This window comes from Nicotiana tabacum, chromosome 4 (assembly GCF_000715075.1).
Source record: "Nicotiana tabacum cultivar K326 chromosome 4, ASM71507v2, whole genome shotgun sequence".
NCBI classification, from domain to species: Eukaryota; Viridiplantae; Streptophyta; class Magnoliopsida; order Solanales; family Solanaceae; genus Nicotiana; species Nicotiana tabacum.
The window spans coordinates 65,869,613-65,941,701 of record NC_134083.1 but is presented as its reverse complement, the minus strand read 5'-3'; the positions used below and the strand labels follow the sequence as shown (position 1 = coordinate 65,941,701).

Below are 72,089 nucleotides of genomic sequence, written 5' to 3'. Positions count from 1 at the left end.
CATGTATTGTTTCAGTGTGCCACATGGAGGCTTCTATATTATTTTACCCTGGTTCCACTTATTCATATGTATCATCGCATTTTGTTCGTGTATCTACGTCGGTGGGCGATATTATTACTGTGGACCATGTGTATCGGTCGTGTGTGGTAACTATTGGGAAACTGGAGACTAGAGTTGATCTTTTATTACTCAGTACAGTTGATTTAGATGTAATTTTGGGTATGGATTGGTTGTCTCAATGTCATGCTATTCTAGACTGTCACGCAAAAGCTGTGACGTTAATGATGCCGAGGTTTCCAAAGGTTGAATGGAGAGGTTCTCTAGATTTTGTTCCTAACAGGATAATTTCTTATTTGAAGGCCCAACGTATGGTTCGGAATGGGTGTTTGTCATATTTGGCCTTTGTGAGATATGTTGATGCAGATACTCTTACTATGGATTCAGTACCGGTCGTGCGAGACTTTTCGGATGTATTTCATGCATACATACCGGGTATGCCACCCGACAGGGATATTGATTTTGGTATTGACTTGGTGCAGGGCACTCATCCCATTTCTATTTCTCCATATTGTATGGCACCAGCTGAGTTAAAAGAATTGAAAGAGCAACTTCAAAAACTTCTTGATAAGGGGTTTATTAGGCCTAGTGTGTCGCCTTGGGGTGCACCGGTTCTGTTTGTGAAAAAGAAAGATGGTATCGATTACAGGCAGTTGAACAAAGTTACAATCAAGAAATAGTATCCTTTGCCGCGTATTGATGATTTATTTGACCAACTTCAGGGAGCGAGGGTATTTTCCAAAATTGATTTGAGATCTAGGAATCCCCAGTTGAAAATTCAGGATTCGGATATTCTAAAGACGACAACATTCATGACTCGTTATGGTCACTATGAATTTCTTGTGATGTCATTTGGGCTAACCAATGCCCCAACAATATTTATGAACTTGATGAATAGCATATTCCAGGCGTATCTTGACTCATTTATCGTGGTATTTATTGATAATATCCTGGTGTACTCACGTAGCCAGGAGGAGCATGCACATCACTTGGGTATTGTATTACAGAGGCTGAGAGAGGAGAAACTATATGCCAAATTCTCTAAGTGTGAGTTCTGGCTTAGTTCAGTGGCATTCTTGGGACACATAGTATCCAGTGAAGGGATTAAGGTGGATCCAAAGAAAATAGAGGCAGTTCAGAGTTGGCACATACCATCTTCAGTTACTGCGATTCGGAGTTTTCTCAGCTTGGCCGGTTATTATCGTCGCTTCATGGAGGGATTCTCGACTATTGCATCGCTTATGACTAAATTAACCCAGAAAGGTGCTCCGTTCAAGTAGTCGTATGAATGTGAAGAGAGCTTTCAGAAGCTCAAGACAACTTTGACTATAGCTCCAGTATTGATGTTACCTACAGGTTCAGGATCTTATACTGTGTATTGTGACGCGTCGTGTATTAGTCTTAGCGCAGTGTTTATGCAAGACGGTAGAGTGATTGCCTTTGCATCCAAACAGTTAAATGTTCATGAGAAGAATTATCCGGTCCATGACCTTAAGTTAGCAGCTATTGTTCATGCCTTGAAAATTTGGCGGCATTACTTGCACGGTGTCCATTGTGAGGTTTATACCGATCACCGGATTCTACAACATCTGTTTAAGCAGAAGGATCTTAATTTGCGACAGCGAAGGTGGTTAGAGTTGCTTAAGGATTATGATATCATCATTCTCTATAATCTCGGAAAGGCCAATGTGGTAGCAGATGCCTTGAGTCGTAAGGCGGAGAGTTTGGGCAGCTTAGCATACTTACCGGTAACAGAGAGGCCTTTAGCCTTGGATGTTCAAGCCTTGGCCAACCAGTTTGTTAGATTGGATGTTTTCGAGCAGAATCGAGTTTTGGCTTGTGTGCTTTCTCTGTCTTCTTTATATTATCGCATCAGAGAGCGCCAGTATGATGATCCACATCTGCTTGTCCTTAAGGACATGGTTCAGCACGGTGATGCCAAGGAGGTCACTATTGGGGATGTCAGTGTATTACTGATGCAGGGCAGGCTATGTGTGCCTAATGTAGATGGTTTGCATGAGTTGATTCTCCAGAAAGCTCACAGTTCGCGATACTCCATTCATCCAGGTGTCGCGAAGATGTATCAGGTTTTAAGGCAGCACTAATGGTGGAGGCGAATGAAGAAAGATATAGTTAGGTTTGTAGCTCAGTATTTAAATTGTCAACAGGTGAAGTACGAACATCAGAGACCGGGCGGATTACTTCAGAGACTTGAAATTCCGGAGTGAAAGTGTGAGCGTATTACCATGGACTTCGTAGTTGGGCTCCCATGGACTTTGATGAAGTTTGATGTTGTTTGGGTGTTCGTAGATCGGTTGAACAAGTCTGCGCATTTTATTCCAGTTGGCTGAGATTTATATCCGCGAGATTGTTCGCATACATGGTGTGCCAGTGTCCATCATTTTAGATCGGGACACGCAGTTTACATCACAATTTTGGAGAGTAGTGCAGTGAGAATTAGGCACACAGGTTCAGTTGAGTATAACATTTTACCCTCAGACGGACGGACAGTCCGAGCGCACTAGTCATATATTGGAGGATATGCTACGCACTTGTGTCGTTGATTTTGGGGGTTCTTGGGATCAATTTCTACCATTGGCAGAGTTTGCTTACAATAACAGCTACCAATCGAGCATTCAGATGGCTCCGTATGAGGCTTTATATAGGAGACGGTGTCGGTCTTCGGTGGGTTGGTTTGAGCCGGGTGAGGCTAGGCTATTGGCTTTATATAGAATGCATGGAGAAGGTTTAATTAATTCAGGAGCGGCTTCGCATGACGCAGTCTAGACAGAAGAGTTATGCCGACCGGAAGGTCCGTGATGCTGCTTACATGGTTGGGGAGAAGGTTCTGCTCAAGATTTCGCCCATGAAGGGTGTGTTGAGGTTCGGGAAGAAGGGTAAGTTGAGCCCTCGACATATTGGGCCTTTTGAGATACTTAAGAAAATTAGAGAGATGGCTTATGAACTTGCCTTGCCACCTAATCTATCAGGTGTTCATCCAGTATTCCATATATCCATGCTCCAAAAATATGTCGGGGATTCGTCTCATATTCTGGATTTCAGTACAGTGTAGCTAGACGGTAATTTGACTTATGATGTGGAGCCGATGGCTATTTTAGACCGGCAGGTTCGAAAGCTGAGGTCAAAGAACATAACATCAGTGAAGGTACAGTGGAGAGGCCAGCCAGTTAGAGAAGCTACTTGGGAGATTGAGAAGGATCTGCGGAGCAAATATCCACACCTATTTGAGATTCCAGTTATGATTCTAAACCCGTTCGAGGATAAATATTTATTTAAGAGGGGGAGAATGTAACCATTCGGCTGGTCGTTTTGAGTATTATAATCCCGTTCCCCCATTTACTGCTCAATTTATGCTTTACAGTTATTTTATGACTTACCTAGTTAGTTGGTTCGGGTCGAAAAAATTTCAGAGTGAAATGAGACACTTAGTCTCTTAATTGAAAACTTAAGTTGAAAAAGTTGACCGGATATTGACTTATATATAAACGACCTCGGAATTTAATTCTGATGATTCCAATAGCTCCGTATGGTGAATTTGAACTTAGGAGCGTGTCCGAAAAATTATTTGGAGGTCCGTAGTGGAATTAGGCTTGAAATGGCGAAAGTCAAATTTTTGGAAAGTTTGACCGGGGGATTGACTTTTTGATATCGGGGTCGAAATCTGACTCTGAAAATTTTAATATGTCCGTTATATCATTTATGACTTGTGTGCAAAATTTGAGGTTAATCGAACTTGATTTGGTAGGTTCCGACGTCATTTGTGGAAACTTGAAATTTCAAAGTTTATTAGGCTTGGATTGGGGTATGATTCTTGGTTTTAGCATTGTATGAGGTGATTTGATGGTTTGACTACGTTTGTATGATGTTTTAGGACATGTTGGTGTATTTGGTTGAGGTCCCGAGGGCCTCGGGTGAGTTTCGGATGTTTAACGGGTCAATTTTGGACTTGGCATTCCAACTGAAGAATGCTAGTGTTCTGTCACTGGTTTCCTTCTACGCGATCGCAAGAGAATATTCGCGATCGCGTAGGCTTGTTTGAGGCAGTGACGATTTTATTCTTCGCGATCACGTGGACGAGTCCGCGATCCCGTAGGCCTGTGAGAGTGAGCTTCGCGATAGCGTGGGAAAGTCCGCGATTGCGTAGGGTTAAATCTGGGCAGTGGAAATATGTGCTTCGCGATCGCATGTGGTTGTCCGCGATCGCGTAGAGCAAATGACTGGGCAGGGAGTTTAAGTTTTGAAAATGGGACGAATTCCATTTTTACTGATTTGGAGCTCGGACAGAGAGAGTTTTCGGGAGATTTTCAAGGAAAACAACGGGGTAAGTGTTCCTAACTCAATATTGGTTAAATTACCCAAATTCATGATTATTTTTGCCATTTAATTAGTGAATTAAGTTGGAAGATTTAGAAAACCCTCATGGTTTAAATTGAAGATTTGAGGGTAGAGTTGAGGTCGAATTTTGGTAAAATTGGTATGGTTAGACTCGTGGTTGAATGGGCTTTCGGATTTTGTAACTTTTGTAGGGTTCCAAGACATGGGCCCCATGGACGATTTTTGAGCTAAATTTCAGATTTTGTTGGAAAATTAGTATTTTCTTATGGAATTAATTCTAATAAATTTTATTGACTGAATCAAATTATTTGTGGCTAGATTCGAAGCGTTTGGAGGCCAATTCACGAGAAAAAGACATTGCAGAATAAAGAATTACACGGCTTGAGGTAAGTAACAGTTCTAAATTTAGTCCTGAGGGTATGAACCCCCGGAGTATGTATTATGTGATTGGTTTTGAGGTGACGCACATGCTAGCTGACGGGCGTATGGCGTGCACCATAGGAATTATGACTTGGTCAATTCCATGAAACTGTGTAGTTGAAAAATCTGTTGATATCCGTATATTTTTCCCGTATTAGAGAAATTGATCTATGAATCATGTTTAAATCATATGTTTTCGTTGTTGGACGCGCCCCGTGGTGTCCTGGCCAGCCTCCCAACGCCCGTCGCCACGGTCGGCCCCGTGGTCTTGGCAGCTCCAAGTGACAGGCGCGCATGTGCCTCTGTCGCCCCACCAATAGCCATTGCCAGTGCCCAGCCACAGGCAGATGCCAACAGCGCCGCGCGCGTAGACAATGCCGCGCACGCAGACCCTGATGCTTAAGACAAAGTTGCTGCCAATGGACTTGTTGCTGCTTTGTAGAAGACTAAGTCCTTTTCATTGTAAATATAGAGTAGTTTTGCTGTATTTTCTTTAAGTGTGATTTCTCAGCTTTCATAGATCTAGTTATGTAACTTTGGTTTATTTTTTTTAAGCATTATTAAGGGGGACCAAGCAAGCAAACAATTCTCTGTACTGGTGTCTCTCCCCCCCGACACCGTCTTGTTTTCTGTAATAGCTTTCATTCAATGCAATCAAGCTTTCTTTCATTCTTAATTCTCTTTTCTGCTCTCTTTCAATTGCTCATGACATTAGTTTTCCCGTACGGCACTAACAATCTAGTCTAGCGTACGGAGGGGACCTCAGTTGGCGGACATCAACCGTACTGACATCGGTTGCTTAGCCTTACGTCGCCCTTCCAAGGAACTTCAGGAAGGCGCCGCGTAACAGTTGGTATCATAGCCTAGGCTCGACATCGGACGAGGGATTACATTGCAATTACCACCATTTCTGACCATGGTGAATTATGGGGATCGCATCGCGACCCTTGAGGGAATGGTTGACTCATTACGGACCATCGTGGAAATGGTGCCCGATCTAAAGACCAGCCTAGTGCAAAGGTTGGACGACCTGGATCGCAGACTTATCCAGGCCGAAGTTGACATAGAAAATATCAGTCGCGACTCTGAAGGAGACCGACAAACAGCAGCCACAGAGGCAGCTGAAATATTTGGTAAATTTGAGGTCCTCCAGCAGGAGCGTGCCGAGGATTTATCCAACAGGGAACAAGAGGCAGACAGGGTGACTGCCATGCAACAAACTATAGACAACTTGACAGGCCAGCTCAATGTTGTCAATGCTGCTTTACAAGGCCTACTTCGAGGAGGCGGAAACTAATTTGGGGGTGGTGTGAACCTCGCCCCTATGGCACAAAAGCTGAAAATTCCTGAGCCAAAGCCATACAGTGGAGCTCGGAATGCCAAAGAAGTGGAAAATTTCATTTTCGACATCGAGCATTACTTCGATGCCGTGGGAGGCCTAGAAGAAGCTAAGAAGGTAGCAACTGCTGCCATGTATCTTCAGGGTGATGCCAAACTCTGGTGGCGGGTGAAGTATGAAGCCATTAAGGCTGGTGAAGATGCCCTCGAGACATGGGCGGAACTGAAGGCAGCCATACGCCTACAGTTCTTCCCCGAAAATATTGAGTACAATGCCAGGAGAAAGTTGCGGGAGCTCCGCCAGACCAAATCAGTGCGAGATAACGTGCGGGAATTCTCCGCGCTCATGCTGAACATCCGTGACATGGGGGACAAAGACAAACTCTTCACCTTCCTGGAAGGGTTGAAACCTTATGCCCGGATAGAGTTGCAGAGACAAAGGATAGACACGTTGCCTAAGGCAATCCAAGCAGCAGAGTGCCTTGGGGATTACCAAGTCGAAGCCCAGAAGGATTGGCCTCAACAGCCTGTCCGAGGAGGATACAAAGGGGGCCAACCAAACACTGGTAGCCCTAGCAAAAGTGGAGGAGACCGGAGTGCACCCAAATCTAAGGCTTCCTCTTCCGGCAGTACTAGTGCTACATTTAACAACAATGATCGGGGGAGGAAGCCCCCCTCAGGATGTCGTCATTGCGGCGGACCACATTGGAATAATGAATGCCCACATGCACAAATGAACGCCCATCAAGCTTTTGAGGATGGGACGGATGACGACGCCGATGATGCGGACCAGACCGAGCCAGTAGGTGCATTCAATGCAATTGTTGGCTCCATCTCTGAGCCCTTAGCGGGAACCAGTGCCGGTATCCGCAAGAAGAAGGACCCCTGTCCAATTGCCAGGAAAGGAAATAAGAAGGCGAATTTGAGGACTCCTCCTCATCAAGAGAGGACCTTAATGTTAGTTGACATGAAGGTAAATGGCAAGCCCATTCGGGTAATGATAGACACGGGTGCCACCCACAACTACTTAGCCTCGACTCAAGTAGAGCGTCTTGGACTAGTTGTAGGAAAGGGCAAAGGTCGTGTGAAGGCTATCAACTCACCACCTCAACTAGTGGGTGGAATAGCCAAAGAAGTACCAGTGAAGCTTGGCCCTTTTGAAGGAAAGTTCAACCTGCGCGTAGTGATCATAGATGACTTTGAGTTAATAGTGGGGTTGGAATTCCTGAGACAGACCAATACCATGCCCGCACCGTATGCAGACATGCTACTGGTGATGGGAGCAAATGGGGCCAAGCCCTGCATTATTCCGTGCATTCCCATGAAGATGGCAGCCGAGAACATCTCGGCCTTGCAGTTGAAGAAGGGGTAAAAAGACATGAACCCACGTTCCTGGCTACCCTCAGCATGGAAGATATAGAACGCTCCTCGGGTCCTATTCCTGCACCCGTGAAGGAGTTGCTTTTGGAATTTGAAGGCATCATGCCACAAGACATGCCAAAGCGCCTTCCGCCTAGGCGAACTGTGGACCATGAGATTGAGTTGGTGCCGGGTGCGAAGCCACCTGCCAGGGCGCCGTACAGAATGTCACAACCCGAACTCTCCGAGCTTCGGAGACAATTGACGGAAATGCTAGACACAGGGATCATCGTGTCCTCCAAGTCCCCATACGGGTCCCCTGTGCTATTCCAAAAGAAACATGATGGTAGTTTACGACTCTGTGTGGATTACCGGGCTCTAAACAAAATCACCGTGAAAAACAAGTATCCTATTCCGCTAATGGCAGACTTGTTTGATGACTGAGTGGTGCGACAGTATTCACCAAAATAGACCTGAGGACAGGTTATTGGCAAGTTCGGATTGTAGATGATGATGAGCACAAGACGACCTGTGTGACAAGATATGGGTCGTACGACTTCCTGATTATGCCCTTTGGCTTGACTAACGCGCCAGCCACATTTTGCACCTTGATGAACCAAGTCTTCCGAGAATACATTGATGAATTCGTCGTGGTTTATTTGGATGACATTGTGGTATATAGCCAGACACTGGAAGAACACCTGGAGCATTTGCGGAAGGTCCTAGCCCGATTGCGGGAGCACGAATTATATGAAAAGCTATCCAAGTGCTCCATTGTTCAGAAACAAATTGACTTCCTCGGACATGTCATCGAGGAAGGGAGGATCAAGATGGACCAGCAGAAGATTCAGGCCATTACAGAATGGCCGCCTCCTAAGGATATACATGCCTTGAGGTCGTTCCTTGGTCTATGCAACTTCTATCGGCATTTTGTGAAAAGTTACTCCCTCATTGCAGTGCCGCTGACAGAACTTCTCAAGAAGGCCACCCCGTGGGATTGGGGCCCCAAGCGGGCAGAGGCCTTCGACGCATTGAAGATGGCTATGTCTAGTAGCCCAGTCTTGGCCCTCCCTGACTTGGCCAAGCCATTCGAAGTGCAAACGGATGCCTCCGACTATGCACTTGGTGGAGTATTGCTACAAGAAGGGCATCCCGTAGCGTACGAGAGCCGGAAACTGAAGGATGCAGAGCGGCGCTATGCCGCCCATGAGAAAGAATTATTGGCTGTCGTTCATTGCTTACGCCTTTGGAGGCATTATCTACTGGGAGCCCCATTCGTGGTCAAGACAGACAACACAGCCGTTAGCCATTTCATGACCCAGCCAAAGCTGAACGGTCGACAGGCTAGGTGGCAGGAACTCCTAGCGGAATTTCACTTCAACCTGGAGTACCGAAGTGGAAAGACCAATCATGTTGCTGATGCACTCAGTCGGAGAGCTGATCTAGCATCGATGTGTGTACTCGCCGCCCTAAAGGGAAGCGAAGTAACCACCACCATAAAAGACCAGATACAGGATCTACTCATCAAGGATCCTGCTGCACAGTATTTGGTTGATTTGGTAGGACAGGGCAAGACTCGCCAGTTCTACACCGAAGATGGTTTCCTGAAGGTGAAAGGGAACCGACTTTATGTTCCTAAAGGAGGAGATCTGCGACGGGCTCTTCTTGCAGAATGCCACGATACTTTGTGAGTCGGTCATCCCGGCGAGGAACGCACCATGGCATTACTTCGCCGTGCATATTATTGGCCTCTAATGGTCGATGATGTCGCTCAGTATGTGAAGACTTGTCTAGTATGCTAGAAAGATAAGTCAGACCGCTTGACGCAGGCAGGGCTCTTGGAACCACTAGCTGTCCCAAAAAGACCTTGGGAAAGCGTTTCCCTGGACTTCATCACCGGATTGCCCAAGGTCGGAGATCTCACAACTATCTTGGTTGTGGTGGATCGGTTTTCCAAGTATGCTACCTTTATAGCAGCCCCACAATATATATCAGCAGAAGATACAGCTTGACTATTCTTCTCTCATGTCGTCAAATATTGGGGCTTACCTAAAGACATTGTTAGTGATCGCGACTCACGCTTCACTAGCAATTTTTGGACCCAACTCTTTAAGTGCCTCGGGTCAAAATTGAGTCATAGCTCAAGTTTTCATCCGCAATCTGATGGCCAGACGGAGCGATTCAATGGCATGCTAGAGGAATATCTCCGGTATTTTGTGACCGCATCGCAGAAGAATTGGGTGAAGCTTCTGGATGCTGCTCAACTGTGTTTGAATTCACAAAAGAGCTCACGTACCAACAAAAGTGCTTTTGAAATTGTTACCGGACAGCAACCGCTACTCCCACACACAATGAACGCACCAAATATGTCAAAATCTCCTCGGGCCGCTAGCTTCTCAAAAGAATGGAAGCAAAATTTAGAGTTAGTGCAGAGCTATCTTGTCAAAGCCCAAAAGCGGATGAAGAGGCATGCTGATCAGAAAGTGCGGAGCTATCTTGTCAAAGCCCAAAAGCGGATGAAGAGGCATGCTGATTAGAATCGCCGCTTTGTTGAATACCAGGTGGGAGACAAAATGATGGTCAAAATTCCAAAGCGGTACTTGTTTGCAGGGGTCCATGACCCTCGCCTATTGCAAAAATATATTGGACCCTTGTCCATTAAAAGGCGCATTGGGAAAGTTGCATACCGGGTGGATACCCCAGCTTGGTGGAAAATCCATCCTATTTTCCATGTCAGTCTCCTGAAACCTTTTCGGGAAGATATGGAGGATCTTTCACGAAGCCAACTCACAATACCAAGTATTCGAGGCCCTAATTCAACTGGGAAAAGGCGTGCTGAAGCTATTCTTGATGATCGAGTGATTCACGCCTCAAGAAAAGATCACTAGGAGTTCTTGGTGAAATGGTAGGGATGTGATGCAGAGGAGAATACTTGGGAGAGGGGAACAAACCTCAAAGCCTACAAGAGCCTGATTGATGATTACCTTGCAAGGAAGGCGCCGAGGACGTCGCCAACTCAGGTGGGGGAGAATGTCATGGGTGGCTTTCCAACCATGCCCCATGACCCCTTGGACGCGCCCCGTGGCGTCCTGGCCAACCTCCCAACGCCCGTCGCCACGGTCGGCCCCGTGGTCTCGGCAGCTCCAAGTGACAAGCACGCATGTGCCTCTGTCACCCCACCGATAGCCATTGCCAGTGCCCAGTCACAGGCAGATGCCAACAGCGCCGCGCGCGTAGACAATGCCGCGTGCGCAGACCCTGATGCTAAAGACAAAGTTGCTGCCAATGGACTTGTTGCTGCTTTATAGAAGACTAAGTCCTTTTCATTGTAAATATAGAGTAGTTTTGCTGTATTTTCTTTAAGTGTGATTTTCCAGCTTTCATAGATCTAGTCATGTAACTTTGGTTTATTTTTTTTTAAGTATTATTAAGGGGGACCAAGCAAGCAAACAATTCTCTGTACTGGTGTCTCTCCCCCCCGACACCATCTTGTTTTCTGTAATAGCTTTCATTCAATGCAATCAAGCTTTCTTTCATTCTCAATTCTCTTTTCTGCTCTCTTTCAATTGCTCATGACATTGGTTTTCCCGTACGGCACTGACAATCTAGTCTAGCGTACGGAAGGGACCTCAGTTGGCTGACAGCAACCGTACTGACATCGGTTGCTTAGCCTTACGTCGCCCTTCCAAGGAACTTCAGGAAAGCGCCGCGTAACAGGTTGTCCGCGATCGCGTAGAGCAAATGACTGGGCAGGGAGTTTAAGTTCTGAAAATGGGACGAATTCCATTTTTACTGATTTGGAGCTCGGACAGAGAGAGTTTTCGGGAGATTTTCAAGAAAAACAACGGGGTAAGTGTTCCTAACTCAATATTGGTTAAATTGCCCAAATTCATGATTTTTTTTGACATTTAATTAGTGAATTAAGTTGGAAGATTTAAAAAACTCTCATGGTTTAAATTGAAGATTTGAGGGTCGAGTTGAGGTCGAATTTTGGTAAAATTGGTATAGTTAGACTCGTGGTTGAATGGGCTTTCGGATTTTATAACTTTTGTAGGGTTCCAAGACATGGGCCCCATGGACGATTTTTGAGCTAAATTTCAGATTTTATTGGAAAATTAGTATTTTCTTATGGAATTAATTCTAATAAATTTTATTGACTGAATCAAATTATTTGTGGCTAGATTCGAAGCGTTTGGAGGCCAATTCACGAGAAAAAGACATTGCAGAATAAAGAATTATACGGCTTGAGGTAAGTAACAGTTCTAAATTTAGTCCTGAGGGTATGAACCCCCGGAGTATGTATTATGTGATTGGTTTTGAGGTGACGCACATGCTAGCTGACGGGCGTATGGGCGTGCACCATAGGAATTATGACTTGGTCAATTCCATGAAACTGTGTAGTTGAAAAATCTGTTGATATCCGTACATTTTTCCCGTATAGAGAAATTGATCTATGAATCATGTTTAAATCATATGTTTTCGTTGTTGAGACCCACATAGGTCATGTACTTGTGAAATTATTTGCTAAATTGCTGTTTTGCACTCAGTCACAGTTCTATTTGCATATTTTTACGTCAGTCTCTCTTATTCATTATTGATGCATCATATCATTGTTGTTGGGCTGCTTATCATGATTTCTGAGAGCCCGAGAGATTGGAGAGGTTGATGACTGAGTGAGGCCGAGGGCCTAATTGTGAGGATATTTATGGATCGGGCTGCACATCGCGGCGTGTTTCATTGATTTATGTCATGATTGGCTTGGGCTGAAGGAGCCCCTCCGGAGTCTGTACACACTACCAGTAAGCGCAGGTAATTACTGAGTGCGAGTGCCGAGGGATGAGTGACTGTGAGGATCGAGCGACTGTGAGGATAGAGTGACTGTGAGGTTGGAGTGAATGGGAGGATTGGGTGACTGTTACTCTGAGATGATGCATTGATTTCATTATTTGCTGCATTTCAGCTGTCATATATCACTATTTTTAGAAATTTCGGAAAAACATTATTTTCTATTTCGGTCAAACTTGATATGAAATTTCAGTGAAATCTTAAAAGTTGAACTTGAGAATATGCCTGCTCTTTATATTGGAAAATACTGTATTTGGAGTTAGCTGAGAAGCTTGTCACTACTTTCACTTCTTTATTTATTATTGTTACTTACTGAGTTGGTTGTACTCATACTACACCATGTATTTCGTGTGCAGATCCAGGTGATCCCGGATACAATGGGTGTTGATTCTTTCACACAATCGATTTTTCGGAGATTTAGAAGTAACTGCCATGTTTTTTCATATAATTAAAGTTATTTTTCAAGTTGACATAACTTTTTGAGTATATGAATTTATTTCTATAAGAAGAAGGTAAAAGGAATCAGAAAATAAACTCAATTAAAATGTAATATTAAGAATCAGATTGGTTAAGTGCAAACTTGAAGAAATGAGATTGAGACCATGAAGACAAACTATATTCTAATGAGTTGACGTTTATTATTTTTATTTTATTTTCCATTCATTCAAGCAATTGATTCTCTGTGGTTTTTGTTGCAAAAAAAAAAAAGAGACTCTTTGTAGTTTTTAATATTAAGTCATTTATTGCAAAATATTAACTCCATATAAGTATTTTTATTATTTTACATTTATACTTATCCAATTTATCCCTTCATTCCCGAATCTATAAAAAACTAGACGTTCATTTTTAAATATGTGTTGTTTGACAAATATTTGAAAATCGTGATAAAAGCATAATAAATATTCGGTCATTTTTGCCAAATGAAAATTTTGGTAAATTAGCAACAAACAATATATATTGGTAATTTGGTATTCAAATTGATTATAGCATTCTTGTGAGATGCGAAGGAAGACGTAATGGGTTTATCAAAATCGGGGTTAAGTGTATGTGTTGTTTAATTATGTTTTTCATAAATATTTTATTTTAGAGTTTTATTTTATAAATTAGCATACTGTTAATAATATTTATATAATTTTTTAAAATAGCGTATTCAATGATTTGGATACACGCGCAAAACACGTGCAAAGCGCGTATCCTAAGACCAGTAACATATAAATATGACATGATAGTGTAAAAACTCCATACATTGAAGATGTACTAACTTAAACTTGTCTGTTAAAGTATGACTCTAGTCTGTATGTTACTTATTTCCCGTTAAAATTGATCTATGCGGATCACATAGAATATCTCTGACTTTTCCTGTGCAATAAGTTTTAAGAAGCTCTAATGTGATGCTCTTGTATTAGAGAAGAAAATTTGTGTAATTGTTATTTCTTCCCTCTCAATTTATATATGATACTTTTCACTTTTAAAAGTTAAATTATATAAAATTTGATCAATATTTTAAAATATATTATTTTCAATCATATTAACATAAGAAGAATTATAACTTATATCAGAGCGGATGGAGTATTACTTTGAGTGCATTTTTGTGCGAGACATGCTTCATCAAAACTGGTGTCTTTTAACTTGACCTTTTCTGTCATTTTCCATTACTTTGTATCATTTTCCATGACTTTTCAATTATTTACTCGTTATTCAGCAACTCATACCTTATTATATTACTATAATTTTGCCGTTTCAGTTATATTTTATTTTATTTTCTTAGAAGTTTTTGCTTCGTTTAAGCTTCATGATTAAGTATATACTAGGTAAGCAAACCTAGAATACAATTCTACTTTGTTGGAAAAAATTGTGGCAGATCAATGCTGTCTATTTAATTAAATGAAACTTAATTATTAGTAAATTTGTTACGTTTGGTTAAACAATCCATCGAAAAATGATAAATGTATACCTTCTTCGGCAACTGGATGATCCAATCGTACTACACACGTACGGGGAGCAAAATCGGGTGGCTGATATACTTGCAAATTTTGGTTGCACTTTGGACAACTCTGCGGACTTCACTACTTTCATACACCCGCCAACTTCTGTACAAACGGCTGTCACGATCCAAAATTCTCATTCGCCGTGATGGCGCCTATCTCAATACTAGGCAAGCCGACAATCTCAATAAAACTCCCATGTCTTTTAAGTTTTAAAACATAATGATTAAATTCAGAGGAAGAAAATTCACAAATACATATATAAACACTCCCAAAACCCGGTGTCAATAAGTACATGAGCATCTAATATGAATACAAATCTGAAAAATACGGTCCATAATAGTCTGAGACCAAATGCAGTAAATAAGAAGATATGGAAGGAGAGGCAAGGTCTGCGAAATACGGCAGCTACCTCAGAATTTTCGAAAAATCAACTGCGCGAAAGAATCAACACCCGCTATGTCCGGGAACACCTGGATCTGCACACGAAGTGTAGGGTATAGTATGAGTACAACCAACTCAATAAGTAACAATAATAAATAAGGAACTAAAGATAGTGACGAGCTACACAGTTATAGTTCACTTTCAGTAATTCCAGCAGAGAGTAGACATGCTTTCAAATCCAACAGTTTAAGTCAAATCAGTTCTATACAGTTCAAGTTCATGTAATCCGGATATAAAAATTTTCAGAGAATTTCACAACAATGACAGATAGCAACTAAGTGAAACAACAAATGAAAAACAAATACAGCCTCTTAGGAAAACAATCACTCACTGGGCTCCCAGCCCTCAGCACTCACACTCAATGGGTACCCGCGCTCATTGAGGGTGTACAAACTCCAGAGGGGCTCCTACAGCCCAAGCGCTATAATTCGCACGGACAACTCACGTGTTGCACGGATAACTCACGTGCTATAATATCCTGCACGGAGAACTCACATGCTGCATGGACAACTCACGTGGGCCTCACTCAGTCATCAACCTCTCTAGTCTCTCGGGCTCTCGAAAATCACAAAGATAACATAGTGTATCAACAAAAATCGAGGAAGACTGAGGTATGATATGCAGGTAAAATCATGACTGAGTACAAGACAATAATTAGCAAATAATTCAACAAGTACGCGACCTCTACGGGTCCCAACAACACTATCACATAGCCTAAGCATGATTTACAGTCAAATTTCTTTAACACATAAAGAGCATATAGCTAACAACAAGTTATTCAACTTTATAGTTTTACGGGACAGACCAAGTCACAATCCCCTCGGTGCACGCCCACACGCCCGTCACCTAGCAGGTGCGTCAACTCCAAAATAATCACATGACACAAAAATCTGGGGTTTCGTACCCTCAGCACTAGATTTAAAACTGTTACTTACCTCAAACCCTGAAATTCTTATTCCGCTAAGCCTTTGCCTCATGAATTGGCCTCCAAACGCCTCGAATCTAGCCACAAATAATTCGATTTAGTCAATAAAATTTATTAGAATTAACTCCATAAGAAAATGCTATTTTTTCATAAAAATCCAAAATTTAGCTCAAATATCGCTCGTGGGGCCCATGTTTCGGAACCCGACAAAAGTTAGAAAATCCGGAAGCCCATTCAACCACGAGTCTAACCATACCAATTTTGCCAAAATCCGACCTCAACTCGACCTCCAAATTTTCAAATCTTATTTTCAAATCCCTAAGTTCAAATCCCCGATTTACACCTCAAAAACATGTAATCTAGTCGGATTATTCGATGATAATTCAATATTATGAAGGAGAAATGATCACAAGTGACTTACCTCAAGATTTTCCGTGAAAACTTCACTCAAAATCGCCCACCCCGAGCTTGAAATGCCCAAAAATAGAAAAAGCTCGGAACCCTTCTATTTTTGTACTGCCAAAGGGTTTTCGCTTCTGCGGGATTTTGTGCGCATCTGCGGACACGCTTCTGCGAGGAGCTATCCGCTTCGGCGAAGTTGCCTCACCAAGCGCCCTTGCGCTTCTGCGATCAAACACCCGCAGGTGCGGGAACGCTTCTGCGGCTACCTGCCGCTTCTGTGATCGAAGCCCCAGCCATGCCTGGACGCATCTGTGATGGAAGGCTCACTTCTGCGAGCTCGCACCTGCGATGGAAGTTCTGCAGGTGTGATTACATCATATGACAGAAACCTTCAGATTTTCTTCCAAGTCCAACTTCGATCTGTTAACCCTCCGAAACTCACCCGAGGCCCTCGGGACCTCAACCAAATATACCATCAAGTCCTAAAACACCTTACGAACTTAGTCGAACCCTCAAATTACCTCAAACAACGCTAAAACCACGAATCATACTCCAATTCAAGCCTAATGAACTTTGAAATTTCAAGTTTCCACAATCGACGCCGGAACCTATCAAATCAAGTCCGATTGACCTCAGATTTTTCACACAAGTCATAAATGACATAACAGACCTATTATAATTTTTAAAATCGGATTACGACCCCGATATCAAAAAGTCAACCCCCGGTCAAACTTTCCAAAAATTTGACTTTTGCCATTTCAAGCCTAATTCCACTACGGACACGCTCCTAAGTCCAAAATTACTATACAGAGCTATTAGAACCATCAGAATTAAATTCCGAGGTCGTTTACACATAAGTCAATAGCTGGTTAACTTTTACAACTTAAGTTTTCAATTATGAGACTAAGTGTCTCCTTTTACTCCGAAATTCTTCTGGACCCGAATCAACTAACACGGTAAGTCATAAAATAACTACAAAGCATAACTTGAGCAGTAAATAGGGAAACTGTAATAATACTCAAAACGACCGGCCGAGTTGTTATTTGGAAGAAGACAAGCTAGGAATGTTTTTTGTTAGACACATTGTACCTGCTACTGTATGTAACACGAGTCGCTCAGACGCCTCTTTTTGTAACCCCATCTCGGGGATTTAGCTAGTTCTAGATCAAACCCCCTCCCCTCCTTTTGTCACGACCCACAACGAGGTCATCCCTGTAGTTCTGTTACTTATGCAGGTCCGACGTATCTTGTGCCTATGTTAACATTAGCTCCTTGTACTACGCACTTTTTATCTTAATATAACTAGTTTCTTTTGGACCAAAAAAAAAGAAGGCAATTCAAATAGTCACAACTCACAATACATAATACAAACGTTTCTCCATCAATATCTTGGAACGAAAACGAAGAACGCTTCGACAGTATTGGGGTCGTTTGGTTGCCGGTTAGAGTTATGCAAGTATTAGTTATACATGTATTAGTTATGCAAGTATTAGTTATGTATGTATTAGTTAGGCAGGAATAAGTAATGCATGGATTAGTTATGCATGTATTAGTTATGCAGGGATAAGTTGTGCAAGGTTGAGTTATGTTGGGATTAGTTATGCGAGGATTAGTTATGCGGTAGTTATATAAGGATTAGTAATATAAATGTAATGTGAGTGTTATTTATTATTAGCTTACTTTATTTTATTAAAATTGTTAGTATAGTTTAAATATAGGGAAAATGGTCAAATATGACCCTAAACTATTGAAAATAGAGTAATTATGCCCTCTGTTTGTATTTGGGTACAAAATTGCCCTTGCCATTAATAAAGTGGTTCACTTTTGCCCCTCCTCACTAACAGACTCTACATCAAGGACAATTTTGTACCCAAATACAAATGAAGGGCATAATTGCTCTATTTTCAATAGTTCAGGGGCATATTTGACCATTTTTCTTTTAAAATAATACCTTTTTGCTAAGTTGAAAAGGTCCAAATATGCCCCTAAACTATTAAAAATAGAGCAATTATGCCTTCCGTTTATATTTGGGTACAAAAGGAGGGTACAATTTTGTACCCAAATACCCACATAAGAGAAATATAAAAGTGAAATTTGTGATAGTAACTTATGGATGTATCGATATGCAGTTGCAAATTAAAATAAGAAGACGAAAGGAAAAAAATTTCACCATTAATTACTTGGTACTCTAATAATAAGATTTTGTATCAAGAATTGATATAAAGATCATTTTATTACGGATACATCAATAATGAACAATGGCATTGTATCCTTTGAGCAGATCCGGATTCGAGTCCCTCTAATGTGGTATTGTTTGGTTATCTTACATGCTAGGACTTAGGAGTTCATAGAATATAAAAATCAAATCACACGAATTTGATCCAGTAAGAAAATAATAAGTAAAAAAAGTGAAGCAGGATGTTGTGATCAGCTGGCCGGAAGGATTTTCCGGTGAGATTTCTCGTCATTGTAGTAATTAGTACATAAAAGATATGGCAAGACATTCCTTCCCCCCCCCCCTCCCCCTCTTTTTTTTTTCAGAGTAGATTTTTTCTCCAATTTTGACCTTTTCAACTTAGCAAAAAAGTATTATTTTATACGAAAAAGGGTTAAATATGCCCCTGAACTATTGAAAATAGAGCAATTATGCCCTCCATTTGTATTTGGGTGCAAAATTGTCCTTGATGTGGAGTTTGTTAGTGGGGAGGGGCAAAAGTGAACCACTTTATTAACGACAAGGGCAATTTTATACCCAAATGCAAACGGATGGCATAATTGCTCTATTTTCAATAGTCCATGGGCATATTTGACCCTTTTCCCTTAAATATATATTTTTAAAACAAAACAATACAAGTTTGGATAAAGGGTATTCTTATCATTTTGTGTTTTAATATAAATATTACTAATACATGTATAAGTTATTCCACCTTCTACCCTGCATAAATAATACATAGACTCCCTCATAACTTATATACATGTATTAGTTATGTGGAAAAGAAAAACATGAACCAAACATTATATTAGCAATGCTACATTTTATATGGAAAAGAGGAAAAAACCAACCAAACATTGTATAACTTATGCTAGCTTCTATGTGGAGATTATTTTTTCTCCTTCTTTTAACCAAACAATGTATAAAGTTATCCTAGTTTTAAGTATATATTTAGTAATTGTATGATTAAAGAGTATATCAATAGCCTACAACAAAAATTTCCATGGTCCCAACGACATCAACGTCTCAAGGTTTATCGTTGAATTCTCAATACCTTTTATTAATTTAAAATTTGAATAATTAAAGGAATTACTTAAAAACACTAGTGAAATTTAACTACAACCAATCAATTAAGCCATCTAAAAAGAGATCGACATCCGTGAGGAATAATAAGGCCTAAAAACGTCCAGGACTCTACAAAGAATTCAGAAAGTTGCAATTATAAGAATTATCTGGAGGCATCCAAGCATGGATTCTTTCAGGGGATACTGTAATAAGGAACAGCTGTTCCTGAAAATGTTTAAAATTAATATACACGTCCAATTATTGTTTCTTGATTGTTCTTTATTTATTAATTATTGCTTGAGGATCAGTTGTGAATATTTTCCCTTCGTCCCTGCCTCTGTAAGAGATAGCAATAATAGTTTTAGTGGATTTTAATTTTCAGTCGGGATAATGTTTTTGTCTAAGTTTTGTACTGTATTCTAATCTGGATTACTGTTACGCTGCATGAACTGGGATATGTGTCATCTTCAAGTCTGAGGCTTAACGTGAGGCTTGGCCTTCTTAATTAAATAATAATAATAATAATAATAATAATAATAATAATAAGACCTAGCTACGAGATAATTAACTTTGGTGGTAATTTTGTCTTTATTTTGTGCAATTAAAATTTATTCTTCTTATTTTTTACTACTTTATATGTCATCATTGGCTATAGAGGTGTCCAAAAGAAACCGATAATTTGTACCAAATAGATAATTCGAATCAAACTGAGAAAAAAAAAACGTTTACGATTTGGTTTGGTATTGACAAAAAAAATTCAACTATAATTGGTTTGGTTTTAACAAAAAAAAAGTCAAATCAAAACCAAACCAACCCGACATTATATATATATATATATATATATATATATATATATATATATATATATATATATACAAGTTTTAAAAATATTTTATACATAAAAATATTTATTGCAATGTAATTTATGAATATTTCATAAACTTTTTCATAGTTCTCTCTTTTAACATATTATTTCAAGTTTGGACTTAGAATTTTTAAATGGTCCAATAAGTTACACTTAGACCTATCTATAACAATATCCCTATATAATAGTCATTGACTATAAACGTCAAGTTTTTCTCGGAAACGATTTTTATGTTATGTTATAATATATGTTCTCTATAACAGCACTTCACATAACATCCAAAAAATATCGGAACAAATGAGCTTGTTATAGCTAGAGAGGTTTGACTATATATACCCCATAAATGTTACTAACTCAAATAAAACCCAAAGCAAAAATCAAATCAATTTTTAATGCTAACAAAAGAAATTCAATTCAATACTAGGAATGATAATAATATTGGATATCTATTTTTTTTTAGTTTTGTATTGGTTTAGACAGTAAAAATACATAACTTTTTTTTATTGTTTAGTCATGTAAGTAATACACACTACTTATTAGTAGTACTTATTTAGCGTGACTTGATACTTTTAGATTATATTCATTTTTATCATAACTTATTAATTAGCTATATTTGTTTATGGAATTTTATTATTTTTATTATTGAATATTATAGTATAATGTCATGAATCATCTCACATTATTTTGTGTTATTTTTTTGGATAACACCTTATATAGCTATATCCTACTAGGGCTAAAGAAATATTTAGAGTACAAGTTATTATGCTACGGAGATTTTACCGAAAAAATGCGAAACCCGGAGAAATAAAAAAATCCTGAAAAAATCGAGATCGAAAAATTAAACTCCATTATTGTTGGTTTGGTTTAAACTTGTTATCTGCACCTCGAAAATCGAGATTAAGTTTGTTTATATGAGACTACAAAATCCGAAACACTAGTGAAAACCCATTTCATTTGCAAAATAGGCTTTTCAATTTTTCCTACAGATCATTTTGCAAAATTATTTAACCCCAGCATATAAAAAATGTCCAGTACAAACATCAAGTATAGCTCTTATGTTTACAACCTCAAACATAAATCTATTGACTGATTAGTAAGAAAATGCAGGTACTCATTGAGGTGGAGTGGATATTCTGTGCCTTCACCCCATATACAATTCCAATCAAATAAAAGTGAGAAGGACACCACTAGTCCACTACATTTCTTTCTTGAAACCAACAAACTTTTCATTCAAACCAAAAAAATTCAATGGAGAAACTGAAAATAATATAGTATTTATATTCCCCCAACATACTGAGTCTCGAGTTTAAATCAGCTAGCAACGAGAAAAAGAATCAAGTGATATTACCAATTAAGTTGTTATCAGTCAGGGATTTGGAGAAAATCTCCTCTTATTCTTTGGCTTTCAGTATCTGGATGTTTTCGTGTTGATTGTTCTTCTTATGAATAATACTAATATCCAAAAAATCCTTGTATAATCGCCAACCAAAAGGCGTGCTACTTCTGTTTTCATAGCAATAACCAGTCACATCGAAGTCACTACCGGCCGTGCCAGATGAATGGACAGCTGAGACATTTACTAAAGGGTTGAACCCAAGGAGCTCCAACACCTCCCGAAAATTGAAAGAAAGTCTGCTCGAGTTCAAGGCAACTACATGGGCGGATGTCCATAACCGTTACAAATCAAAGATAAGAATAGAAGATGATTAGCTCGGATTCCCGGCATCAACTAAGGGTCGGGATCGAAAAAAGAACAGGCATAAATCGAAGGATGATTTTGATGCAGATCGGCGATCTTCTAAGGCCGATTTTTGCCCTACGAAAGGGGGAAAGAAGCGACAGAGGGTTCCGGTCGGCGGATAGGTTCGTTCCCGATAAAAGAATTAATCGCGGCCTGAATAACAGGTCATTGCAAGACAAAGAAGTATCTGGTACAATTTGAATGTCAACATAGTGGAGTTGGTATTGGCATTGAGAAACATCAAGGACGCGCAATTCCCGAGGCCTATGAGATCCGATTCCAGCCAGGGGAATCCTAATTTATAGTGCGTATATCATGGGACTAATGGCCACCGGACTGGGGATTGCCGACATCTACGCGAGGAGGTAGCGACTCTGTTGAAAAACGGCTATCTCAGAGAATTCTTAAGCTACCGGGCCAAGAACATACAGTCGCAGTCGGGATAATACAAAGCCCTCGAAGGCAGAAGATGTCACGACCCGATATCCCCACCTTTTGTACCTTGATGACGTATAACATTTCACTTGCTAGGCAAGCCAATGTTACAATAATATTATTCATTTTAAAATAATTTTTTTAATTTATTATTAACAAGGAAACAAATACGGAAGTAAGGTCTGAAATGCAGTGAATAATTCATAAAAATAACAGTATCTAAATACCATCCCAGAATTGGTGTCACAAGTGCATGAGCTTCTAGAATAATACAAATAAAGGTCTGAATAAAATAAAGCTGTCTGAAAACAAACATACGGCTAAAGTAAAGTAGACTGGGACTTCAGAACTGCGGACGCCGTGCAGCTATACCTCAAGTCTCCTCTGGTAGCCGAAATCCGAGCGAGTTTATGGTACGCAAATGGGACCAACTCCGAAATCTGCACAAAAAGTGCAGAGTGTAGTATCAGTACAACCGACCTCATGTACTGGTAAGTGCCGAGCCTAACCTCGACGAAGTAGTGACGAGGCTAAGGCAGACTACTTACATTAACTTGTACGCAATAATAGTAATAACCACAATAATAGAATTAAATTAGGCAACTCATTTCTAATAGTTGAAGCCAACTCAGCAGTCATAACCAATTATTACTTCAATCAATTTCCGTTGCAGCGTGCAAACTGCTCCCACAATATATTCATTTTCAATCCTTCAATATATTTCTTTTAAATCAAGTATATATATAGACTTTTTAAATAAGTCTGTTGCGGCATGCAATCCGATCCCCCCAATATGGACTTTTTAATAAGTCTATTGCGGCGTGCAATCCGATCCCCTAATATAGACTTTTAAATAAGTTTGTTGCGGCGTGCAATCCGATCCCTCAATACAGACTTTTAAATAAGTATGTTGCGGCGTGCAATATGATACCCCAATATAGACTTTTAAATAAGTCTGTTGCGGCGTACAATCCGATCCCCCCAATATAGACTTTTAAATAAGTCTGTTGCGGCGTGCAATATGATACCCCAATATAGACTTTTAAATAAGTCTGTTGCGGCGTGCAATCCGATCCCCCAATATAGACTTTTAAATAAGTATGTTACGGCGTGCAATATGATACCCCAATATAGACTTTTAAATAAGTCTGTTGCAGCGTGCAATCCGATCCCCCAATATAGATATATTTACTTTCATTTCTGTTACAACGTGCAACCCGTTCCCCCAATATATTTCAACAACTCATAAATGTAATAAAAATTGCTCCAATAAAGACCACGTCCAATGAAAAACTATTAAGCATCAAGGTACACAATAATTATAATTTATTTTTGAACAAACAATGGCAATTAACAATTAATTGTGAAAATCGTGGAGAAAATAGGCAGTTTAATATTTAATATGCTAAATGTCAAGTAACAATTAAGACACATAAATTAAATCAGTATGTAGCAATTATTGCAGGAATTCAAGAATTAATATTTGACAAAGAATAGGAGAGAAACAATTATCATGACAATTAATTCGTGTATTAAAATAAATTTAGGATTTTTAAATAATTATGCAAACAATTAATTTGACGACGTATAGACACTCGTCAGCTCGCCTATACGTTGTTCACATGCATTTTATATAACAAATAATTTAAGGGTTCTATTCTCTCAAGTCAAGGTTAACCACGACACTTACCTCGCTTTGAAAATTCTAATAAATTATTCGACCACAACTTTTTCTTTTGAATTTATCTCCAAAAGCGTCAAATATATTCACAAACAATTCGATATACTCAATACGAATCATAAGAATTAATTCCATATGAATTTACTAATTTTTCTAATTAAAATCCGAAATTTATTTTAAAAATCAACAGTGGGATCCACGTCTCGAATCTCAAAAACTCACAAAATCTGAACACCCATTCCGATACGAGTTCAACCATACAAAAATTACCAAATTCCGATGTCAAATGGACCTTCAAATTTTAATTTTTTATTTTTGGAAAGTTTTACAAAAATTCTAATTTCTTGCATCTAAATCCGAAATAAGTGATGATTATATACATGGATTCATGAAATATAATCACTTTTGGTTATAGAATACTTACCCACTTCAAAGTCATGAAAATCCCCTTTGAAATCGCCCAAATCCGAGACTTAAAACTCAAAAATGAGTTAAAATGGCGACTTCCGAATTTATGGGCTCTGCCTAGTCATTTACGCATCTGCGGATAAAAGTTCCGCATTTGCGGACTCGCATTTGCGAGGCAAGGCTCGCATTTGCGATGCCAGGCTGCCAGATGAAGTTTCGCATCTGCAGACATTCCTGTCGCATCTGCGCAAAATGGCCGCACCTGCGAAGACCCCAGGCCAGCCCAGTCCCGCATCTGCACAATTTTGCCGCACCTGTGGCATCGCACCTACGGCCAAGATCCTCGCAGGTGCGATTACATCAGAGGCAGAAATTTCCAGAATTGGCTTAAGTTCACAATTCGATCCGATTTCGATCCGAATCACACTCGGGGTACTCGGGACCCTGTCCGAATATTGCAACAAGTCCCGTAACATAATACAGACTTACTCGGGGTCTAATATCACGTCAAAAAATGCTGAAATTATAACTCACACCCCGATTCGAACTTTTGAGTTTTAAACTTTTTAATTTGCAAATCTCGTGCCAAAACATATTAAATAAACCCGGAATGATCTCAAATTTGGCACACAAGTCATAAATGACATAACAGAGCTATTCAAATTTTCAGAATCGGATTCCGGCCCCGATATCAAAAAGTCAACTCCGTGGTCAAACTTTTGGAAATCTTTAGCTTTTAAATTCCTAGTTTCCGTTAAATGATCTTAACTTGAGCTAGGGACCTCCAAATTAAATTCCGGCCATATGCCCAAGTCCCAAATTACGATACAGACCTACCGAAACTGTCAAAAGACTGATCCGGTCTTTTTGCTCAAAATGTTGACCAAAGTCAACTCAATTGAGTTTTAAGGCTCTATTTCATATTTTAATCAATTTTTCACATAAAAACTTTCTAAAAAATTATACGGACTACGCACACAAGTCGAGGAGTGATAAATAGTGCTTTTGAAGGTCTTAAGATACAGAATTAATTATTAAATTTAAAGATTATCTTCTGGATCATCAAATTCTCCACCTCTAAAACAAACGTTCGTCCTCGAACGAAGTTAGGAAATGTACCTGAGCTAGTGAATAAGTGTGGATATTTACTCCGCATGTCCAACTGGAACTCCCAGGTAGATGCCTCTACCGGTTGACCTCTCCATTGCACTCGAACTAAAGGATAACTCTTAGACCTCAACTGTCGGACCTGCCGGGCTAGAATAGCCACCGGCTCCTCCTCGTAAGTCAAATCTTTGTCCAATTAGACTGAGCTGAAATCTAAAACATGGGACGGATCACTATGATATTTCCGGAGCATAGACACATGGAACACCGAATGAACCGCTGATAAACTAGGTGGTAATACAAGCCTGTAGGCTACTTCACCCACCCTTTCAGGAATTTCAAAGGGTCCAATATACCTAGGGCTCAACTTGCCCTTCTTTTCGAACCTCATTACACCTTTCATAGGTGAACCCCGGAGCAGTATTGTTTCTCCAACCATGAATGCAAGATCACGAACTTTACGGTCGGCATAACTCTTTCGCCTAGACTGAGCTGTGCGAAGTCGATCTTGAATAACCTTGACCTTATCCAAGGCATCTTGTACCAAATCGGTACCCAACAACCGAGCCTCTCTAGGTTCAAACCAGCCAACTGGCGAACGGCATCGCCTTCCGCATAATGCCTCATATGGAGCCATCTGAATGCTCGAATGGTAGCTATTATTATAAGCAAACTCCGCAAGTGGCAAGAACTAATCCCAAGAACCTTCAAAGTCTATAACACAAGCGCGAAGCATATCTTCCAATATCTTAATTGTGCGCTCTGACTGTCCGTCTGTCTGTGGATGAAATGATGTACTCTACTCAACCCGCGTACCTAATTCACGCTGTACATCCCTCCAGAAGTGTGAGGTAAATTGCGTAACTCGATTTGAAATAATAGACACGGGCACACCGTGTAAGTGGACAATCTCACGAATGTAAATTTCAGCTAATCGCTTTGAAGAATAGGTAAATGCCACTGGAATAAAATGTGCTGACTTGGTCAACCTGTCCACAATGACCCCAAACTGCATCAAATTTTATCTGAGTCCGTGGGAGCCCAATAACAAAATCCATAGTGATATGCTCCCACTTTCACTCAGGAATTTCTAACTTCTGAAGCAAACCACCAGGTCTTTGATGCTCGTATTTAACTTACTGACAATTCAGACACCGAGCTACACATGCAACTATATCCTTTTTTCATTCTCCTTCACCAGTAATGTTGTCGTAAAACTTGATATATTTTTGGCGGCTCCTGGATGAATAAAATATTTGGAAAACTTCAAGAATTAATTCACGAAGCCCGTCAACATTAGGCACATAAATATAACCTTGCAGAACTCCATCTTCCCCCACAATAACCTGTTTGGAATCACCGTGCCGCACCGTGTCCTTAAGGACAAGCAAATAAGGATCATCATATTGTTGCTCTCTGATGCACTCATAAAAAGAAGATCGAGCGACTGTGCAAGCTAGAACCCGACTAGGTTTTGAAACATCTAACCTCAGGAACTGATTAGCCAAAGCCTGAACATCTACAGCTAACGGCCTCTCACCAACCGGAATATACGCAAGACTTCCCATACTCATAGCCTTTCTACTCAAAGCATCGGCCACCACATTGGACTTTTTGGGGTGATACAAAATGGTGATATCATAGTCTTCCAACAATTCCAACCATCTTCTCTGCCTCAAATTAAGATCTTTTTGTTTGAATAGATACTGAAGGCTACGATGATCAGTAAATACCTCACACGCGACACCGTAGAGATAATGCCTCCAAATCTTCAATGTATGAACAATGGCTACCAATTCTAAGTCATGAACATGATAATTCTTCTCGTGAACTTTCAACTGCCACGACACATATATAATCACCTTACCATCTTGCATTAATACTGCACCAAGCCCAATGTGAGATGCGTCACAATATACCGTATACGATCCTGAACCTATGAGTAATACCAATACTGGTGCCATACTCAAAGCGGTCTTGAGCTTCTGAAAGCTCAACTCACACTCGTCTGACCATATGAATGAGACACCGTTTTGGGTCAGTCTGGTCAATGGTCTTCCTATAGATGAAAACCCTTTCACGAACCGACGTTAATAACCTACTAAACCCAGGAAATTCCGGATCTCTGTAACTGAAGTAGGTCTAGGCCAATTCTGAACAGCCTCTATCTTCTTAGGATCCACATTTATGCCTTATGACGATACAACATGCACCAAAAAGGCAACCGAGTTTAACCAAAACTCACATTTTGAAAATTTGGCATATAACTGATTATTCTTCAAAGTCTGAAGCACACTCCGAAGATGCTGCTCGTGCTCCTCTCGTCTGCTGGAGTTAATCAATATATCATCAATGAATACAACCAAACAAGAATCTAAGTAGGGCTTGAACACCCGATTCATGAAATCCATAAATGCTGCTGGGGCATTTGTCAACCCAAATGACATCACTAGGAATTCGTAATGCCCATATCGAGTCCAAAAAGCTGTCTTAGGGACATCAGATGTCCTAATCTTCAACTAATGGTAACCAGACCTCAAATCGATCTTCGAAAATACCTTGTCACCCTGAAGCTGATCAAATAAGTCATCAATGCTTGGCAGCGGATATTTGTTTTTGATAGTGGCCTTGTTCAACTGTCGATAATCTATACATATCCGCATAGATCCATCATTCTTCTTTACAAATAGTACTGGTGCACCCCAGGGTGAGACACTGGTCTAATGAATCCCTAATCAAGCAAGTCTTGTAACTGCTCCTTCAATTCTTTCAACTCCAGCGAGCCATACGGTATGGTGGAATAGAAATAGGCTGAGTGCCCGGAGCCAAATCAATACAGAAGTCAATATCTTTGTCGGGTGGCATCCCCGGCAAATATGCAGGAAATACTTCTGGAAATTCACGAACAACTGGTACTGATTCCATAGAAGGGACATCCGCACTGAGATCGTGAATATAAGCTAAATAGGCTAGACACCCTTTCTCTACCATACGCTGAGCTTTCATATAAGAAATAACCCTACTGGCAGAATGACCAGGAGTTCCTTTCCACTCTAACCAAGGGAACCCCGGCATGTCTAGGGTCACTGTCTTGGCATGACAATCCAATATAGCATGATACGGTGACAGCCAATCCATACCCAAGATGACATCAAAATCTACCCTATCAAAAAGTAGAAGATCCACACTAGTCTCAAGACTATCAATAGTAACCACACACGAATGATAGACATGATCTACTACAACAGAGTCTCCCACCGGTGTAGATACACACACAGAAGCACTTAGAGAATCACAAGGCACAACCAAATATGAAGCAAAATAGGAGGACACATAGGAATAAGTAGATCCGGGATCAAATAGAACTGAAGCATCTCTATGGAAAACTGGAATAATACATGTGATCACAACATCAGATGACTCGGCCTCAGGCCTAGCTGGAAAAACATAAAATCAAGGCTCGGCCCCACTACTCTGAACTGTATCTCTGGGACAGCCTCTAACTGGCTGGCATCTACCTCTAACAGTCTCACCTCCACCTCTAATGGCCTAACCTCCACCTCTAATGGCTTGACCTCTACCTCTAGATGCCTAACCCCTGCCTCTAGCTGGCTGAGCAGGTGGTGAAGCAACCGGTGCCGGTATGATGGCACGCGAATCCTGCCGAGATCTGTTACTCGCCAACCTAGGGCAATACCTCCTGATGTGACCAATGTTCCCACACTCATAACACCCATCCTGATGTCGTGGCTGCTGAAGCTGAAGCTGACTCGAATGGGCCGGATAACCACTGTAGTAACTCTGGAGTGGTGGTGCACTGATATGAGATGAAGGTGCACTAAATGCTGGCTGCCCAAAGTAAGGCATAATAGGACCGTGACTCCCTGAAGCACTGGGAGATGCATGAAGTGCTGAATGAAACGGTTTAGGAGGATGACCCCTACCAAAATTACCCCTGCCTCCAGGCGATCCACCACTAAAACCACCGAACTGACGAGGTCTCTTATCAGACCTCTGCCCTCTCTCATGTGCAAGAACCATCTCGATTTTCCTCGCGACATTAGCAACTGCCTGAAAATAAATCTCGCTTCCGGTCTCCTTGGATAGGGTGAGTGAGTCCCTCAATAAACCTCCTCACTCTCTCTCCCTCAGTAGGTAGTAAAAGGAGAGCATGGCGGGCCAAATCCACAAAACGGGACTCATACTGAGTAACAGTCATACTACCCTGCTGTAGACGCTCAAATTGCTTGCGGTAATCCTCTCTCAATGTTATAGGAAAGAACTTCTCCAGAAATAGATGAGAGAACTGCTCCCAGGTAAATGCAGGCGATCTGACAGGTATGGTCAATGTATAATCTCTCCACCACCTCTTGGCGGAACCCGTCATCTGAAATACAGCAAAATCAACTCCATTGGTCTCAACTATACCCATGTTCCGTAGCACCTCATGGCAGCGGTCAAGATAATCCTGTGGGTCCTCAGGAGGTGTACCACTGAAGTGAATTGGTAAGATCTTAGTGAACTTATCCAGTCTCAATAAGGCCTCAAAAGACATGGCGGGCCTATCACCGGTCTGTGCCGCAACAACTGGCTGAACTACCCCAACTGGTAGGGCTGCTGGAGCTGATTCTGGGGAGCCATATGCTCCGGAGCGAGAGTAGTGGGATTTTGTACTCCTCCCCAACCTGTGAGATGGCTGGTGCCACTGTAAATGTACCATTCTAGGCCACGCCCTCCATAAGACTCACCAAACAGACTAGAGCATCCTGAAGCACTGGAGTAGCTAAGAATCCTTCTGGGACCTGAACTGGTCCAACTGGTATATTCTGAATTGGAACCTCCTCCTGAAGGTCCACCTGAGGTTCTACAACAGGAGTTGCTGCTCGAGCTCTAGACTGAGCTCTACCTCTGCCTCTGCCTCGACTTCTAGTACGACCTCGGCCTCGACCTCTACCCCTGGACATGGTTGCCACCAGGGGCTCTGGTCCCTGTCCATCGGTAGATGTATTACGTGTTCTCACCATCTGTGAGAGAATAAGAGTAGAATGGTTCAATCATCGATGATAGAATAAAATTGCACGACAGAATAAGAAAGAAGTGATATTATTCCTAAACTTCATAGCCTCTGAGAGATAAGTACAGACGTCTCCGTACTGATCCTTCAGACTCTACTAAGCTTGCTCGTGACTCGTGAGACCTATGTAACCTAGTGCTCTGATACCAACTGTCACGACCTAAAATTCCCACCTTTGGTACCTTGATAGCGTCTAACATTTCACTTGCTAGGCAAGCCAACGTTAGAATAATATTATCCATTTTAAAATAATTTTTTAATTTATTAATAACAAGGAAACAAATACGGAAGTAAGGTCTAAAATGCAGTGAATAATCCATAAAAATAACGGTGTCTAAATACAATCCAAGAATTGGTGTCACAAGTGCACGAGCTTCAAGAATAATACAAATAACGATCTGAATAAAATAAAGCTCTCTGGAAACAAACACACAGCTAAAGTAAAGTAGACGGCGACTTCAGAACTGCAGACGCCGTGCAGCTATACCTCAAGTCTCCTCTGGTAGCTGAAATTTGAGCAAGTCTATGGTACGCCGCTGGGACCAACTCCGAAATCTGCACAAGAAGTGCAGAGTGTAGTATCAGTACAACCGACCCTATGTACTGGTAAGTGCCGAGCCTAACCTCGAGAAAGTAGTGACGAGGCTAAGGCAGGCCACTTACATTAACCTGTACGCAATAATAGTAATAACCACAATAGAATTAAATCAGGTAACTCATTTCTAATAGTTGAAGCCAACTCAGCAGTCATAACCAATTATTACTTCAATTAATTTCCGTTGCAGCGTGCAAACCGCTCCCACAATATATTCATTTTCAATCCTTCAATATATTTATTTTAAATCAAGTATATATATAGAATTTTAAATAAGTTTGTTGTGGCGTGCAATTCGATCCCCCAATATGAACTTTTTAATATGTCTGTTGCTGTGTGCAATCCGATCCCCCAATATAGACTTTTAAATAAGTCTGTTGTAGCGTGCAATCTCATCCCCCAATATAGACGTTTAAATTAGTGTGTTGCGGCGTGCAATCCGATCCCCCAATATATACTTTTAAATAAGTCTGTTGCGGCGTGCAATCTGATCCCCCAATATAGATATATTTACTTTTATTTCCGTTGCGGCGTGCAACCCGTTCCCCCAATATATTTATACAACTCATAAATGTAATAAAAATTGCTCCAATAAAAACCACGTCCAATGAAAAACTATTAAGCATCAAGGCACACAATAATTAGAATTTATTTATGAACAAAAAATGGTAATTAATAATTAATTGTGAAAATCATGGAGAAAATAGGCAGTTTAATATTTAATATGCTAAATGTCAAGTAACAATTAAGATACATAAATCAAAACAGTATGTAGCAATTATTGCAGGAATTCAAGAATTAATATTTGACAAAGAATAAGAGAGAAACAATTATCATAACAATTAATTCGTGTATTAACACCAAATTTGGGATTTTCAAATAATTATGCAAACAATTAATTTGACGACGTATAGACACTCGTCACCTCGCCTATACGTCCTTCACATGTATTTCACATAACAAATAATTTAAGGATTCTATTCGCTCAAGTCAAGGCTAACCACGACACTTACCTCGCTTTGCAAATTCCAATAAATATTTCGACCACAACTTTTCCTTTTGAATTGGTCTCCAAAAGCGTCAAATTTATTCACAAACAATTTGATATACTCAATACGAATCATAGGAATTAATTTCATATGAATTTACTAATATTCCGGATTAAAATCCGTAATTTATTTTAAAAATCAATAGTGGGACCCACGTCTCGAATCCCGAAAAAACTTACAAAATCCAAACACCCATTCCGATACGAGTTCAACCATATAAAAATTATCAAATTCCGACGTCAAATGGACCTTCAAATCTTAATTTTTCGTTTTTGGAAAGTTTTACAAAAATTCTAATTTCTTGCATCTAATCCGAAATAAGTGATGAATATAGACATGGATTCATGAAATATAATCACTTTTGGTTATAAAATACTTACCCACTTCAAAGTAGTGAAAATCCCCTTTGAAATCGCTCAAATACAAGACTTAAAACTCAAAAATGAGTAAAAATTCCGACTTCCGAATTTATGGGCTCTGCCCAATCATTTTCGTATCTGCGGATAAAAGTTCCGCATTTGTGAGATAAGGCTCGCATTTGCAATGCCAGGCTGCCAGGTGAAGTTCCGCATCTGCGGACATTCCTGTCGCAACTGCGACATCCGCTTCTGCACAAAAATAATCGCACCTGCGAAGACCCTAGGTCAGCCTAGTCCCACATCTGCGCAATTCCGCCGTACCTACGGCATCGCACCTGCGACCAAGACCCTCGCAGGTGCGATTACATCAGAGGCAGAAATTTTGAGAATTGGCTTAAGTTCACAACTCGATCCGATTTCGATCTGAATCACACTCGGGGTACTCGAGACCCCGTCCGAATATACCAACAAGTCCCGTAACATAATACGGACTTACTCGAGGTCTAATATCACGTCAAACAACACTGAAATTACAATTCACATCCCGATTCGAACTTTTGAGTTTTAAACTTTTCAATTTGTAAATCTCGTGCCAAAACATATTCAATAAATCCGGAATGACTTCAAATTTGGCACACAAGTCATAAATGACATAATGGAGCTATTCAAATTTTCAGAATCGGATTCCGGCCACGATATCAAAAAGTCAACTCTGTGGTCAAACTTTTGGAAATTTTTATCCTTTAAATTCCTAGTTTCCGTTAAATGGTCATAACTTGAGCTAGGGACTTCCAAATTAAATTCCGGGCATACGCCCAAGTCCCAAATTACGATACGGATCTAACAAAATTGTCAAAATACTGATCTGGATCCATTTGCTCAAAATATTGACCAAAGTCAATTTAGTTGAGTTTTAAGGCTCTATTTCACATTTTAATCAATTTTGCACATAAAAACTTTTCGGAAAATTATACGGACTATGCACGCAAGTCGAGGAGTGATAAATAGTACTTTTCGAGGTCTTAGGACACAAAATTAATTATTAAAGTTAAAGATGACATTCCGGGTCATCACAGGAGAAGACCCTCCCTCCGCGACTAACCATCAACATGATTTTTTGGGGGAACGTGATCAACGGTGTAACTTTTTTGGCAGCAAAAAAGACAAAGGTATCAGTGACTCATAGCAAGAGACTCAGGGAAGTCACCAAGGACGACATCACCTTTACAGAAGAGGACGCCGATGGACTTCTACTGCCGCACAATGATGCCTTGGTAATTTCTCTTAACGTTCTAGATTTTAAAATTAAACGTGTTTTGGTGGACCAAGGAAATTCAGCCAACATCATTCAATGGAGAGTGCTGAAGCAAGCCAAGCTAACTGGAAGCAGCATTCCGGTAACAAAACTCCTCGTCGGGTTCAACTTAGCAAGTGTGAGAATCCGATGGGAGATCTTGTTGCCCACGAAAGCCGAAGAGGTCATGAAGACTACCTTATTCGAAGTAGTAGACGGTCACATGGGCTATAATATGATTCTTGGCAGACCATGGCTACACGAGATGAAGGTCGTACCATCAACATATCACCAACTTCTGAATTTTCCAACTCTAGATGGAATCAAACAAATAATAGGAGATCAACCTACGGCAAGGGAGATGAACATGGTCTCGATTTACACCAGTAAAGGGAAGGAACAAGCGGTATAGTAATTACAGGAATTGACGTCTGCTCCCGAACCAAATGAAGACGATAAAGGGGAGAAGTCGTTGGAATCCCACGGGGTACCAAGGTATTTCCACGTAACGGAAGAAACGGAGGCGACCAAGTCCACGACGGAATAAATCGAAGATGTGGCATTGTTCAAAAGGTTTCTAGAGAGGATGTTCCACTAGGGAACTAAACCCGAGCTCAGGTAAGAATTTATTGAATTTCATGAAACTAACGTTGATTGTTTTGCATGGTCGCACGCGGATATGACAGGTATCTCGCTATATGTGGTAGTGCACAAGCTAAGCCTTGACCCAAGCATCCCTCCGTTTAGGCAAAAGAAGATCCGAATTGCCGAGGTCAGAAACAAGTTTGTTAAAGAAGAGGTAACTCGATTGCTCGATATTGGTTTAATCCGGGAGGTAAAGTATCCCGATTGGCTATCTAACGTAGTAGTAGTTTCAAAAAAGAATAATAAATTTTGTATGTGCGTAGATTATAAGGATCTGAATAAGGCATCCCCAAAAGACCTGTTTCTATTGCCAAACATTGATCAAATGATTGATGCAATGGCCAGACACGAGTTGATGAGTTTCCCCGATGCCTATTTTAGGTACAATCAAATTAAGATGAACCCGGAGGATCAGAAAAAAACTTCGTTCATAACGAACTTTGACACATATTGCTACAATGTGATGTCCTTCGAGGTTAAAAATGCCGGAGCCGCTTATGAGAGGCTCATGAACAAAATGTTCGAAAAGCAACTAGGAAAAACAATGGAAGTTTACATAGATGATATGCTGCTTAAGTCTTTAAACACAAGTGACCATTTGAAATACCTCCAGGAAACCTTTGACATCCTAAGGAAGCATAACATGAAGTTTAACCCCGAAAAGTGTGTGTTCGGAGTCAGCTCCGGTAAATTTTTGGATTTCTTGGTGTCACAAAGGGGGATTGAGGTCAATCCCGACAAGATTAAAGCCATCGAGAACATTCCATACCAGCTGAAAAATGTGAAAGAAGTCCAAAGACTAACCGGAAGACTGGCCGCTCTAAGCAGGTTCATTTCTCGATATTCGAAAAAATGTCATCACTTCTTCTCACTTTGGAAGAAGAAGAACAACTTCAAGTGGATTCCAGAATGCCAACAGGCTCTAAAATACCTGAAACGGTATCTATTGAGCCCTCCGTTACTATCAAAACTGGAGGAAGGCGAACAATTGCTAATATACTTAGCGGTCTCGGAGGTAGCGGTAAGCGCCGGTCTAGTCCGGGAGGACGAATGTACGCAATCTCCTATCTATTATGTTAGTAAAATCTTATCGGGGGCGAAAACTCGTTTAAAATCTTATCGGGGCGGAAACTCATTATCCGCACCTCGAAAATCGATATTGAAAAATTAAACTCGATTTTTGTTAATTTGATTTGATTTATAAATTTAAGAACCTGACAAAATTAATTTGGTTCGATAATTGAAAAACTCGAACCAACTCAACCTATGTACACCCTTAATTAGCTACATGGAAGTGAGATGTCCAAATCTAAGAAGGGAAGCAATGACTCGAATTTGAAAGGTAGGTCGCACAAAAATTTGAGCATAGAAAACTCAAATAAAGACAAGTTTTCAACTATGATTAGTGGAGGACGAACATTACTGAAGTCGGCATCAATGAAAGCTGGAAAAAGCTGGCAGATTAACCACGATCAACTGTACAAAGAATCCTTGCATAATCGCCATCCAAAAGGCGTGCTAGTTCTGTTTTCATAGCATAACCAGTCACATCGAAGTCACTTCATCGTCAACGGAGAATTTAGATATAAGAAAAAGAGCTTCTATTATTAAATATTTTATTTATATTTAAATGACCGGGTTTGATAATAGTCTATAAACGTGAACTCAATTATAAGTGTGATAATTAGTTATTAGATCGTGCACTTGATATGCTTGGTGGGTCTAGTGTGGTGCTATAGGTAGGCTCAACTAGATGAGGCCCGTTATATAAGAGTTCATCATGGTTTCATTAATTACAGTTAGATCCCCTCTCTAGATCTTATATAAACGCATAGTCAAAGTTATTTCATATCATCTGATGTGTGTGGTAACTGTCTCAATGGCGTCGCCATTTAGAGGAAGGGTAATAGAGAGAGACCAGTTCTTCGTCAATCCGCGGTATGACTCAAACAAATATGCAACTGTTCTTGCAATCTACATTATATTGTATCCTAATACCATGTTTGATCTTGAGTTATATTATGTCAATATTCTTACCCTAGATACATAAAAGTCATGAATTTTCTTGGTTGATATATTACTATATTAGAAATTAACGCAAGGATATATGTATGATTTCATTTATTAAATACAAAAAGGGGAGAAGTACATGCAATATCTTAGAAGATAAAGAGTAGTTACAAATTTATATTATTGTAGCCATTTTATTTAAGCTAAATTGCGAGAAGTAAAAAAAACAAGAATTTGTCTAAACTGATTTTGAAGAGAAATTAATCATTGAAAGTGCTCCTCCTTCCTCAAGGTACAACAATCACTCTTTAGTCCATCACTGATCCAAAATAATGACCAATTAACAAAAGAAAATGTCTTCTAAACTGACCCCCAAAAAAATGGAGAACGTTGCTATCATAAAGTATATTGAACAATAAAACCAAAGGAATTATCTGGAGGCATCAAATAACCATGGATTCTTTCGTGGGATATTGTAATAAGGAACTGTTGTTACCTGAAAATGTTTAACATTAATGCGACCAATTATTGTTTCTTGACGGTTCGTTATTTATTAATTGCTTGACGATCAGCTATAAATAATCTTCTCCGTCAGAGATTATTTTTAGTCTATTTCAGCAGTGCTTATGTTTTCTTTCTAATTTATATAATGCCACGGTACATGAGCTGGATAGTATATGTGTCCTCTTTCTTTATGTGAAGTTTGACCTCTATATATATATATATATATATATATATATATATATATATATATAAAGGAGGGACTTGACAAGATGATGTGGCATATCCCATATTATTTTTTTTCTTATTTTTTGACTTTTCCCTATTATTTTTATCATTTATCTTAATTTAAAAAATGCATATTCATAACTCACACATCTTCATTCACTACAAGAAATACGACATATGACCACAATTTATAACTGTCGGCGTAAGTCACATACGTGTCACAAAATCACTTACCGACATTTATTTTATATTTAAATGAAATGTCGGAAATTCCAATGTCGTTTTTTTCCAACATTTAAATTAGTGTCATAAAAAAATTTGTGACATTTAGTTATGACATTATCAAATGTCAATAATTTGAGTGCTTAACCTATTGTGTTTGCGACAGATATATATAAATGTCATTAATTTTTTTTATAGTTTTTGACTTTTAATATGAATGTGAAAATAATTATTAATCATGGCTAAACATTAAAAGAAAATAATTAATTAACAATAATGTATTCAAAGTAACATTGACGCTCATTCCAATACTTGAATTCCCAGTACAGTACAAACAACTTGAATCAAACACATAGTTACTTCAACATTCAATTACATAAACTTTCCCTTGAAAGTTCCAAAACAATCATCGTCGGTCATAGTTTTAACTTTAGTGTTCATGTTTTCCTCAAGTCGAGGATTCCTTTGAATTAGTTGCTCTCACATTCCTCTAAACTCTTCTTCCAACAACTGAAATTGAAAAAAAAAAAGAACCATTGCTAAACTGATTTAGGAAAACTACTAAGTAGCAAAAAGAACAATGCGATTGAACCTCATATAATATCTTGAAGAAATACAGGAATCATGCGACTACTACTATCTGCAAGAAAATATAAAACCACATTCAATAGTAGAAGCTTAAGAGAACTAAATCAATTTGGCATCATTAGCTTATGGAAAAGATCATTCCACTAATAGAGATAGAGTTATATACAACTGTAGGAAGTGTTTCACAAATGATGTACCCTTCTCAGCCAGCCGTTAGGTGAATATCTTTTGCAATCTTTTCCTAATTACCATATTTTATTTTCCCGAGAATGGTGGATAATACTTTCTATAAGCAAAATCAAAGAGAAATAACATAAAAAAAATATTATTCTCCAGTCTTAAGGTATCATATGTAGAAAGAAACGATATCAAGATCACCTTGACAAAATGGAATTTTTAATCAACTTAAGACAAATAATAATAATTTTGCAGAAAGCTCAAGATATTTGAACCCGAAACTCCTAACAGTGCATAAAAGGAACTAGCAATCACTAGTATCATTGTACAGGCTTACTAATTCCTTCTCTACTCTTGAATTCAACAGAATGATTGATCAATTTCAGTCCTAACATCAATGTCAATGTTCCTTATCCAACATAAATTGTCAATCAAGCTGATATTCATAAGATACCCTACACCATCCACAATCTAAATCATGAAACACATAATCGTAATGGTCATTTACCTTCCCTTCATAAATAAGTATCTTCAAGCTTATTTTTCATTCAACCATCACAAACAAGATTCTTTTTCAATTTAATTTACCGTGCTGTTTGGATTAGAGTCGCCATCAAGCACAACCACAATATTTCTAACACAAGACAAGTTACTATATAATATCCTTCTGTTGGAACTAACATCAAATGATTCAGCAGCGAATAAGGTTCAACACGTTAAAGAAGTTTTAACATGTCAAAAATACCAAGATCAAGATTAAACTAGTAATCCATATCTTATCAGACATTTCAGATCAATTTAATATTCAGTTGTTTTCTCTTTTATAGGGAAACAATAGAGAGTGCCATTTCATTCGCTCAATATAGAATAGTTTGTCAGTAACAAATACTAATCAAACAAACTATCTAGTTGAAGCAAAGATAGTCCTATAATTTAATTCATTACCTTTTGCGTCATTTGATGAATATCGTATGTACTAGTAAATAGATTCAAGGTTCTATAGCAGTAAGAACGATTGAACAACCAAATAATGTTAATAATCTCATCACTACCATTATAAAATCAGTTCAACATAAAAAGATGAATCAAAGAAAGTATAAACTTTAACCTCATGTTAATAAAACAAAGTCAGTCCATTAAATTTTATTTAATCCTCTAAGGCATTTGCTCAAACAGTTGATATGAACAGAATACGACAAAAGGTACACATAGTTAACCAGAAATTCAATCCAGTGAACAAATTAGAACAGAAAAATACTTACCAAAATCTTAATATCTTCAACCAGATGTAGAGAATAGATTAAATATGGCAGTTGATTGTGTGTAAAAGGCGGCCTAAATTTTGGTAACCTTCTGTCGTGTTTAGAATTCTAGGACAATCTAACACCCATGTAGTTTTCCCTTTCAATTCTCTGCACCATATGGCGACCTCGGCGGTTTAGTGAACATAAAACGGGGGACGCCTAATTGGAGTTGAGGAAATGGGAGAGATTGGTAGGGTTCTTAGAGAAGACAGCCTTCGTAATAGTGTTTTGTTTTGGATTAAACATTATAAAGTTAGAAAATTTCCTTCATTAGTGATAAATGTCAGTAAATATTGACTAATATTGTGACGCTTCACTACAAAAGTCTCAATAGTTTTGTCATTTATTATTAATTGTCACTTATTTATATCATTTCTTAAAAAATGTCAAAGAATTAGTTTTTTTGCGACATTTATTATATATGTCGCTAAATAAATATCGTCGTACCTATAATTTCTTGTAGTGATTCATTGTGACTTTTCAAGTTTCTAATCCGCAGTTGTTTAATTTGTTATAAATTGTATCTTGGGTTGGGTCGTGACTTTTCGAATTCATAACCCCCCCATTTATTTAATGTGTTATAAATTGAATCTTCTTTTTTTATTATTACTCACACAACATCAACTCTTGCATCACACTTCAGTTTTATTATTGTTGATTGATGTGTGGTTATAATTCCATAGTTTCGTACATTATTTGCCTTACATTTTATATGCTTTAATGATAAACTACACTTTAATTGTGCGTAACAGAGTCTATTTTATGTGTAGGTAAATTGGAGATGAAAGTAGAGCAAAAGGGATACTTAAAAATAGAAAGCATGCTCGGGAGCAGTTAAAAAGGAGAAGTTGGCAAAGCCATGCCTACACCAGGCATTATACCTGGCGACGCCAGGCTTGTAACTGGCGAGAGACCTAGTGAGGCCGGGCAGAAGGCGAGATTGACCAGGCTTTATTCCTGGCGACGGGAGGCCTGGGGCGAGGTCCACCAGGCGTTATGCCCCGCGAGGCTAGGTCTGTGCGTGCACAGTCCGAGTTTTAAAGACTTATTTCATCTCTTGATTTGACTAGGACTTGGCCTACACATTTAGGTCTTTTCCTACACATATAAATAGACCTAAAAATGATACTTTTGAGGACTTTTTCAACCGGAGGCAAGAAGAGCTTGTGGAATCGCCCGTTGGGAGTTAGAATCATCAATTTTTACATCCTTTCATCCTTACTTTGTAATTTAATTATGCAAAATATTTGGGATATTATTACTATGAGTATGAGTAGCTAAACTCCTAATCTAGGGTTTTGATGGAACCTATTGAAAGATGATTTTTTTGTTACATTAATATAAATTTGCCGTAGTATTTTCTCTATTTGTTCAACTATATTATTCATGTGGTTGATTGAAGGGCCCTCAGTTAGCTGTGCCTATATAGTATGTATTACTCGAGAGAGAGTGCATATTTTGATTGTTGTTGAACAACATCACTCCTAACGTATATGAGGGATTAATACGAAGGTCTTAAAGGTGGGACTAGGGATAACGAAATTTTAGTGCGATCTGAGTGAGTCGTACTTAATGCCAGCCAGCGTAATTCAGGAGAATACGTCTAGTAAATTATGGTAATTACTCGGGAGAGAGTTACAATAGTCGTAGTGCTCATGATCGATAGAGAAGACATAGGCAAATTTATAGAAAACGTAGCGGAAAAGATTCCGACAATAGGGGAAATCACAACCTTAGATTATTCCAATTCTTATTTACAAACCCTTCATAGTTACTTATTTATTATTGCATTTTCATAACGTAATATTTAGTTAATAAAAATTTAAAGTGTTATTTAAATATTTCTGAAGATTGATTGTGTGAATTTGTGCGAGTCTAACGGTTGTGGTTGATAGGTTAATTCCCTGTGGGATTCGACTCCGGACTTATTAGCCGGGATATATTTGCGACGACCGCTTGTCCTTTTTATAAGGTATAGTTGGGTGTGATCAAATTTTGGCGCCGTTACCGGGGAGTTAATGGTGTATTAATTGCAGCTAATAGAATTGCTAGAATTCTTAGTGTAGTCAATTTTCTTCATTTTTGTTAACCAAATACATTGAAATTCTAACGTTTGTAGTCTTGGGTGTTACAGGTGCATGCCTAGAAACTTCTCAAGAACTGGTGAATTGTTCGAAGCATTATTAGATCCTGAGAAAGTTTTCAAGGCATTGAATTGTGCAAACAAAAAAGGCAAACAACAACGAAACTCGACAGAATAAATTGAACTAGACATGGATGACGTAATAGAAAATCTAAATAACAGAAGTAATGACCCGAACAATCGGGGTGTGGCGCCTCTTGTGCCAGAAGCAACCTTGTTTGATTGGGCACAACCCACTGCGAAAAATCTGGCCACTGCAATTGCAGTCCCTCAAATACAAGCGGAATCATTTCAAATCACAAACAACATGCTACATTTGTTGCAGAACCAGGGACTGTTTTTAGGGTCTTACATTGAAGATTATCAGCAACATCTGAAAAATTTCCTATCGATATGTGTCACACAAAGTCAACTTAATGTGACACCGGACGCAATAAAGTTGTTATTGTTTCCATTCTCGGTGACGGGAGAAGCTCAGACTTGGCTTAATTCACTCCCCATAAGCTCCATCAGTACGTGGGAGGAATTAGTCAAGCAATTTGTAAACAAGTTCTACCCACCCAATAAGACTGCCAAACAAATTGATGAGATATTGAGCTTCAGGCAGAGACCAACAGAAACACTACAAGAAACGTGGGAGAGGTTCAAGGGTATGCTTGTTAAGTGTCCACATCATGGCATTCCAGAGCAAATATTGGGGCAGAGGTTTTACATGGGATTGGCAGACAGCTTAAAGGCCAATGTTGATACTTCAGCGAGTGGAGCATTTTTGAGCAAATGATTCAGAGAATGCAAGATCCTACTCGATAAAATGGCTCAAAACTCAGGATGGATGACAAGAGACTCAACGATCACTCTTGTAGTTCACTATGTGGCTTTGGATCCAAACAACTCTATAGCCAAAAATATGGCTACTCTAATGACGCAAATGAGTATCCTCACCAAAAAGATCGATGAATCAGGCCAGAAGCAACAAGTACACATAGTTGACACAACTAATGGGGGCTTATGTACACCATGCATTAACCAACCTTATGTATGCTCGTGGAGTGCGGAAGGTGACAACCAGCACTATCAGGAAGATATGAACTATGTAGCCAACTATGGGGGACATAGGCAAGGTGGTCAGAATTGGGGTCAACAGAATCAACAATATAGACCAGCACATCAGTAGTACAATAACATCAACAATTTTGGAGCTATGTGACCACAGGGTCAAGTGGTGCCTTACCAAAGGCAACAAGGTTACAACCAGCAAAATCAGCAGCTGGCTTATCAACAACCTCAACAACAACAGATTGTGAGACAAGATGATGGGTTTGCTGAACTTAAGAGAATGCTGGACAGCAACAACAGAATGCTGCAACAACTAATTGGGTCCAACGAAAAATGCAAGAGAGAGTGAACTCACATGATGTTTTATTTCCCTTAATATGTAAATTCATCTTCCACTAACTAAGGATTTCAGGTCACTGAATCGTCAAATAAAATAATAATAAAAAATAATTCATTAAAGTATAGTTAGCAATATTTAAAGGTGACCATAACTCCCTTATACTATGTTATGTCTGCTATGCTTTACACAAGAACTGTAAAATATTGAGACATGGAGTGATAAAAAGGGGAAAAGATAAGGAATAAGAAAAACATGTATAAACGTACAACCTTTTTCAACATTAACAGTGCAGAATGTGCAATTTAATAAAAGAAACCAATTAACTAGTCTTCTTAGTGGATATACTTTTAACCAAACATATAATTTTTTCCACCTAAAAATAAAAAAAAACCGATCAACCTTCACTCCACTAGCATAAGACAATTAAAGAATACAATACTCTTTCCTCTAAACTTTGGTACGAGCATAAACACATCGCCTCACTACCAAAATACCATTAGATACCTTTTATTATTATTATTATTATTATTATTATTATTATTATTATTATTGTTGTTATTATTATTATTATTATTATTATTATTATTATTATTATTATTATTATTATTATTATTATTATTATTATTATTATTGTTAAATCTTTTGTCATGTTCCTTATTATTTATTTTCAGGCCCTAAATTTGACATCGTCACTACTCTACCGAGATTAAGTTTGACACTTACTGGGTACCGCTGTGGTATACTCATACTATGCTTCTACATATCTTTTTGTGCAGATCCAGGTATATCTTATCAGACTAGACATCAGTGGAGTAGCCGTACGAGGAGAGTTCGAGGTATATTTGCTAGCGTCCGCAGACTCCGGAGTCCCCATCTATCTTATTATGTTGTCTTCCTTATTTTCTTTAGACTCTGATGTATAGAGATATTGAGAATAAATTCTTAGAAACTTGTGACTTATTCCTACCTGGTTTTGAGAGTTGAAATTGTTAAATTGCAGTTCTTATTTATTCAACTGTTAACGATTAAATTTCAGTTTATATTCAGTTATATTCCGCATTGATAGGCATACCTAGTCTTAGAGACTATGTGCCATCACTATATTTTACGGAGGAAATTTGGGGTCGTGACACTTGCAATAGAAATAAATGAATGAATAAAGGAATAGTATGTGAGAGAATAAAACAACGCCAGAAAATGGTTCATTTTTTACTGCAATTTTAGAAAACTTAAAAAGATGTGTTAATGAAATAGTATCATGATAATTAAAAGAAATAAAAACAAGAGATGAATGTTGACAATATAAAGGATAAAATAAGCATCTAAAAAAACCCAATTGAGATATAAGAAGGAGAATGTATATTGTTCAATGTTAGAAAGAGAGTTTGATATGTTAAGCAAAGTTTGTAGGGTGTAAATGATTTTCACTTATTTCCTTTTTTCTTACTCATAAATATTCTATTACTTGTAATAATATGATACTATTTGTGAACAACATTTATTTAATTAAGAATACAAAAGACTCTAATCGTGAATAACATTTACTTCAAATTATAATCACTATATGATGAGCCTTTCCAATTGAAAGGACTGTTCATCGAGGGCAAGGGTTATTTTCTGCAAATATATTTAAATTCTTTGCTTAAACATTTGATTTTTAACTTCTAAGTATTTGCATTGGGTATAGTAGATACTGTGTGCATTATATACTTTTTTTCTTTATTATAATATTATAACTTTAATTACTACCTTTATTAAATAGAGAAGTTTGATCGCGTTAAGCGAGAACCTATTGACTAGTTAAAAGTATAATTAATAAGACCTACGAAAGTTACGAATTTGTGGTCTTTATTTTCTGCAAATGGAATTTATTCTTGTCTTACTCTATATGACATCAATTGGCTATATAGATTTGAGATGTCCACATAGAAAGGAAAAAAGAGTCAAAACCCAACAACTCCATCATTAAATCAACTGAAGGAAAGATAGATACATAAATCTCACGGTTAGAAGTTCTATGAAACCTTGTCTTGTGTCTAAAGATTTATTTTTCCATTTTAATATCCTCTTTTCAGGCAATTTAGTCCACTGATTCGTAACATTTTCTTTTTGTGCAGTTTCTTGAAATTTGCCAATAATAAACTGTTAACATATAATTGAAAATAAATAAATAAGTAAACGACATATATCAGGGCATATATCTGATAATGGAATGCCCACAGTAGATTGATAGGAGTTAGGTATTGACAATGGATTCAACAACAACAACACCAGCGTAATACCACAAGTGGATTTTGAGGAGGATAATGTATACGTAAATCTTACTCCTACCTTGTGAATATTGATAATGGATTCGGTTGAACTAATGTTAACAAGCTGCCAACAAACTATATAGCCCATAACCATGATATAACAGAACCAAATGTCAGACCAAGTATTAAGAACAAAACAAGCACAGTCCCAGCTACCTCTGCATGTTGCAGCCGGACAGTTTTTGAACCCAACATCATTAACACACTAGTAAGGTAGCCATTAGTTAGCCCCAAAAGACAGGTTAGTATTGTAACTGGAAGCTCTGTCCTGAAGAATTTGGGCCCGTGCAAACAACAATAGAATAGAGGCAAAAACAACAACCTTGAATAGCAGGCAAAAATAGCAACCTTAGCATTTCCAAGAAGACATATAGAAGTAAGAGACTTCCCAACCAGATCAAAAACATTGTAGCCAGTAATCAACAGGATCGGATACCAATCCCTCAGAAGCTGAGAATGCACGTCCTCTGTAATATATCCTGGAAATATGCATAAAGTGACCACATAAATGCTTAGGATTCCAAAGCCATACCATTTTACCGTCCCAACAATGTCCCACAAGGTCGATCTCCATAATCCTCTCGTTAGGCCACCCTTCTCCTCTTTCTCCTCATTCAGTACTGTCCGAGTTTTAAGATCAGTGTAGTATTTAATAACTGGAAGCCTATATGCCACATTATAAAGAATAGTGCACAAGATCATCATAGCAATGCTGACAATAAAATAAAGGTTTGCACTTTTTCTCAGCCCATCAGCATCTTGTGGGTAAATAGCTTTTGTTAAAATTCTAAGCAATGAAACAAGGACACCTGCAACACAGAACAAAAGTCCAGACACAGTTACGCCCCTAATTTTTGCCATTCCGACTGAATCCACAGACCTGACAAATTAAAAGTAGGAAGAAGATGAAATCTGAATTTGAACATGAACTAAGAGACAGCAAGCTGTTCACAATCAAGAACAATATTGCTGAAACAAGAAGCAAAGTGATCTATGTATGAATTAAACATCAAAATTCCTTTGATAACTGATCTATGTATGAATTAACTCTCAAAATGACACCTTGGTGAAAAACCAAATAGTATCCGATGATAGAGTTTACAAAGTGACACATTATCTACAGAGCTTCAAATCATGCCCCACTGGCCATCCGAGATTTCTCGCTTACCAGAAAGGAAATTACAAAGTGACAGAACCAGGGTCATCATCAACTAAAATATCAGCTAGTCCAGCTACATTCAACCAGTTAAATCAACTTTACTCGATCCAAAAGAGAAAAAATCAACCAGTTAAAACCATGACAAAGATGACCTGTTCAACAATAAAAAATATCAAGCAGAAGTCTAGTGGAAAACCATACCAGGCTGACGTCTATGAAGAAGAATAAGTTTATGAGACTGCTACAAAATCCGAGCACTAGTGAAAACCAATTTCATTTGCAAAATAGGCTTTTAAATTTTTCCTACAGATCATTTTGCAAAATTAATTAACCCCAGCATATAAAAAATGTTCAGTACAAACATCAAGTATAGCTCTAGATTTTGATAACCTCAAACATAAATCTATTGACTGATTAGTAAGAAAATGCAGGTACTTAATGAGGTGGAGTGGATATTCTGTACCTTCACCCCATATACAATTCCAATCAAATAAAAGTGAGAAGGACACCACTACATTTCTTTCTTGAACCCAACAAACTTTTCATTCAAATAAAAAAAATTCAATGGAGAAACTGAAAATAATGTAGCACTTATATTCCCCCAACATACTGAGTCTCTAGTTTAAATAAGCTAGCAACGAGAAAAAGAATCAATTGATATTACCAATTAAGTTGTTATCAGTCAGGGATTTGGAGAAAATCTCCTCTTATTCTTTGGCTTTCAGTATCTGGAGATTTTCGTGTTGATTGTTCTTCTTATGAATAATTACTAATATCGAGAATTGGATACTTTTGACAATCTTATTTAAACCTATTATTAGTATTTCATTAGTTACAATTTAATGACACTCTTTTTATCTTGGAGACATACCAAATAAATGATAACGTTGTTTTCTATTTCAAACGACATTTCAATCCTACTTTAATATTTTCTTCCGATATCCACATATTAAAATCCATGCTCACACAATACCGTATAAAACAAAACGAAGAAAAAAAATGATCTAAGTTATAAATAAACTAACAACTATACTATGCTAGCAAGTTATTTATATATTTTTCCGACTAACAATGTAATAGTAATCAAGTTCTACTTTATCTAATAAGTTACATACTATATTTACACCGTCTATACATAGAAAAAAACAATTTATACCTGAAGCCGCAGTTCCAGCTAGAGTAGCCTGAATGTACCTGTCAGGTAACTCTCCAGCAGACCCAATTACTCCACCTTGAACCAACCCATTCGCAGCCCCAGTAAGCCCAACAAGCCCCACCGTAACATAGAACCCACCATAAACTCCAACTCTGCCCTTAACATACCAAAAATCCATCAAAGGAACCATAACCAAAGCCACCACATACAGAAACATCCCAACATTAATTCTCACAAAACAACTCGACTTATTAGCAAAACCAACTATGAATAGCAGACAAACCAAACTGAGTGTCATGTTTACAATGGCGAAAATACGATCAACTGAGACCGTTGGATAGAGGAAGGTGAAGTAGTCAACGGCTGTGATGAAGACGTTCCATGGGAGAACGTAACCTGAGCCGAGGAAGAAGTAGATTACATAGGCAATGTGGAATGAGTCCTTGGGGATATTATTAGGATCGGATGAGGGAATCAGTAGAGTTGTTGTTGATTCAGAATCTTCGTCTTTACTGACTGAACCCATCGGCGGTGCTGTAATTTCCCGATTGTGGGCAGTTTTTGCAGAAGGATGAAAGTCAATGGCGTGCCGTAGTGGGTGGAAAGGTTTGCTGCATGATACTCTGGGGCAACGTGGGAAATCTTTTAAAAGAAAGGGGCCATTTGGACAGGAAGCAAATTATAAGGAAATGGCGTGTTCACACCGTATAGCGGAGGAAGGTATGAATATGATATTATCTTGTTTTTCTTATTGGACTTCACACATCTGATGTGTGTGGCTTTTTTCTCTTTTTGTTCCCTCACGTTTTTCTTGGTTGATATATTAGGAAATTAACGTAAGGACGTACAATGTATGATTTGTAAAAATATTGACATAATATAATGCAAGATCAAATATTTTATATTACCAAGAATAATTGCATACCTGCTTGAGCGATTGACGAAGGACTAAGTCTCTTTTTTATATTACCCCTTATCTAATATGGCGGCATCAATGAGACCAGCTGTCACAGATAATAGATATTATCATATAACACCCCTTTTATTATTGGCTTCATCAAGTTGAGCCTACACTAACCACGACACCACCACAACCACTAAGCACATTAAGTGCACGTCTCAATAATCACTTATCATACTTATAATTAGACCCTTATGGACTATCATCAAAATTAGACATTTAAATATAAACAAAATATTTAATAATGCAAGCTATTTTTCTTAGATGATTTTATTTATGAACTACAAAAAAGGGAGAAGTACATATAATATCACTACTAAAAAACTATCAAAAAGCGTCCACAAAAATCGATCGAAGTCGGTCAGAATCGAATAAAAACTGACTGATTATCGACCGATTTCAATTCATCGAAAAAAGAATGATCGCAATAAGGTAGCGACCGCAGTCAATCGATATTATCGACCTATTTCGGTCGGTATTTGTCAACGCACTTTGACCAAATTATCTGACAAAAATAATCATACCGACCTACTTCGGTCGGTAGTTTTGAAAATAATTTTAAATTACTTTTAAACTAGCGACCGACGTCGGCCGGAACTTAAATTATTATTTTTTAAAAAATTGTTCAATTCCGACCGATTTCGTTCGGAATGTTTAAAATATTTAAAATGTAAAATTAAAAATTCCGACCGCAGTCGGTCGGAATTGTTAAAATATTTAATGTTTAAATTTAACAATTCCGACCGAAATCGATCGGTAACTTTGAATTTTTGGAAAATTCAAATGAACAGTTCCGACCGACTTCGGTCGATAGGCGGTCGATTTTCTGGGTATGTTTTTGGCAGAATGCAGCTGTTTTATAGCTGCACCACCTGCCAACACCCAATCACCTATAATGGCAGCATTACATTGCTGCCATTCAACCAATATCAATAATATTAACAATAATAACAACAATAATAACAACTATCAAAACTATATTATTAACAAAACATCATCTCCATCTCCACTAAACTATATTAACAAAACATAATACCCAAAATAAAATGTTTCACAAGTTAAAAGTTCAAACATCATTCAATGAGTGTTTTGTATTGCATCACCTCCATCTTCACTACTAGAAACTTCATCGTCGGCACGGTTCGAAGGATTACGACGAGAAGGACTAGCATCTGGGGAAGGCTCACGAGACCGGAGAATGGGGAAAGCACCACTAGCAAGAAGATTGGCCAGCTGACCTTGAAAGAGATTAAATTGTTGGTCCCTCTTTTCTAGATGAACTTAAAGGGTATCAAATTATTTATCTCTCTTTTGTTCTCTAGCCTTTGTCTCTTCAAGCTCTGTTGTCAGCTTTGCGATCTTCTTCTCCATAGACGAGATAGTCGACCTATCAATTGCCTCGCCTTGGGCCGAAGTTCGTATTCCTTACAATCCAGCCCTGTAGCGTCGAAATGATCTCTCTGGAAGGCCGTATGCTATCCCTTTTTTAGGACGACTGACAACATCCAACCATATCTTCTGCGCTTCTTCGTCGGAAATGGGTGGTCGCTCGCCTTGCTCATTCGATGGCAAGCTCTTAGTGTACTCCTCCACATTAATATTGTAGCGACCCTTTATTTAGAAGATAGACAATTATTAACTATATAATATTATAAACATTAATTTCAAGTTATAGTAGTTATGAAACTTATATATGTAGTCTCCGCCCGGTCCTCGACCCATCTAGTTGGATCTGTCAGTACCTTTTTCTTCCGAATGTGAGTCTCCATGAAGAACTCATCATGAGTCATCTTCCTCCCATATTATTTTTCCTACAAATATAATAAAACATGTTAACTAAATTAAAATATATAAATATAGTTTGATATATATAGAATTAAATATTTTAAGGAATTACCAGTAGTCTCCTCTCGAACCTTCTTTCCCCGTTCACTCTTCTTCTCGAACTTCTCAGTGGTCCACTGCCTCAGCAGATCCTCCCATATGTGCGGTAGAACCCATGAAGATTTCTTGGTCTTCTTCCGAGCAGAATAGAAGGAATCGAATAGTCTCTTATGACATTTGACTTCAAAATTTGCAAGAATGGCACTGTTATGCCGGTCCTCCCAGGCACACTTAGTCTACAAATGAAGTGTGTAACGTTAGATGAAAATATTGATAATATAATGCTTAAATAGATAAGAATTGTATTAAAACCTTAAATTGATTAAAAATTTGCTCCACGAGTGTAACGACCCGGCCGATCGTTTTGCTTTCTAGAATCTCGTTCCCCTAAATAAGACTTCTCGTACGTGCTTTTACTGTTTTATGACCTGCGGGGTTGGTTAGTTCGAGATTTGGAAGAGTTGGGGTTAAAATCGAAACACTTGGTTCCTTATGTCATGCCCTAAAACCGAGGAGCGCGACCGACGCTCAACCGAGTGAACCCGACCGAGCAAGCCTGTTAGATTTTCTTCTGCCCAAACTCATCCATGAATGAAGATAATACATATTTTCATTAATTAGACAAAAAGATGTTCATGTCCACAATATCAATTCATTACCAATAGTTTCATCATTTTTAACGTCTTAAATAGAACAAGTAATATAACCACAACATAACGTAGTTTGTCTTTCCCAGCACCAATAAATCACCCACACTATGTCTACGGAGCCTCTCTATATAAAGAAGAGTACAATGATAATGCCTACAAGACAGCCCCGGCTATACCTCAAACCGAATACACAAAGTACAAAAGATACATGACCCCGGGATGAAGTGAGGCTCACCAAGTCAGCTGGGAAGAAGGTGTACTACTATCACTGATCAATATCTCCTGATGTGGAACCACCTGCATCCATTTAAAGATGCAGCGCCCCCGAAAAAAGGGACGTTAGTACTATCGAATAGCACTAGTATGTATAACTAAACACCCTCTCAATAGAATGACAAATAATACAAACAAGATTATCATAATATCAATGAAAGCCTTAATCAACATCAAACCTCATTTTAGGATCAAGACAGTGTTCAAATTAATTTTCATATCTCACATTGGAAGATTTTCAGTATCGATATATCATTATCCACAATACTATTATTCACAAAACTAGTACCAACGTACTCTCATCACGGAGTCCGATCACGACCCGATCGACTAGGCTATCTCATTAGAGACATCAACCACAATTACTATCAATACCAATACCATAATTTTAGCATGGAGTCCGATCACGACCCGATCGGCTAGGCTATCTCATTAGAGAATCAACCACAATTACTATCAATACCAATACCACAGTAAGTTTAGCACGGAGTCCGATCACGACCCGATCGGTTAGGCTATCTCATTAGAAAATCAACCACAATTACTATCAATACTAATACCACCGTAATTTTGGCACGGAGTCCGATCACAACCCGATCGGCTATGCTATCTCATTAGAGAATCAACCAAAATCTCAATTTCAATTACAATTTCTAGCACAATCACCACCATGTGTGTGACATGGTATCCGATTGCGACCCGATCGACTAGGCTGTCTTATTCGAGACATCAACCTTTTTATATCAATCATCGCATTTTATATTGCTTTCACATCTTTTCATTTCATTGACACTAATGGCCATAATTATAAGATCATTCTTGGCACGTTGGCCACATTTAGTATTTCATGCTCACCTTTTCAATTTTAATTATCATCATTATCATCAACAACAAATACAATTCAAATCAAGATGTGTAGTACACATGTGAGCAATTTAGAGTCTAAGGCACATAGAGATATTTCACAAAATTTGGCATAATAGCCCTCGTTTGAACTTGACTTAAAGTCGAAATATTATTAATGCACAACCCATATTTTAACACATCCTCAATTGGTAACATAACATGAATAAAGCATTTGGGATACTTGTTGAACATATATCTTTCAACCCAATCTTACTCGGAATAGCAAATTTTATAATGAATCACTCGGGACTTACATAATTTACATGAATATCGTGGGATCAAATTCTAAGAGAAGAGTGTTAAGCCAACATACCTCAATCGAGCTTCCTTAAACTCTAAAATATTCCGAAATTCTTAGCAACTTCAATCTATTTTTGGAATATAATAAATTGAACCAAAATTAGGAAGATGATCATGGTTCTAGCTCATTTGAGCATTTTATCAAACACTAAGTGTGCATAAGGTTTCAAGGTCTTTTCATGGTGGATTCCATCATCCCACAACCCAATCTTTACCATTTTTAGCTCAATAATCTTCCTACACCCTTTGATAACACATATATGTTAAATAAACAACTCTTATGCCCCAAAAATTATCTTGCTACTTACCCATTTCTAGACAAAATTCGAAATTGAGAGTTAGAGTGTAGAATCTTACCTCTAGGATAAAGACCTAGTGAGTTTCCTTTCTTAATCTTCCAAAATTTGAGCATGAATTGAAGAACAATTATTGAAGAACACCTTCTCACTCTAGGGCACTCTCTCTCACTCTAAAAATATCAGATTGTAGCTCAAAAATGGCCCAAAACGTGTATTTAACGAAGTAGGGCCGGGTTTTAAAAAATCCAAAAATGGAGCTCTAGAACAAGGTCTGCGATCGCATAATCAATATGCGGAGAGCATATCGGTCGCATAATTGCTGACCAAAACAACCAAAAATCTATCTGTGTCTGCGATCACTATGCGGTCCGCATAACTATTTTGTGGTCGCATAATGCACTGCAGAACAGTTATGCGGTTGCATAGTCGACCGCATAATTGCTTCCAGACTGACCCTCTTCTGTCTCACTTCTGCGGCCATTATGCGGCCCGCAGAGTGATTCTGCGGTTGCATAATGGACCGCAGAAGCGCACTTTTCTGTCAAAAAGTTTCCTTTACTTTCCGTTGCATTGTTCAACCCAAAAAGTCCGAGCCGCGGCAAGACAAACACGTGAGCCTGGTCCGGCACTATGAAATATTATTTTTCCTTTGCAAAATTTTACGGGACCTTACATTCTCCCTCACTTAGGATCATTCGTCCTTGAATGAGGGTAAAAATCTCTTATTAGCATCTTATGCAACTCAGTTTTTCATACCACACACTAGGAGCCCCAAATTTGACTAATTCCCTAAATTTTCAAATATTTCGCCAGAGTTTCCCCTGAAATTTGGCCTATCCACCTGCCAGAGAGCCCCAGAAACACATCCTAACAGCATATACATAATCCAACAATGTAACATAACACAAAACAACACCAACTGTGGCCTCACATGCAATTATATTACCAGAACGGAACACCCTTAACATCAAATGTACAAATCATACAAAATTCATGAAAGTATCTGTTAGCATTTTCATAAGGCACAACTCATAAATACAAGGTTATTCAAATAAATAAGGATACTTTTTCTTCATTTCTTCCTCGGCCTCCCAAGTAGCCTCTTCAACCTGTTGGTTTCGCCACAACACTTTCACGGAGAAAATTTCTTTATTTCTCAATTTTCGGACTTGTCGATCAACAATAGAAACCAGAATCTCTTCATAAGTCAATTTCTCATTTACCTCAATAGTCTCAACCGAAACAATGAGTGTCGGATCTCCAACTACTTTCTTCAACATAGACATATGAAACACCGGGTGTACTAATGATATCTCAGGTGGTAGCTCAAGCTTGTACGCCACCTCACCGATCCTTTGAATGATTTTGTACGGTCCGACATACCTCAGACTCAATTTCCCGTTCTTACCAAATCGCATTACCCCTTTCATGGGGGAAACTTTCAAGAATACCCAATCATCTTCTTTGAACTCCAAATCCCTACGACGAACATCCGAATAGGATTTCTGACGACTCTAAGCAGTCTTCAATTGCTCCTTAATGATTTTAACTTTTTCCATGGCCTGATGCACAAGGTATGGCCCTATCAACTCTGGCTCCTCAATTTCGAACCACCCAATGAGAGATCTACATCTCCTACCATATAAAGCCTCGAACAGTTCCATATGAATGCTAGCATGATAGCTATTGTTGTATGCAAATTCTATGAGTGGTAAATGATCATCCCAGCTACCTTTGAAGTCTAGAACACAAGCGTGCAACATATCCTCAAGAGTTTGAATAGTTCGTTCTGCCTGCCCGTCAGTCTGCAGGTGAAAAGCTGTACTAAGATTCACCTGAATACCCAAACCTTGCTGAAATTTCTTCCAAACATTAGCAGTGAATTGTGCTCCCCGATCAGAAATGATGGAAACTGGGGTGCCATGCAACCTGACTATTTCTTTGATATACAACTGATCATACTGCTCCGCTGTGTCAGTAGACTTAACCGGCAAAAAGTGTGCTGATTTCGTGAGTCGATCCACAATCACACAAATTGAGTCAAACTTGCGCGGAGTGCGCGGTAATCCTACCACAAAGTCCATATTAATCATTTTTCATTTCCACATTGGAATTTCTATGTTCTGTGCCAACCCACCGGGCCTTTGGTGTTCGGCCTTCACTTGCTGACAATTCGGACATCTTGCCACAAAGTCTGCACATTCCTCTTCATATCATTCCACCAATAGACTTCCTTAAGATCATGATACATTTTTGTAGAACCTGTGTGCACGGAATACCTAGAAGTGTGAGCTTCAGTCATAATTATTTCACAGAGACCATCCATGTTTGGAACACATAGTCACCCTTGGTACCTTAATGTATCATAATCCATACCAAGAGAAAAGTCCATGGTCTTATGTTTATGAATCCTCTCTTTCAATTGCACCAATAATGGATCGTTGTATTGTTTCTCTTTGACTTCCACAACAAGCGATGATTCAGCCCTATTTTGCACAATTACCCATCCTTCACTAGAGTCCACAAGACGAACTCCCAAACTGCCAATCGGTGAACTTCCTTGGCCAATGGCCTTTGATATGCCTCCAAGTAAGCCAAACTACCCATAGATTTCTGGCTAAGAGCATCTGCCACAACATTGGCCTTTCCCGGATGATATAGAATATCAATGTCGTAGTCCTTAAGTAACTCAAGCCATCTTCTCTGCCTCAGATTCAATTCCTTCTGCTTTAAAATATATTGAAGGATCTTATGGTCCGTGAATATATCCACATGGACCCCATATAAATAATGACGCCAAATTTTCAATGTAAATACCACTGTCGCGAGTTCTAAATCATGTGTTGGATAGTTCTTTTCATGATTCTTGAGTTGCCTAGAAGCATAAGCTTTAACTTTTCCATGTTGCATTAATACACATCCAAGCCCGATTCTTGAAGCATCACAATATATCACAAATCCATCTATACCCTCTGGTAGAGTCAACACCGGTGCCGTAGTCAATCTTGCTTTCAATTCCTGGAAACTCTTTTCACAAGTATCTGACCATTGGAACTTAATTGCCTTCTATGTCAATTTAGTCAATGGAGAGGCAAGAGTAGAAAACCCCTCCACAAACTTTCTATAATATCCAGCTAATCCTAAGAAACTGCGAATCTCTGTTGGAGTTTTAGGCCTCGACCAATTCTTCACAGCTAAAATTTTCTGAGGATCAACCTTAATTCCCTCACTAGAGACTACATGACCTAATAATATGACCGATTCAAGACAAAATTCACACTTTGAAAACTTTGCATATAACTGGTGCTGATGTAGGGTTTGTAGAACTACCCTGAGATGATCGACATGGTCTTCTGGAGTTAGTGAATATACAAGAATATCGTCAATAAACACTGTCACAAAAGAGTCGAGGAATGGCTTAAAATCTCGATTCATAAGATTCATGAAGGCTCATGGGGCATTTGTTAGCCCAAAAGACATCACTAGAAACTCAAAATGCCCATACCGGGTCCTAAAAGCTGTTTTCGGAATATCCCGCTCCCAGATCTTCAATTGGTGATACTCGGATCGTAAATCAATTTTGGAGAAGTACCTAGCATCTTGCAATTGGTCAAACAAGTCATCTATCCTTGGTAGTGGGTACTTATTCTTGATTGCGACCTTATTAAGCTACCGATAGTCAATACACATTCTCAGTGACCCATCTTTCTTCCTTACAAAAAGGACCGGTGCACCCCAAGGCGACACACTCGGCCGGATGAAACCCTTTTATAACAAGTCCTTCAGCTGCTCCTTTAGTTCCTTCAATTCTGTCGGTGCCATTCTATGGGGCATAATAGATATAGGATGCGTGTCTGGCATTACATAAATCCCAAAATCAATCTCCATGTTTGGGGGAATCCCAGGGAGTTCATCCGGAAAGACTCCCGGAAATTCATTCACAACGGGCACAGATTCAAGCGTAGGTGCCTCAATATCGGTGTCCGTAACTCGGAACAAATGGTAAATACATCCCTTGTTGATCATCTTTGTGGCCTTAAGGTAGGAAATAAACCTACCCTTCGGAACTACATCATCACCCTTCCACTCAATAACTGGATCATTTGGAAATTCGAACCTAACAGTCCTGGTTCAGCAATCAAGCTTGGCAAAACAAGAATAAAGCCAATCCATCCACATTATCACATCAAAATCAATCATTCTCAATTCAATAAGATCAGCCATGGTGTCCTGACCACGCAACGTGACAACACAATCCCTATAAACCCACGCGTCCAAAATAGACTAACCAACCGGAGTAGATACATAGAACGATTCATAAAGTTGTTCTGGTTATATCCCAAATTCCATAGCAACATAAGGTGTGACATATGATAAAGTGGAACCGGGATCAATAAGAGCATATACATCATGAGATTGGACAGTCAATATACTTGTGACAACATCTGGAGAAGCCTCAAAATTCTGGCGACCACTCATAGCATAGAAACGCCGGATCCTCCCGAACTCTATGCTCCACCCCTAGCTGCACCCCTCCCTGCGGGTGTTGGAGTGACTCAAGCTGGAGGAGGTGCTGCGGATGTAGTAGCTGTAGAATTGGATGGCTGCGCCATGCCCTCTGCCCGCACCCTAGCGGGACGAACGACAACCCCTCTGAATGTGACTCCTCAATCCGCATCCGTAACATATGGGTAAGTCCATGTAGCATATTCTTAGGTGCATCTTTCCACAACGAGGGCATAGGGGCCTCCTCTGCTGCTGGAATCTACCACTATGACGACCCTACTGATATGAGCCCTGTTGCCCTGATTGGTCCTGAAATGGCTTCACTGTTGCTGCTGACTGGGCCCCGGTGGCGGTGCACTAGCTGAAGACTGAGCAAAGGATTGGGATAGCCCCGACAACCCTTTCTTGAATGTTGTCTTGCCACCACTAGAAGAACCACCAAAGTTTCCCGCAGACCGGGCCTTATTACTACCTTCTCGCTCCATCCTGTTCCTCAATTTGTGAGTCTCTGTGGCTTGAGCGAATGCCATCATTTTTCCATAGTTCATATCAGAATTCAAGGCTGCTGTAGCGGCCCCATTAATTACCAAGGGACTAAGGCCCTGTACAAATCGGCGCACACTAGCCTCCATGGGGGCATCATGTAAATACCATACTTAGACAGGTACGCGAATCCCATATGGTAATCCCACACACTCAGGCTACCTTGCCTCAAGTTCTCAAACTCCGCAGCACGGGCTGCCTTAGTCTGGTAGGCAAGAAATGATCAATGAAGGTATCGGCAAACTCAACCCATCTCGCTAGAGGGCTCCCTTCTTCACGAGACTCTTCCCATAGTTCAAACCAAGAATATGCCACCTCTTTCAGGTGGTAGGAGGCCAATTCCACTGCCTCTGTCTCAGTAGCACGCATAACTCGGAGAGTCTTGTGCATCTCATCAATAAAGTCCTGGGGATCCTCCTCTGGGTTAGTACACGTGAACACTGGAGGATCCAACTGGAGGAACCTGTTCACCCTGGAACTAGTAGAATCCCCTGGCTGACTGGAAGAAGTGGGTGCAACATTTGATCTCTGGGCCTGGGATGCCACTATCTGAGCCAACATCTGTATGGCTCCCCTAAGATCAACATCAGAAACACCAGAATCGGAAGCTGGATCTGGAGATGGAACTGGTATATCAGTTGGAGGGACCGTTGCACCTTCAGTAGGTGTAGGGACAAGTGCGGTCTGATCAGTTGTAGTAGAGTCAGGCAGTGTAGTAACTGGGAGAATATCCTCACCCCTTGGGTGCTTACCCGCATCATCAAATATATTATCAACTGCCACTCCTGGAGTGACATTGGCTCTTTGGCCAGTTCTTGCTTTCTTCTTAGGTGCCATGTGCTGAATATTAGAGCAACTCAGGAGTTAAAGGAGGAACAACCTTACAACCAGCTTTATCGCACGATCAAGAACATGAAAGAAGGGTATTATTCCTAAATGCCCATGTATCACCCTAATTATAGATGTGGTCGACAACACACCGATAATAAGGACTCTACTAGACACGGCTCCGAGACATCCTAGGACACTTTAAAACCTTAGGCTCTGATACCAAGTTTGTCACGCCCCAAAATCGAGGAGCGCAACCGACGCTCAACCGAGTGAACCCGACCGAGTAAGCCTGTTAGATTTACATCTACCCAAACTCATCCACGAATGGAGATAATACATATTTTCATTAATTAGACAAAAAGATGTTCATGTCCACAATACCAATTCATTACCAGTAGTTCCATAATTTTTAACGTCTTAAATAGAAAAAGTAATATAACCACAACATAACGTAGTTTGTCTTTCCCAACACCAATACACCACCCACACTATATCTATGGAGCCTCTATAGATAAAGAAGAGTACAATGATAATGCCGGCAACAAGGCCCCGGCTATACCTCAAACTGAATACACAAAGTACAAAAAATACATGACTCCGGGATGAAGTGGGGCTCACCAAGTCAGCTGGGAAGAAGGTGTATTGCTATCACTGATCAATATCTCTTGCCATGGAACCACCTGCATCCATTTAAAGATGCAGCGCCCCCGGCAAAAGGGACGCTAGTACTGTCGAATAACACTAGTATGTATAACTAAACACCCTCTCAATAGAATGACAAATAATACAAACAAGATTATCATAATATCAATGAAAGCCTTAATCATCATCAAACCTCAATTTAGGGTCAAGACAGTGTTCAAATTAATTTCCATATCTCACATTGGGAGATTTTTAGTATCGATATACCATTGTCCACAATACCAGTATTCACAAAACCAATACCAACGTACTCTCAGCACGGAGTTCGATCACGACCTGATCGGCTAGGCTATCTCATTAGAGACATCAACCACAATTACTATCAATACCAATACCACCGTAATTTTAGCACGGAGTCCGATCACGACCCGATCGGCTAGGCTATCTCATTAGAGAATCAACCACAATTACAATCAATACTAATACCATAATAATTTTAGCACGGAGTCCGATCATGACCCGATCGGCTAGGCTATCTCATTAGAGAATCAACCACAATTACTATCAATACCAATACTAGCACGGAGTCTGATCACGACCCGATCGGCTAGGCTATCTCATTAGAGAATCAACCAAAATCTCAATTTCAATTATAATTTTCAGCACAATCACCACCATGTGTGCGACATGGTGTCCGATCACGACCCGACCGGCTAGGCTGTCTTATTTGAGACATCAATCTTTTTATATCAATCATCGCATTTTATGTTACTTTCACATCTTTTCATTTCATTGGCACTAATGACCATAATTATAAGATCATTCTTGGCAAGTTGGCCATATTTAGTATTTCATGTTCACCTTTTCAATTTCAATCATCATCATCATCATCAACAACAAATACAATTCAAATCAAGGTGTGTAGTACACATGTGAGCAATTTAGAGTCTAAGGCATCATAGAGATATTTCACAAAATTTGTCATAATAGCCTTCGTTTGAACTTGACTTAAAGTCGAAACATTATTATTGCACAACCCATATTTTAACACATCCTCAATTGGTAACATAACATGAATAAAGCATTTGGGATACTTGTTGAACGTATATCTTTCAACCCAATCTTACTCGGAATAGCCAATTTTATAATGAATCACTCGGGACTTACATAATTTACATGAATATCGTGGGATCAAATTCTAAGAGAAGAATTTAGCCAAAATACCTCAATCGAGCTTCCTTAAACTCTAAAATATTCCGGAATTCTTAGAAACTTCAATCTATTTTTGAAATATAACAATTTGAATCAAAATTAGGAAGATGATCATGGTTGTAGCTCATTTGATCATTTTATCAAACACTAGGTGTGCATAAGGTTTCAAGGTCTTTTCATGGAGGATTCCATCATCCCACAACTCAATCTTTAACATTTTACCTCAATAATCTTCCTACACCCTTTGATAACACATACATGTTAAATAAACAACTCTTATGCCCCAAACGTTATCTTGCTAATTACCCATTTCTAGACAAAATTCGAAATTGAGAGTTAGGATGTAGAATCTTACCTCTAGGATGAAGACCTAGTGAGTTTCCCTTTTTAATCTTCCAAAACTTGAGCAAGAATTGAAGAACACCTTCTCATTCCAGGGCACTCCCTTTCACTCTAAAATATCAGATTGTACCTAAAAAATGACCCAAAACGTGTATTTAACGAAGTAGGGTCGGGTTTTAAAAAAACCCAAAAATGGAGCCCCGGAACAAGGTCTGCGATCGCATAATCAATATGCATACCGCATATCGATTGCATAATTGCTGACCAAAACGACCAATAATCTGTCTGTGTCTGCGGTCACTATGCGGTCCGTATAACTGTTTTGCGGTTGCATAATGCAGCGCAGAACAGTTATGCGGTTGCATAGTCGACCGCATAATTGCTTTCAGACTGACCCTCTCCTGCCTCACTTATGCGGCCATTATGCGGCTCGCAGAGTGATTCTGCGGTTGCATAATGGACCGCAGAAACACACTTTTCTGCCAAAAAGTTTGCTTTACTTTCCGGTGCATTGTTCAACCCAAAAAGTCCAAGCCGCGGCGAGCAATCCCGCCATGGAGAATTTCTACAATCCACAAACATGTGAGCCTGGTTCGGCACCATGAAACATTATTTTTTCTTTGCAAAATTTTACGGGGCCTTACACCTTAAGGTTGGTTATAAAGGCTAAGTTTGACTTCGGTCAACGCTCTAAGTAAACGACCTCAGAATCGAGATTTGACAGTTCTAATAGTTTCGTATGATGATTTCAAACTTGGGCGTATGTTCAGATCGAGTTTTGGATGACCTGGGAGCGTTTCAACGCTTAATATTAAAAGTTTGTTCTTTGAAGGTTTTGAAATTCTTTAAATTTGGTTTGGAGTATGTTTTTGTGGTATCGAGGTCCAAATGGGATTCCAAGACTGAGAATAGTTCCGTATGGTGATTTAAAACTTTCACGCAAAATTTGGTGTCATTCCGAGTAGTCTAAGTATGATTTGGCGCGTTTGAAGCAATTTGGAAACTTGGAGTTCATATTTTGATTCAATTTGGTTTTGGGGTATGATTCTTGGTTTTGTCATTGTTTTACGTGTTTTGAGAGTTCGAGCAAGTCCGTATTATGTTTATAGACTTGTTGGTGTAGTTGGACGGGGTCCCGAGGGGCTCGGGTGTGTTTTAGACCGCCTAAAGTTAATTTGAAAACACCAGATTTTCTGTTCTGGTTTCCTTCTTCGCGAACGCAGACAGACCCTCGCATTCGCAGTGAAGGATTTAGGGACTGGAGGTTTTTTCCCTTCGCGTTCGCATACGCAGGGACTTGTTCACTGAGGCATGGGCCCTTTGGCCTTCGCGTTCGCATTGAGCAGGCTGCGTTCGCGTAGAAGCCTGGGCCTGGGCAACCCAGTTGCCTTACGCATTCGCGTGTTGGTCCCCGCATTCGCGAGGAGTAGGCGGTTCAGTGCATCGCGTTCGCATGGGTCCTCTCGCGTTCGCGTAGAGCCTTTTCCTGGTCTCTTCAGTTTAGGCATCGCGATCGCGAGAGCTTGGCCGCGATCGCGTATAAGGACCCCTGGGCAGAATCATCTTTTAAGAACGGGACTTAAGCTATTTTGGCTCATTTTCTTTCATTGTTGGGTGATTCTTAGAGCTCTTAGAGAGGGGATTTCACCTAGCACTTTGAGGTAAGTAATTTCCACACAACATGAGTTTAATACTTAGTTCATGGGTAGATTATAACATGTAAATTAATGAAAATCATTGGTTTAGGTGAAAACCTAGGTTTTTGACAAAAATGAGATTTAACCACGGAATGTGTTATGGAATTTAGTAAAAATCATATATTTGAGTTCATGAGGTTATGGGTAATAATTTTCTTCGAAAATATTCGGAATCCGGACACGTTGGCCCTGGGGTGAATTTTAGGAATCTTACATTTAGGGTTGAGTAATCACTTTAATAGTTGGAATATGAACTTTTGAACATGTATTGATTAGTTTATATACTATTTGATTAGTTTTGGTTCGGCACCAAATTGAGGGTTTGAGCATAATCTTGGACCGAAAAGTACGCTTTGAGGCGAGGTAAGTCTCTTTTCTAACCTGGTAGGAGGGAATTAACCCCATAGGTGAATTTAATTAAAATGTGCTTCTATTTGTGGGGGCTACGTACGCACGAGGTGACAAGAGTCCGCATGTAGCTACTAATTATGCTATTGTCCGGGTAGTCTAGGACCCATATCATGCTATACTTACAATGTTTGTACCCTACTTGTTAACTTAATTGCTTAAGTCTTTTGAAACCTGATAAAAGAATTAAATTTCACTTACTTGACGTTGTGAATGGAACACTTGACTGTTATTGAGAATTTGTGTTTTCCTTAAAATATTTTCTATTTGTGGAGCGGGCCGAACGCCTCGGTAGCAGATAGATGCATCTATGATTCGTGTCGTTCGACCCTCGACACTGCACAATTTAAATATTATGTTGGATCGATCCATACGACCTCGACATAATTTCTCATGATCAATACGCCTCTTATCCTTCCTAGACCTACCTCGACCCCTACCGGTCCTCTGCTTGAATTAAAGAAAATGATAGAATTGAGAATATAAATCTATATAAGTTGAGAGTACTTGAAAAAACTAACATGCTATTCGTCTTCGAAGTATCATTCCTTGTCCGAAAATTCTTCCTTTTCACTTATTTCATTTTCATTAGGTGATTCTTCGTCCTCATTTTCTATGATTGTTATTTCCTCTATATGAACTTCGTCTAATATGCGTTGAGGATGCTCCGAGTCATTTTCTAACTGATCATCCACCATTTGGTTAACACTTGAGGTATCGTTTTGGTAAGCAATATCTAGCACATTCTCAACTTTCACCCTACCAACAAGCTTAGTTTTGATTACAACCAACCAATCAGCCTTATCCCTCCGCAGTGGATATGGAGCATAATACACTTGCCTAACTTTTTCTGCAATTATTAAAGGATCATAGCGATCATACTCCCTCTTTTTATTAACCTCAATTATGTTGTACTGCGAGTGTACACTTGTACCTCTTCTAGGTGTTGCGTCAAACCACTTGCATCAGAAAAGTATGATCTTCTTATTTGGCCAACCTGAATATGATAATTCTAGAATCTCTTTGACCACACCATAATAATCATTTTCCCCATCCTGGTTGCCTTCACCACCTTTGACACACACCCCATTGTTATTGCTTTTTTTTTTTTTTTTATACTTGGAGCATTCCTCGGTGTGAAATTTGTAACCATTCACAAAATACTTAGACATAGTTATAACCGTTGTTTGGATTATTGACCTACATGTAGTGTTACATAAATCACAAGTGAGCAAGTATATTCACAAGTGACCAAGTATGTATATTCACATGTGAGAAAACATGTAAGATGCACTTACACACTCTTTAAACCATGCCTCAAATGTAGAATATACAACATCATGGCCAAATTGACTCACGAAGTCACTAAGCGACATATTGAAAATTTTGTTAGTTGCATCAACCAAATTAAATAGTAGTCAGTGTAAATTAATCTTACGTCAACACTTACTTAATAAAGGGTTGAACTTCCAAACAATTTAGCAACACATGATTTGAAGTTGATTTGTACTCCATACTACTTAGGCCCCTTTTTGTCCGATCTTTAGAACCTCGGCCTAGTTGATTGAATATGGACATTGGTGGATATAATGGATCAATCTCAATCACGACATTGTGCCGATTGGGCTTATTTCTAGCGCATGGCACATGACTGTCGAAGTAGTAAGAACAAAAATGAGCAGTTTCCTTTACAAGATAGGCTTCGCATATGGATCCTTCAGTCCTATTACTCTGTTTAACACATCGTTTACACTTGCCGATAGTCCTGCACATTGTCACTTATTAAATTATTATGTTAAAGAAAATTACAAGAATAAATCAAGGTTTGATCATTACCTCTCGAATGGATACATCCACCTGCATTGAATCGGCCCTCCAAGTCGCGCCTCGTGTACAAGGTGAATTGGAAGGTGTTCCATCACATCAAAGAAACCACATGGAAAAATCCTTTCCAGCTTATTACTGATTACAGGAATGTTCTGATTCATTTGAAATATGTTTTCTTCCCTTAGTGTGGTAGAACATAAGTCTTTGAGGAACAAACTTATCTATATGATGTGTTTCCAGATATTTCCAAGCAAAGCACAAAATGCAATAGGGATTAAGGTTTCCATGAAGATATGAAAGTCATGACTTTTCATATGAGTCAACTTTCCTTCAACCATATCAGCACATTTTCCCAAGTTCGAAGCATAGCCCTCGGGCATCTTTAGGTTTGCAACCCACTCACAAATCTACCGTCTTTGTTCCAAAGTGAATGTGTAACTGGCCTTGGGCTTGAATACCTTACCATTGTTCGCAGACTGCATATGTAATTCAGGCCACCTGCAATATTCTTGTAAGTCTAGTCTAGCCTTAGGGTTATCTTTTGTCTTATTCTTATCATCCATCATTGTGTTGAACACATTGTCAAAATAGTTCTTCTCAATATATATGACGTCAAGATTGTGTCGGATAAGATTATCCTTCCAATATGGCAATATAACGACCCGACCGGTCATTTTGAGTATTACATCCATGTTCCCCCATTTACTGCTCAATTTAAGCTTTACAACTATTTTATGACTTATCGGGTTAGTTGGTATGGGGTCCGGAGAGATTTCAGAATGAATTGAGATACTTAGTCTCGTAATGGAAAGCTTAAGTTGGAAAAGTTGACTGGATGTCGATTATATGTAAATGACCTTGTATTTGAATTTTTATGATTCCAATAGCTCCGTATGGTGATCTTGGACTTAGGAACGTGTCTGGAAAATTATTTGGAGGTTCGTAGTGGAATTAGGCTTGAAATGGCGAAAGTCGAATTTTTGGTAAGTTTGACCGGGGGGTTGACTTTTTGATATCGGGGTTAAAATCCGATTCTAAAAGTTTTAATAGGTCAGTTATGTCATTTATGATTTGTGTGCAAAATTTGAGGTTAATCGGACTTGATTTGAAAGGTTCCGGCGTCGTTTGTGGAAACTTGAAATTTCAAAGTTCATTAGGCTTGAATTGGGGTGTGATTAATAGTTTTAGCGTTGTTTGAGGTGATTTGAGGATTTGACTAAGTTCGTATGATGTTTTAGTACTTGTTGGTATGTTTGGTAGAGGTCACGGGGTCCTCGGGTGAGTTTCAGATTGTTAACGGAACAAATTCGGACTTAAAACCACTTCTTGAATTTTTGCTTCTCGTATTTTCGCACTTGCGGAGGTTTGATCGCAGGTGCGAAGCCGCATGGGCGCGCAATCAGTCGCAGAAGCGGTCAGGAGGGGAACTGGGCAATGCTTGCAGGTGCACAATGTTATCCGCAGATGCGAAGTCGCATCTGCGCTTGGCTTTCCGCAAAAGCGGCCTGGCTCCCAAATGCGCCCATTTTGCCGCAGAAGCAGTGGTCGCAGGTGCGACCTCTTGTCCGCAGGTGCGGATTGACTGGGTAGAACCCTTTAAGTTCGGGGTTTAGATATTTTCACCCATTTTTGGATTTTGGAACTCGGTATGGGCGATTTTGGAGAGGAATTTTTTTACACAACTTGAGGTAAGTGTTCTTGACTCCCTTGTGATTATATTTCATGAATTAATCTTTATTTTTGGTGTAAGATTATCGAATCTTCAAGAGAAATCGAAGGTAGTTCCTATAACTTCATAAAGCAAATTTTTGAGTTTTGAACATCGATTTTGAGTCGGAATTGAGTGAAATTAGTATGGTTGAACTTGTAATTGGATGGGTTGTCGGATTTTGTGAGTTTCTACTCTTGGAGTGTAATTTTGGATTTTGTGGGAAATATTAGTATTTTGATATGGAATTAATTCCTATAATTGTGTGGACTAAATAAAATTTATTGTGGCAAGATTCGAGCAGTTCAGAAGTTGATACGCACAGAATGGGAATTCTGGAGCATTGTTTAGCTTGCTCGACTTTGGATTCGTCTTGTTCGAGGTAAGTAACTCTTCTAATCTTGGAGCTGAGGGTATGAACCCTGAATATACGTATTATGTGAATTGTTTGAAGGTAACGCACATGCTAGGTGACGGGCGTGTGGGCGTGCACCATAGAAAGTGTGACGTAATTGTTTCCGTGGAATTTTGTAGTCAAATAATCTTGGCATTTTCTATGCAGTTTTATATGTTGAAGAAATTTAGTTGAGAATCATATTAAAAATCACGTTGACTCTATGTGCCAGTATTATTGGGACCCACAAAGGTCATATTGCTGTGAATTATTTGTTTTAAATTGAAAATTTATACTCAGTCATATTCATTTCATTGCATATCATATCTCAGTCTCTGTTGTTATTTATTGATACATCATATCATCATCTTCGGGCTAGTTTCATGACATTGTGAGCCCGTGAGAGAGACTGGAGAGATTGATTACTGAGTGAGGCCGAGGGCATGATTGATTATGATATTGATACTATGGCACGTGAGTTGTCCGTGCGGTTTATAGCGCTTGGGCTGAATGAGCCCCTCCGGAGTCTGTACACACCCCTAGTGAGCGCAAGTACCTACTGAGTGCGAGTGCCGAGCGATTGTGAGGACTGAGTGACTGTGAGGACTGAGAGATTGTGAGGACTGAGTGATGGGGGGACTGAGTCAATTGATACTCTAAGAGTATGCATATGAGTTCATCTATGAGATGCATTGCATTGACTTGCACACATGACATACAACATAGAGATGTATTTTTCCTCATGCTGTACGATATTACATCATACATGATTTCTCACACATGTTGGCAGATGGGCATAGTGATGCATTTGTTTTACACTGATTATCTGGAAAGAAAAATGAAACATCTTATTTATTATTGAAATGATTTTGGGAAAATTATTGTTTTCAAACTTATTCATATTTTTGGTAACTACGATAAAAGATTGGGGTTTTCATTGATATACATGAAAGGTAGAACTATTTTTAGAAATCATAATTTTGCTGAGCATTTTATCTCTGAGTTACTTTTTATATTAATTGCTTTAAGTTGTAATGGACTGCTGTTGACTATTTGTTTTGGACCCAATCTTGGTACGAGCTTGTCACTACTTTCAACCTAAGGTTAGGTTTGTTACTTATTGAGTACATGGGGTCATGGGGTCGGTTGTACTCATATTACACTTTTGCACCTTGCGTGCAGATGTTGGCTGCTGATGTTGTTTTGTTCGTTGGGAGCTGGATCTGAAGATATACCAGCGTTCCGGTTGTTGCTGCCTCTTGTTCATGGTAGCCTTAGATTCATAAAACTCTGTTTATGTACTTTTCAAACAGATGATGTATTACTTCATACCAGCTTTGTATACTCTATTCTTAGAAGCTTAAGATTTGTACTACCAGTTCTTAGGGAAATGTGTTAGTTTTATCTATTTTCTTTTAATTGATAGCCTTATTAATTTCATTAAAATTGGATAGTTGGTAATTGGCTTACCTAGCAGGTTGGGTTAGGTGCCATCACGACTAGTTGGATTTTGGGTCGTGACAAGGTGGTATCAGAGCTCTATGTTCATAGGTTCTACAAGTCATGAGCAAGTATGTAGTAGAGTCTTGCGGATCGGTATGATGACGTCCATACTTATCTTCGAGAGGCTACAGGGCATTTAGGATATATACTTCCCATCTTTCTTTTCTTATCGTGCAAAATTGATTCAGCTTGAGACATAACTCTTTGAATTTCTTCCACATATTCGTATGCGCACATGAGCGCTTGGTATCAGCTGTGCATCGCCGCTTGTGATTCCATGAGCAATGTTTGAGATATGTATTCTGTATTCTGCTGATGGGCCAGTCTGGAGGACTTGAGTCCTTGTTTAGACCGCAACTTAGGCTCGGTAGCTTCAGTTGTAACCTGTACATTTAGACTCATATGTCTGGTAATGTCCCTACGAGTGGAATTTGTGGCTCGATGAATGGTGAAATGGCTTTGTGATGAGTATGATGTAACTGCGGGATGTGTTAAGACGATTTGAATGTGACGAGAAGTGTTTCCTTGAAATGTAAAGGAAAGGCCATTGGGTGCTTGATTTGCGTTTTGATGAAATGTACATTCTCGAGTATTAATGTTTTGAAGGATCTTTCACGTTGTTAAATTTTGGGATAAATTAAATTCTCATGTTTGGTTAGTGAGTTTGGACTCAGATAGACTAAGTAATTGCATAGTAATTATGACTGCGAAAGGGTATAACAAGATACCAATTTGAGGCTAAGCAGGTGGGTTATCCCCTGCGGAGTAATCTACATAGGTGTGTTCCTTATAATGTGAGTGGAGAGTTTCTTTTCTGCCAGTGGGGCGTATGTGTTGAAATTAGAATTTGAATCTAGTTGAGAAAGTTGACTTTAGTGTTAAGAGGATGAATGCGAACCTAGCGGACGTTTGAGGTATTTTAATGGTTGGCATTTTATGAGCTTGAGAAGAATTTTTGTTGAACTGACTGCGGTATTATGACAGTAATAGAGTATGGGTATTGTGAGTTATAGAATATTTTGTTCTGTGGTTTTGAGCCTAGTGGGGGAGCCTGCTACTGACGGTTTAATTTCATGGTTATATGTTAAATTTTAGTTTTGGTTTGAGGCATATTTGTGGGTTAGTTATGACCCGTAGAGGCTGAGATCGAGAAAGACTAGAATAATGAAATTCCTGAATATAAGTTATATTGCGATGTATGAGTATATGAAAATCATGGAATGATTAAGTTTTTATTTGAAGGATGTAGTGCACACGAAGTATAAATTCGATTGATGGTGTTAAGGAAGGTTACTTCTTTGAGTGGTACTGTGCTAATGGGACACGTGTCTTTCAGCCTGTTTGGGCGGTGCAATTTTTAGATTTGAGAAAAGTGAGTGACTCTTGAGAAAGTTCCAATAGGTCCGAGGTTTATATATAGCAATTGAGAATTCCTCCGGACTTGTGTATGGATAAAATCCGAGATTTGCATTTGATGGTGCCTGGACTTGCGAACATTCTGTTTGACTATGGATTCTGCATTTTAGTATAAGGAAGGTAAGAAGAACAATTTTAAATTCACATAAGGTATTTTCAAAGTGAGTGTTACGGTTATGGTATTTATGGACGTGCTTAAGAAGAATACAATAGCTTAAGGGCTGTATGGCATTGTGGTTCTATTCTAAGGTTCGTGGGGTGAGTTGTGGTTAAAGATCGTGGTATTTTAGCAAGGAGAAGTATCAATTTGAAGGCAAATTCAGAAGGGACTCGGAGAAATAGGACAGCTTGGTGGTAGGTTGGATCAGTATGGTAATGGATATGATCGGTTCTTTGGGTGCTTATAATGTGGGGTTTTCTACAGGTACTTTGTGGCAATACTCTTAGGTTTAGTGACCTGCGTGGCTAGGTCGAGTTAGAGGAATTCAGTTCTAATCACTTGGCTATGTGCAAATGGATTTCAAAGTGTTTTTGATAGTTTCAACCATGGTTTGAGATGGATATTTTGTATCGGTGTGAGGTGGCATGTTGAGTATTCTGGTTTTCTACCTGATGGGATCAAATGGAAGGCTTCTGGCTGATCGGATATGTATTCTACTTGTGACTCAGAATGATTATGAGGTTCTCGTATTTTTCATATAATGGCATGATAGATGCGGTGTGTTGTGTGGGATTAAGGTTGGCGTGTGCAAGGTCACAATTTAGTTTTGAAAGGGAGGTCATAAATTCTTTGAGGTCATGGACGGTTTTCGATGTTTAGATGATGCTATAACTATTTCGTATTGCGTGAGTAGAGCGTACATTTCAGAAGGCGCACTATGTTTTGAATTATGGATATTTCATAGGTATTGTGGCATTTTTGTGGTTGATCGACTGCTGATTTTAAGACGCTGCTATGTGTCACGAAAGAATGGGAGAAATATTCCTCGTGGGAGGATTGTGTATGAGAGATGTGTTAGACATTCGGGCGGTGGAGATGGAATCAGAAATAGTGATTCGTATGTTCTATGGATTTGGAGACTGGGAGTTCTCAGGAGCAGATTGTTTCGTGGTTGTGGACTGTAAATTTATGGCCAAAGTTAGCCAGATGATAATATGTTTTATGACTCAGTCATTATGGATTTTTAGAGGGTTATTTATCTATTTGTGGGTAACCAGAGTTGATTTGGGGGTCTATTGGTATACCCAATTAGGATTTTTATTCTGCACTGAGTCGGATTGGTTGGCTCCATATTGCTATTGTTGAGGGATGTGCCATTCGGTTGATGTTGAGATTATTCATTTTCTGAAATGATCTATGAGTTACTCTTTTATGCTACGAGGAGTTGTGATTCATGGGTTATGCACACATGGTGCGGTTTTATTGGGGGTCTTATAGCGGAATTTAAGCGAGATGAGTATTTGGGTATTTCATAATTGATTGCATATTGGTTATGTTCTTTCAGGTTTTGTGTGGCATTGTGTCATTTTCCTCTCCGTGGTTATTGATTTTGAGCAGGGTGGCTCGAGGTATATAATATGGACCAACATTTGGATGGGGTCACACATTGTAGCGGAGTTATGTTAAGGTATGAACCTTGTGTTAGAATCGTGTGATGGTTCTATGGTGTAATGGATTTTTCAGCATTTCGTTGTGGCGGTACTTGTTAATCTTGCAGGGCAGTTCTCTCATTTGAGTATATTTGAATTGTTGCGTATTGGCGCACGAATGGCACGATTTGTAGCTCTGAGTTATATTGGTGTGGCATGTCTGTGTGGTAGTTATTTTTAATAATATAAGGTCATTGGACCTAGAATGGGTACTATCAGGTTTGATTACGGTATATTCGGGAGGATAATATCGAAAGTCGGCTTAGAAAGTGATTATGGT

At 39.1% G+C, this 72,089-nt stretch overlaps 2 protein-coding genes, 1 long non-coding RNA gene and 1 other non-coding gene across 4 annotated transcripts; 1 reads left to right on the top strand and 3 right to left on the bottom strand.

Moving 5' to 3' along the window:
* Positions 1 to 33,831: 33,831 nt before the first annotated feature.
* LOC142179955 (uncharacterized) lies at positions 33,832 to 34,428 on the top strand. The gene has a single exon (XM_075250858.1). The coding sequence runs from the start codon at positions 33,832 to 33,834 to the stop codon at positions 34,426 to 34,428; it is 597 nt and encodes a 198-aa protein (XP_075106959.1).
* A 3,473-nt stretch (positions 34,429 to 37,901) lies between these two features.
* On the bottom strand, positions 37,902 to 39,977 carry LOC107803991 (uncharacterized). Its single transcript, XR_001652145.2, has 2 exons — positions 39,650 to 39,977; positions 37,902 to 38,132 (listed from the first exon to the last, which is right to left on the bottom strand). It is a non-coding gene; the product is annotated as an uncharacterized LOC107803991 (long non-coding RNA).
* Positions 39,978 to 42,408: 2,431 nt separating this feature from the next.
* LOC142180562 (small nucleolar RNA R71) lies at positions 42,409 to 42,515 on the bottom strand. Its single transcript, XR_012709179.1, has one exon. It is a non-coding gene; the product is annotated as a small nucleolar RNA R71 (small nucleolar RNA).
* A 3,072-nt stretch (positions 42,516 to 45,587) lies between these two features.
* On the bottom strand, positions 45,588 to 48,752 carry LOC107803992 (equilibrative nucleotide transporter 1-like). The gene is made up of 2 exons (XM_016627797.2): positions 47,858 to 48,752; positions 45,588 to 46,351 (listed from the first exon to the last, which is right to left on the bottom strand). The coding sequence occupies exons 1-2, from the start codon at positions 48,381 to 48,383 to the stop codon at positions 45,618 to 45,620; spliced, it is 1,260 nt and encodes a 419-aa protein (XP_016483283.1). The 5' UTR covers positions 48,384 to 48,752; the 3' UTR covers positions 45,588 to 45,617.
* Positions 48,753 to 72,089: the final 23,337 nt, after the last annotated feature.

Excerpts from the sequence above, each read along its gene's own strand:
- LOC142179955 (XM_075250858.1), top strand. The coding sequence starts at position 33,832 with ATGATTTTTTGGGGGAACGTGATCAACGGTGTAACTTTTTTGGCAGCA.
- LOC107803992 (XM_016627797.2), bottom strand. The coding sequence starts at position 48,383 with ATGGGTTCAGTCAGTAAAGACGAAGATTCTGAATCAACAACAACTCTA. Across the intron at positions 46,352-47,857 it reads AGCTGGAACTGCGGCTTCAG|GTGTCCTTGTTTCATTGCTT; the intron begins GTATAAATTGTT and ends TCTGTGTTGCAG.